Source organism: Triticum aestivum, chromosome 3B (assembly GCF_018294505.1).
Source record: "Triticum aestivum cultivar Chinese Spring chromosome 3B, IWGSC CS RefSeq v2.1, whole genome shotgun sequence".
Lineage (NCBI taxonomy): Eukaryota > Viridiplantae > Streptophyta > Magnoliopsida > Poales > Poaceae > Triticum > Triticum aestivum.
This window is the reverse complement of record NC_057801.1, coordinates 677,651,390-677,723,478: the sequence shown is the minus strand read 5'-3', so window position 1 is coordinate 677,723,478 and position 72,089 is coordinate 677,651,390.

Here is a 72,089-nt window from a genome sequence, read left to right as displayed (position 1 = left end):
CAGTAGGCAAAGTTCTCGTCCATCGCTGGTTACCGGAATGTCATCAACAAAAGTAACAGGGTCTTTCTGACAGAATTATACACCTAGGTGTTTACAAAAGCATGAGAATATTGTTGCTTAGATCATATAGATCACAAGAAAGGTTAAACCAAACAATGAAAGGGAAATATGGTTATCACATCAAATAGAACAATGGAATGGAAAATGTGTTTAAACACATATTTCAGGGGTATATCCTTCCCAAGAACAAGCAGAGCATGATACCCATGACAGGATATAATTGTAGAAAACCCTTTAGGAAAGGGGAGAGAATTTTCATGACATTACCCATACAACGATGTTTGGATAATTTGATTAAGAAATTTTAGCATTGTGCTTCAAGTGTTCTTATTGAAGATAGGAGTACCACATACATGCTTCGAGATAGCATTGACATGGTTTTCAAGCAAAGGTCGGACTTTGGATACACGAAGGATCCATCAAGATAAACTTATTAAATAAGGCATTCAATTTCCTCATGGAAGAATGGATAACCTTGCTAATAAGGAAACTATAACAGTAGGTCCTCCGGCCAGGTGTGCGGGGCATGACATCACCTTACCGGGTCATAAAAGATCAGTGTTATAACTCTTGGAAAAATGTTCAAACCATCATATCTAACCGAGATTCAGATTTGATTGGTGTCAAATGACCTCAGACTCGGGATGCCTGAGAAGAAAAGGTGCAACACAAATTGACGAGATGACATTGTAAGATCCTCGGGAAATGAACTATGGGAGCGAGTTTCAAAACAAGAGTTCATCATTAAATCATGGAAAGGGTGAGGAGGTGACTGATGGACTCAGCGCCAATCCATTGAGAATTCCAAGAAGATGGGTTTCCACAGTCATGTGAACAAGGAGATAACATTTGTCAAATCAAATGGTATAATGATGTATGCTCGAGGAAAACATACACAATTAAACATTGGTTGAAAGGTGCACCCGAAATATGGGCTTAGGTAGCATGGCCAATGTTAGAATGGTGATTCGATAACCAACAGTCTAAGAATGAAATATCGACCAATAACTTCAAAGCAATAGGGTTGCTAGACGTTTTGAATTCGCACATCATAGTTCAATTTTCGGTTTTCTGGTTAGAAACAACACGGGGACCAAGAGATGAATGTAGATGGCGAGAAGTATCACTATGCCAATAATTCTTAAGAGGTGGAGCTATCCTCGCAACATTCTTGATACAGAAGACAATAATACTACAAGGTAGAACATAACCTAAGCCAGATAGCAAGGAAATCAAGGTACAACACAAAACATGAACAAGTTTGTGTTGGGGGAGGAAAGAATGTTGTCGATGATAACACAAATCATCGAGGGGCAAGGATGGTATTTCTCATCACGGATTCGATTGATATCCTGGAAGAGCTCTGAATGTTGATGATGATCATGACACATTTGTCGAGAGGTTTCATGAAGATAAAATCGCTCATCGACGACATCAAGCAAAAGGAAGGATGGAGCGAAAAGTTATTGAAACCACGGAAACGACACAAACTCGGAATCAAGCTTGTTGTTTGATGTGAAACAGTAAGACAAGGAAGATCGACGTAATCTTAGCTCATCATCGAAAGTTGTGCTCTGGGAATAAGGACCAGGTAGCACAGTTAAAATCGGCACGACAAGGATATAGCCAAACAGGCTAGGAATGACGTGATTGAGTTCAAACTCGTAAGTACTGAAGGTTACCAAGAGTTGTTTAATCGCGATGCGGACTCGAGTCAGTTATCGGTGTCTTTGAGTGTTTAATAACTCAGAGCCCGTGAAAAATTGGAATCGATGAGAATGTAGCACTTGATGAAGAACTCATAAGAAGTTATGCAGTTCCGTGATAATCTTGAGATACCAGGGGGTAATACTCGATGACAGATCAAAGTAGAGGTTGGACTAGGGTATTGCTCTGTAGAAGACAAGTGCTTAAACTTGCACAAGAAATGGTATTTAAAGGAGAACATAGTCGGAACCACGATTGCAAAAAGCCGGATCCCAGATATAAGAACTTATACCAAAGGAATAATTAATTTAAGAGGAGCTTTAATGACACGATCTACATCGTGTCCATGGGCATGACCACAAAGTTCAAGGTCGACTCCCACTTCTCCAATGCATAACCTTTCATTCACTTCTCACTTTCAAAGAAGTTGTAGTGTTGAAATTTTATCTGGCAAAACACCAGAAGAGTATGACTCGTGAAAACTTTCGAGTTCACATATATTAAGGAAGGCATAGGTTCAACCCATCAAGGCATCTTAGGAACGTATACCATCAATTTCAGGGGTAAATAACTCAAGCTCGGAAGTAGAGCATGGTTGAGGAAGCAGAGGATACAGCTTACCAAAGGCATTACGTATCCGAGGAAAGGCTCACAAGGTTATTGAGTATGAAGGACGATGTCGGATAAAACTCATCAAAGGATCCGGTGGTCCATGAGGGACCTGATGTGAGTAACGGTACTCAACCAGAAGAAGAAAGAATGCAAGGAGATCAGATTATAGAACATCTGAATAGTTTGATGCTTAGGTAACAAAGGAATTATGATTTCCAAAACAAAGGATCAGAAGCAGACGCTCTGATCAAGGATGGATAAGTTGGATAGGCCAGAGGCACAATTGACGACAAATAGTTTGGTCAAGAACCAGCTCATGTTCAAAATGACGTCTGAGCCGGAAAGATAATTTAGAAGGGTTGATAGATGATTGTGTGCATTCGCACACATGTTGAATCAATAGGGTCAAAATGTCAATCACAAGGATTTTAATGGTTATTGCTAGACAAATGGAATTGTCCAGATTGCAAGCAAACAAGTATTTGCAGAGCAATAGTTGGCAGAGAATTACCGGAAGATCAGGTAACATCTTAATGTATCTTGTGCATCATATGAACAACGGGGGGAGAACGGATACTCAGAAGTGCGAGGAATTATCCGTAGGGAGTATTCATGAGGCAAGAACTGCAAGGCAGTAAACACAAAGGATTCTCGGAATATCCAAAGTATTTCAGGGTATCTTGTAATAGCAACAACAATTGGAAGTGAAGTTATGGACGACAAGTGTATGTAGTTTTCCATAGGGATTTATCGGTGGTATGGAATTACAACGGTGAAGGGCACAAGGGTCTCGGGGAAACATCGGAGAGTATCTTCAAAATATATTGGTGCGGCAGGCGATCATCTGGACTGAGGAGGCTCTCCGGAAGGAAAGTAGTATCAAGAACCTAGAGTCAGAGCTAGTAAAATCGTTTAACCCGAATATAAGAGATGTCAGAGTCCCAGAGTATAGGTCGAGGAATAAAAGATCCTACTACCACCCAATGGCAACATGGGGCCGTAAGCCGCACAACCATGTTAGTAAAAGTTTTGTAAAGTCTAGACTCGACTTCAGCCAAGGAGTGTGGAAGGGGGATTCCTACAGGCAGTCGGCTCTGATACCAACTTATGACGCCCCCGATTCAATCGTACACTAATCATACACGCAAACGTGTACGATCAAGATCAGGGACTCACGGGAAGATATCACAACACAACTCTAAAAATAAAATAAGTCATACAAGCATCATATTACAAGCCAGGGGCCTCGAGGTCTCGAATACAAGTGCTCGATCATAGACGAGTCAGCGGAAGCAACAATATCTGAGTACAGACATAAGTTAAACAAGCTTGCCATAAGATGGCTAGCACAAACTGGGATACAATCGAAAGAGGCGCAGGCCTCCTGCCTGGGATCCTCCTAACTACTCCCGGTCGTCGTCAGCGGGCTGCACGTAGTAGTAGGCACCTCCGGTGTAGTAGGAGTCGTCGTCGACGGTGGCGTCTGGCTCCTGGACTCCAACATCTGGTTGCGACAACCAGAAAGAAAGGAAAGGGGGAAAAGGGGGGAGAAAGCAACCGTGAGTACTCATCCAAAGTACTCGCAAGCAAGGAACTACACTACATATGCATGGGTATATGTGTAAGGAGGCCATATCAGTGGACTGAACTGCAGAATGCCAGAATAAGAGGGGGATAGCTAGTCCTATCGAAGACTACGCTTCTGGCAGCCTCCGTCTTGCAGCATGTAGAAGAGAGTGGATTGAAGTCCTCCAAGTAGCATCGCATAGCATAACCCTACCCGGCGATCCTCCCCTTGTCGCCCTATTAGAGAGCGATCACCGGGTTGTATCTGGCAGTTGAAAGGGTGTGTTTTATTAAGTATCCGGTTCTAGTTGTCATAAGGTCAAGGTACAACTCCAAGTCGTCCTGTTACCGAAGATCACGGCTATTCGAATAGATTAACTTCCCTGCAGGGGTGCACCACATAACCCAACACGCTCGATCCCATTTGGCCGGACACACTTTCCTGGGTCATGCCCGGCCTCGGAAGATCAACACGCCGCAGCCCCACCTAGGCACAACAGAGAGGTCAGCACGCCGGTCTAAATCCTATGCGCGCAGGGGTCTGGGCCCATCGCCCATTGCACACCTGCACGTTGCGTACGCGGCCGGTGAGCAGACCTAGCAACCTCCATTACAAAGGAAGTTGCGTTAACGCTGTCCAACCCGGCGCGCGCCGCTCAGACGCTGACGTCAAGAAGGCTTCAGCTGATACCACGACGTCGAGTGCCCATAACTTTCCCGCGTAGTTGGTTAGTGCGTATAGGCCAGTGGCCAGACTCAGATCAAATACCAAGATCTCGTTAAGCGTGTTAAGTATCCGCGAACGCCGAACAGGGCCAGGCCCACCTGTCTCCTAGGTGGTCTCAACCTGTCCTGTCGCTCTGCCACAAAGTAACAGTCGGGGGCCATCGGGAACCTAGGCCCACCTCTACCGGGATGGAGCCACCTGTCCTTTCAGCCCCCTCATCAGAATCACTTGCGGGTACTCATCGAGCTGACCCGACTTTAGCCACCATTTGCATAGTATGCATGTATGTATAGTATATACCCGTGATCACCTTCCGAGTGATCACGGCCCAATAGTGTAGCAAGGCAGACTGACAAGAATGTAGGGCCAATGATGATAAACTAGCATCCTATACTAAGTATTTAGGATTGCAGGTAAGGTATCAACAGATGTAGCAACAATGTCAGGCTATACATCAGAATAGGATTGGAAAGCAGTAACATGCTACACTACTCCAATGCAAGCAGTATAGAGGAGAATAGGCGATATCTAGTGATCAAGGGGGGCGCTTGCCTGGTTGCTCTGGCAAGGAGGGGTCGTCAACTCCGTAGTCGAACTGGGGGTCGCCGGCAGTCTCAGGGTCTACCGGAAAGAAGTAACGGAGGAGGAACACAATAAATAACTGAGCAATCAAAGTATCACAAAGCGTAGATTGGTAATACGTGGTGCTAGAGGTGACCTAACGCAGTAGGAGGTGATACCGATGAAGGGGGGGAACATCCGGGAAAGTATCCCCAGTGTTTCACGTTTTCAGACAGATGAACCGGAGGGGAAAAGTTGCGTGTTCGATATGCTGGGGGTGTGTTGCGGATGAACGGGTTGCATATCCGGAATCGTCTCGTTGTTCTGAGCAACTTTCATGTAGAAAGTATTTTCATCTGAGCTACGGTTTATTTTATATTAATTTTAAAAGATTTAGTTCATTTTTTAGAATTAACAGAATTAATTAAATAAGAAAATGTAATTATGATGTCAGCATGATGTCAGGGTGATGTCAGCAGTCAGCTTTGACCGTTGACTAGTCAAGCTGACGGGGGGTCCCACATGTAATAGTCTGTCTAGTTAGCAGACTAGTTAATAGAATTAATTAGTTTACCTAATGATTAGGTTAGTCTAAACAGAATTAATTAAGTTAAATTTAATTGGTTAATTAATTAATTAATATTTTATTTATTTATTTATGCTTGAAGATATCTTTTTTTATTCAAACAGGGGCAAGGCCCACTGTTAGTGACTAACAGGAGGGGGTTAGTGCTAATCTAACCCCCAATTAGCAGGGGCCTGCCTAATCTGGCAGAGGCGCAACCGGCAGGGGCTACGCCCGCGCACAGACGGGGCCGCCGGCGCGGCAGGCCGGCCGGCCGGGAACGGCGGCGAGCGACACGGCACGGGAGAATGAGGGACGGGCGTGGGGCTGCGCAACCAGAGGGGCGGGCACGAGCGGAGAGACACGGTGCGGTAAGAGGCATGCCGCGCACAAGAGCAAAGCTCCGACGTTGGCGACGACGCAGGACAGGACGCGATCAGGGCGGCCGGTGCGTGTGCGGGTGCCGGTGAGCGAGGCCATGGCCGAAGTGGCCGGAGCAGGGGAGGAGGAGGAGTTGTCGGGGCCTCACCACGGGGCCGTGGGGTCTAGGCAGCGGTGCTCGGGGAGGAAGACGGGGACGACGTTCCGGTGAAGAGGCGAGGTGGTCGAGGCGAAGAGGCTCTGGCGAGGTGGCGATGGCGACCGGCGACGGTGTCGATGTCTAGGGGTGGCGAGGTCTGAAGGTGACGGTGACGAGGTCCTCGAGCGGCAGCGTGGTGACGGTAGGCGAGGCCGATGGCGTGCGGCGAAGAAGCAGTGGGGCGGGGCAGTCCGGCGACGGTGGGGCGGTGTCGGGTTGTGCGCCGACGTCGGGCTTGGGGGCGACGGGATCGGGGCGCCCCCGATCCAGATCTCGCGGGGGGTGGGGGGAGTGGGAATCGTGGGTAGTGAGTGGGGGAGTGGTGCGACGGGATAGGGTTTCTGGGGGGTTGGTGGCCTTGTAGGCCAAAGATGGGGGCGGCTGGGCCGGCCGGTCGGCCAGCTGGGCCGAGGCCCAACAGGAGGGGAGGTTTTCTCCTTTTTTGTGTTTTATTTTCCTTTTGTTCTTTTTCTTTATTTCTTTTCTATTACTTTTAGTTTCACTTTTATTTTAGATTTATGACTTATAAAAGTAGTCCCTAATTTAGTCTAAATAATTATACTACGACCACATAAGTTTGGGCAACTAGATAGAATAGTTTAATAATTTTTTAATTGTAAAAAGCATTTGATTAATTGTTTTGCTACTATTTTGTTTACTTTAGGACAATCAAACACTTTCAAAGAGGTTGGTTTCTTCACCATTATTACTTATGCATTATTTGGCTCTCTCCGAACATTTTAGTTTTAAGATTGGAAAACTTTTATTATTTGTTTGATTTTGAATTTGGATTTGAATTGGTTTCGAACTAACGCGAGATTAGTAACCGTAATGGAGTTGACGTGACATCATTAGTAGAGGGTTACTATAGCTTGATTATCCGGGCGTCACAAGATCTTACTGTAAAAATGCCCTTACGATCATGGCTCCAGGCCCAGAAGTCATCAACAAGTCTTGTGCATACCGGGATGGATAAGATAGCATCGGCGTCGAACTTGATAAATATGCTTCGGACTAGTCCCCTGTTCCAGTCACCCACGTTGTGCAAGATGAGCTCGTTCACCATCTGTGGTGCCATATATGAGTAGAAACTCCATTACCAACTCTTCGGATTAGACCCTGAGCCAAAACTCCCTTTCCTTCATATATCGCTCTTCACACTTGAGATGGCGAACTCCCCAACTCAGCTTGTAACAAATCTGTTTCCGGAAAATATTTTGCTTTCAGGATTCTTGCACTGAAGGAACCGGGGTCCTGAAGAATGCACCACGCCTGCCTAGCCAGCAGAGCAAGGTTGAAAAGTTCTATATCATGGAATCCCAAACCTCCCATATATTTTGGTCTTGTCATGACTTCCCAAGACACCCAAGCAGCCTTTCTTTCTCCCTCCTTACTACCCCACCAAAATTTCCTGATAAGAGAAATTATATGTTGGCAAAGGCCTCTAGGAAGTAAGAAACAAGACATTGAGTAAACAGGAACAACCTGAGCCACACTTCTAATGAGGACCTCTTTTCCACCAGCAGACAATAATTTTTTCATCCAACCTTTAACTTTGCTCCAAAATCTGTCTCTCCGGTATTTGAAAGCACCATTTTTTTTTGCTTCGCACATCACTAGGCATACCCAAATACTTCTCAGAAAGTGTTTCGTTTGGGACTTCCAGCACCTCTTTTATCTCATTCCTTAGAATTGCAGGGCACCCCTTGCTGAACAAGATAGATGATCTTGGGTCTTTATGATTATGGGTATGGTGTATGGTAAGCTCAGTAAATTTCTCGGTGTTGATGAATGGTAACAAACTAGAGAGATTTAAACCTACCCGAGGTATCCGGCAGGGGGACCCGGTATTTCCTTACCTGTTCTTGTTGGCAGCGGAGGGCCTTTCGTGCCTCCTAAAAAATAGTGAGTCATCGCACCTCAGTGGTATTGAAGTGGCCCAAACGGCTCCGCCGATAAGCCACTTACTTGTTGCAGATGACAGCCTGCTGTTCTTCAAGGCACATGGTGGTGAAGCTAGAGAGTTATCCTCAGTCTTGGACAAATATTGTAAGGCGTCGGGGCGGTTAGAATCTGATTGGCTTAGATTTGATAAAGTGAGGCAAGCCCACCGCTTTAAATCGGGGGTGCCAATTAGTGAAGGCCACGCAGCAGGGTCTGTGAAAGCCTGTGACTTTTGCGCATGTGTGTAGTATTATCGTTAGTGAGGAGTAGTTGTTTTTCTTGAAACCGTGGAGGGTGGACCATGGCCAGCCCTTGTGACAGGTAATTGTAACTGACTCTCTCTTCTTCGTAATATATGAACGCGCAATTCTCTTGCGTGTTTCAAAAAAAGAATGGGCTGCGGACAAACACACCCAGCCTACACTGGATGCGCGGTGCGGCCATAAACACGACAAAACCTATATCTCGCTTATAGCGAGTGCACCGTCCGTCTTGTCTAACCCTTCACCCCCGTTGTGTAGCTAATGAGCCAGCAGATTTTCTTCTCCGCGTCGAGCGAGGCGACTTATTTTCCTTCTGGATCATCAAGACGTGGTGGTCAACTTACTGTTGCTTTTTTAAATTATTATTTTTGGTTTTCTCTGTTTCTTCATTGTTTTCTTTCTTTCTTCTTTTTCACCGGGTTTTTGTTTCTTTCATAGTAATGAATTTTATTTTATTTCTTTATTTCTTTGTTTCCTTTCTTGATTTTCACTGTTTTTGCTTTTCTTTCTTTCTTAATCTTTCTTTGTTTTTTGCTCGTCTTCATCTGGTTTCTTTGATTTTCTCTGTTTCTTTCTCGGCTTTCTCTGTTTCTGTTCTTTGGCATTGGTTTTTGTCGTTTTTTTTCTTTTTATAGGGTTTATTCGTATTTCTTTGTTTCTTTGTTCTTTTTCATCGGTTTCTTTTATGTTCAACATATGTCAACTTTTGTCACCACACATTCAACATTTTCCGTATACATCAGAAATATATTTTATATACATGCTTAATATTTTGAAATACATGATTAACATTTTCTGGAAATTTCTTTTTACGTCTAATTTTTTTCATGTACATTATACATTTTTCATATATATCTAATACATTTTATAATACACGTTTAATTTTTTTAAAATATAAGACTAACATTTCTTGAATACATGTACGGCATTTTCAATGCACGGTGAATTTTTTTCTGATAGAAATAAATATTATTTTTCACACAATGTACATTTTTTGTATACATCACGAGCACTTTATATACACGTTTAAACAAATATAAATACATAATCATATTTTTCAAATATATGTTTTTTGATATATTTTTAATTAATGCATATTGTACATTTTTTGTATACGCCAGGAACATTTTTTATACATGTTTAAAAAAATTAAACACATGATCAACATTTTTTTAAGTGCCTAAAAGAAAATATTGCATCGAATTGCTAAAGCCCCATGCGTCCAATTGGCATCCAAGAGTTGTGCTTACTTTGACACTGCAATGCTATGTGAGAGATCAGAGAAATTCCATTAAAATAAACTGCTTACATTGGTAGTACCGACGGACAACGATTAACTAATCAATGCATGCATGGTTGGGTCCTTTTAGCGGCATACGATTGGCTGCATAGTTGATCTCGAGCGTCACAAGTGAAGTGACGATAGCGTGATTGTTGCTACTAGCATTACTTTACACTAGAGTATGATTAGTTAGTGTTTATGAATTACATATAGTCATGGTAACAAGATTTTTCCATTTTAAATTATATCGTGAAAGCGACCGAGTCGATCTCGTCCCTGCCTCCTAAACGCTGAACATGGTGACCAAAATAGTAGCTTCTTTTAGTAAATATACAAGTTTACAAAGTATATATATTCTTGCCAGTATGAAGACATTATATATAAGAATGCCAGCTCACCTTGCATAGATATTAGTTTATAGCATCCCCTAGACAAATTTTCCGTGTACAATAATACATGTTTGGTTTGGACAAGATAATGTTGTTCTATCGTTTCATAAAAAAGACAAGGAACACAATAATGTTACGTCTATCGATCGCTATCGATATGGGTAAAACAATGTGCGTCATATATAACTAATTACCTTCAACTGATTTCGACTGATGCTGACATATTAAAATCTTTAAGAATTGATGTTATTATACATAATAGATGACTTCTGAAAGATCCCACCACGTTACGACGCTCTAAGGCGATAGCTGGCGATCGCGAGGCGGCCGCGCGGCTGTGCTAGGGTTAGGGTTTCGGTGATGGGGGTGGCTTGATTCCGGCAGTGCTCCAGGGTAGCGACGGTGCTCCTCTGGACCCGGGCTGGTGTATCTGCAAGCCTGCCCTGCAGCGACGCTGATGGCGGGAGGTGTAGATGGGAAGACGTCGATGGCGACTCCGAGGAACGCGACGACGGCCCTTGGTAGTTGGTAAGGGGACGGTGACGCTGCCGATGAGAACGGAGGCCGGATCGGCTGCGTAGAGAGACTCCATCTCTCCTGTGGAGGGCAAAACCCCAGATCCGTCGGCGAGCCTTTCGGCGAGGCCTTGATGGAGAAGGAAGAGGCGAGACTTGTGTTTGAAGATCCAACTCTAGACATCCAGAAACGCCATAAGTGGGCGGCGGTGAGCAAGGTCTGCTCGCCGCGGCCGCTGAAGATGTCTGTGCTGGAGAAAACCATGCCTAGGCCTGGGGACTGCATCGGGAAGCAAAATTCAGAGAGATCGGACCTAAAATCATCTCAGTTCAATTCGGTAGCGAAGGCGACTGGAGACATGTGCTGAACAATGGTCCGTGGCAATACGACTTTGTGGTACTAGTAATGAAAGATTATGAAGGAGACAAAAGGCCTTCGGAGATGATATTTGATAAGGTAGATGTTTGGGTGAAGGTGTCTGACTTCACCACCTGACAAGAGGACAAAAGTCTTTGGGAGGGCACTGGGAAACTAGCTGAGAGAAACTGTCAAGGTTGATGTTGACAAGGATGGTGTGGCGCGTGGGAACCAACTACATGTTCAAACTAAAATATCTGTGTTTGAACCTCTAACCAGGGGCTTCTTTCTAAAGAATAAGAGCGATGACAAGGAGAGAACTTGATTTGAATTTTCTTATGAGAAGGTTCCCCACTTTTGTTTCGACTGTGGCCACCTGGTCCATGTTAATGGCGTGTGTGTTCCTCCAGTAGAACCGGCTGCTCAATGGGGAAGCTGGCTGCGGTCTGATCCGGGTAGGAATGCAACAGGTAAGGAGGGTGGGGCAAGCGAAGCTATTAGCGAAAATAGTATGGGCAGTTCGCGAGCTACAGATGCCTTTGATGGAAGACATGAGAAACCAAGGGTAAGGGATTTACCCACTAAGAGGAACCTAGGTACTGAGTTCTCCCGCTCCACTGATAATCACACTGGCGACAAGCAGGGTAGATATGGGGAGGAAGTTGAGAGCCCTAGCAAGGACAGAAACAACCGCAGTCTGTCGAGGGAGCGGGATCTTCGTGATGATCTACAGTCCAGACGTGAGCATGATCTGCGAACAAAATTGATGGGCCAGCACTCCCAAAGGCAGGTCGATGACATCTGGGGTGCAGAAAGAAAGAGGAAGGGGAAGGATAAGATGCCGGGGTATGCGCAGCACTATGGGCCGGCGGATCAGGTTAGTCCACTGGGACAACCCGATATGCATGCGATGCTGGGATCGCTATGTTAGGAAATCGAGGAGGGAGTCTGAAGATAGACAGAGGGAGGTCTTTAGCGAGACTCATGATTTCAAGGGAAGGAAGAGAAGACAAAGACATGTTTGGGTGCAGAAAGGTGACCCGGGTAGGAGAGGCAACACAGATGTCTTCATTCGCGATACGAGGCAGAAAACGTCCTCAGTGTTCGATCGCATCTCTGATAGGAAGAGTAGATCGGCGGACCCCCGATACTCGGGTCCACCGGGAGCTATGAATGTCCTTGCCTGGAACTGTCGTGGCTTGGAGTTGGACTTGGCAGTTGGCAAACTTCGTAACCTGATTAGGTCCGACAACCCAGCGGTGGTATTTCTGAGCGAAACAACGAAAAGTGTAAGGGCGATGGAGAAACTGAAGTGGAGTTTGGGTTTCAGGAGTGGGGTGGCAGTGAGCTGTGTGGGTAGAAGTGGTGGTCTTGCGTTGTGGTGGAGAGAACATGTGCAAGTAACTATTAGGCCATGGTGCCAATACTTTCTGGATGCGGAATTGGTGGTGGAGGGAAAATCTCTTAGGATCACTGGATTCTATAGGGAACCAGACACCGAAAAAAGGAAGAAGTCATGGGATGCTTTGAGGTACTTGCGGATACAAGACAATCTCCCTTGGCTCTGTGTGGGAGACTTCAACGAGGCCATGTTCCAATCCGATCAACAAGGGGGAAATAAGCGGAGTCTCAGGCAAATGGAGGCATTCAGAGATTGCTTAGCGGAATGTGGCCTAGCTAACTTGGGCTTCTCTGGATATAGATATAATAATAGGAGAGATGGAGATGCAAATGTGTAGGTCTGGCTTGATCGTGCAACATGTACTGATTCCTTTCTGGAGATGTTTCCGGAGACTTATGTTGAGCATCTCATCACGGAGAATCTGATCATCTGGCCCTCCTAGTGCATGTGTTGGAGACGGCTCCGACACAAAGGCAAAGAGGGAGCTGTGTTTTTAGATTTGAAGAAGCCTGGACTAAGCACGATGATTATGAGAGAATGATCTCTGAGGCGTGGACTACAACGACTACGGGGGCCGAGGGCATTGCAACGGTCTGGGACAAGATTCATCAAGTTTCGGGAGACATGCAAAGATGGAGTAGGGTTGTATTTGGGTCTATTCGAAAGCAAATTTCAAAGCTCAAAACGCAGCTCAAGAAGGCAAAGGAGAAGGCGCTAGGGTCAGGTTCTTCACTGGAGGTACGCGATCTTGAGGGTCAGCTAAAAGAAATCTATGCTAGGGAGGAACTCTATTACAAACAACGATCGCGAGTTAACTGGCTAAAGGCCGGTGACCAGAATACTAAATACTTCTAGGGTCGGGCCTCTCACAGGAGAAGGAAAAAATACCATTCAGGCCCTAATAAGAGAGGATGGCTTGTGGTGCATGGTAGACAAGGAGATAAGGGAGATGGCGGCGGGGTTCTATGAGAAACTTTTTACTTCAGAAGGCTCGGTGGGTGTCCAAGAGTTCCTGGAGAACATAAATTCGGCTGTGACAGATGAAACGAATGATAAGCTTATAGATCGGGTGATCGACGAGGAGATTGAGTGTGCACTTTTTCAAATGGGGCCAATGAAGGCTCCGAGGCCATACGGCCTGCCTGCGTTATTCTACCAGTGGCACTGGCCATTGGTACGAGGAGATGTTTGCCGAGCGGTCCGGGATTTTCTTCAGGGTGTCGCAGCACCAGACTCTTTCAATGCTACCACGATAGTGATGATACCGAAAGTTAACTCAGCGGAGTTGCTTTCACAATTCTGACCTATTAGTTTGTGTAACATGCTGTACAAGATTTCCGCAAAGGTGCTTGCGATAGGCTGAAGGTAATCCTCCCAGTACTTATCTCTGAGGAACAAAGTGCGTTTGTGCCAGGGAGGATCATCACGGATAATGTGCTTGTAGCGTATGAATGTGTGCATGCGATAAGAACACGAAAATGAAAGAAACCTTTGTGTGCAGTAAAGTTGGACATGACCAAGGGTATGACAGAGTTGAATGGATGTTTCTTGAACAAATGCTGGCCAAGTTCGGTTTCGCAGAAGGCTGGATCACAATGGTGATGAGATGCGTCACCTCTGCGAGGTTTAATGTGAAATTAAATGGGGGACTTTCTAGGGTTTTTGTTCCCTCACGGGGTCTCAGGCAAGGAGATCCCCTGTCCCCGTATTTGTTTTTATTTTGTGTTGAAGGCTTTTCAGCGATGTTGAGGAAGGCACAAGCAGAAGGAGTCATCAAAGGTGTTGGTTTTGGGAGCACTGGCCCCCCAAGTCACGCATCTTTTGTTTGCAGATGATAGTATTGTATTCCTGCAGGGTACGCCAGAAAATGTCCAGGTTCTAAAGGGCATCTTGTGTCGATATGAAGCATCATCTGTGCAAAAAGTGAAACTCCAAAAGTCGTCCATCTTCTTCGCGGAAGGATGTGGACAACAACAAAAAGATGTGCTCAAACAGGCCATAGGGATTGAACAAGAAGCCATTAGCGAGAGATATCTGGGATTACCAATGGTGGTTGGGAGATCTAAGGATGGCACGTTCATATATGTCATGGAATGCTCAAAAGGAAAGGTAATGGGTTGGAAAGGGCAGGGTTTATCGAAGAAGGCTCGGGAAGTACTTGTGAAATCGGTCCTTCAGGCTACACCTACTCTTACTATGAGTTGTTTTCACCTCTTGAAGAAGATGTGCCGGAACTTGACATCAATCTCTTCAAAATTCTGGTGGGGTGCAATGAATGGTGAGAGAAAAGTGCATTGGATTGATTGGGATAAGATGTGTCAATCTAAACGCACAGGTGGCATGGGCTTTCGCGACCCAGAGGCTTTCAACCAAGCTTTATTGGTAAAACATGCATGGAGGATTTTGCAGGCGCCGATGTCTCTTTGTGCTAGGGTTCTTCAGGCCCGTTACTTCAGCATAGCTCCATCATGAGTGCCACTTGCCCATCGGGCGGATCCTATACTCTCAGGAGCATACTGCATGGGAGAGACCTGTTACGGGAGGGTATCATTTGGCATATTGGGGATGGCTCGGTGGTGAATATTCATCACGATCCATGGATCCCACCTCGAGGGAGCCTGCTGATTCGTCTCCAATGTATCTATAATTTTTTATTGTTCCATGCTATTATATTATCTGTTTGGATGTTTAATGGGCTTTACTATACACTTTTATATTATTTTTGGGACTAACCTATTAATCGGAGGCCCAGCCCAAATTGTTGTTTTTTTGCCTATTTTAGTGTTTCGTAGAAAAGGAATATCAAACATAGTCCAAACGGAATGAAACCTTCGGGAGAGTTATATTTGGAACAAACGCAATCCAGGAGACTTGGAGTAGACATCAGGGAAGCTTCAAGGAAGCCATGAGAGTCCAGGGCGCGCCCTACCCCCTGGACATGCCCCCCACCCTCGTGGGCCCCTCGTGGCTCCCCTGACCGACTTCTTTCGCCTATATATATCCATATACCCCCAAAACATCGAGGAGCACCATAGATCAGGAGTTCCGCCGCTGCAAGCCTCTGTAGCCACCAAAAACCTCTCGGGAGCCCGTTCCAGCACCCTGCCGGAGGGGGGGTCCATCACCGGTGGACATCTTCATTATCTCGACGCTCTCCATGACGAGGAGGGAGTAGTTCACCCTCGGGGCTGAGGGTATGTACCAGTAGCTATGTGTTTGATCTCTTTCTCTCTCTCTCGTGTTCTTGATTTGGCACGATCTTGATGTATCGCGAGCTTTGCTATTATAGTTGGATCTTATGATGTTTCTCCCCCTCTACTCTCTTGTAATGGATTGAGTCTTCCCTTTGAAGTTATCTTATCGGATTGAGTCTTTAAGGATTTGAGAATACTTGATGTATGTCTTGCGTGGGATACCCGCGGTGACAATGGGGTATTCTATTCATTCACTAGATGTATGTTTTGGTGATCAACTTGCGGGTTCTGTGACCTTGGAAATCTATGCATAGGGGTTGGCACACGTTTTCGTCTTGACTCTCCGGTAGAAACTTCGGGGCACTCTTTGAAGTACTTTGTGTTGGTTGAATAGATGAATATGAGATTATGTGATGCATATCGTATAATCATACCCACGGATACTATGAGAAGTTTGATACTTGGTAATTGTTTTGAGATATAAAGGTGGTAATGTTAGAGTAATGCTAGTTGGGTAATTATGAAATTGAGAAATACTTGTGTTAAAGTTGGCAAGTCCCGTAGCATGCATGTATGGTGAACGCTGTGTGACAAATTTGAAGCATGGGGTATTCTTTGATTGCCTTCCTTGTGAGTGGAGGTCGGGATCGCGCGATGGTTAACTCCTACCAACCCTTCCCCTAGGAGCATGCGTAGTAATACTTTGCTTCGAGGGCTAATAAACTTTTGCAACAAGTATATGAGTTCTTTATGACTAATGTGAGTCCATGGATTATACGCACTCTTACCCTTCCATAATTTGCTAGCCTCTATGGTACCGTGCATTTCCCTTTCTCACCTTGAGAGTTGGTGCAAACTTCGCCGGTGCATCCAAACCCCGTGATACGATACGCTCTATCACACATAAACTTCCTTATATCTTCCTCAAAACAGCCACCATACCTACCTATTATGGCATTTCCATAGCCATTCCGAGATATATTGCCATGCAACTTTCCACCGTTCCGTTTATCATGACACGCTCCATCATTGTCATATTGCTTCTTTCATGATCATGTAGTTGACATCGTATTTTTGGCAAAGCCACCTTTATAATTGTTTCATACATGTCACTCTTGATTCATTGCATATCCCGGTACACCGCCGGAGGCATTCACATAGAGTCATATTTTGTTCTTAGTATCGAGTTGTAATTCTTGAGTTGTAAATAAATAAAAGTGTGATGATCTTCATTATTAAAGCATTGTCCCAAGTGAGGAAAGGAGGATGGAGACTATGATTCCCCCACAAGTCGGGATGAGACTCTGGACTTTAAAAAAATAAAAGAGGCCAAAGAAGCTCAAAGAAAAAAGAGGCCAAAGAAGCCCACCAAAATAAAAAAAATGAGAGAAAAAGAGAGAAGGGACAATGTTACTATCCTTTTACCACACTTTGTGCTTCAAAGTAGCACCATGATCTTCATTATAAAGAGTCTCCTATGTTGTCACTTTCATATACTAGTGGGAATTTTTCATTATAGAACTTGGCTTGTATATTCCAATGACGGGCTTCCTCAAAATGCCCTAGGTCTTCGTGAGCAAGCGAGTTGGATGCACACCCACTTAGTTTCTTTTGTTGAGCTTTCATACATTTATAACTCTAGTGCATCCGTTGCATGGCAATCCCTACTCCTCGCATTGACATCAATTGATGGGCATCTCCATAGCCCGTTGATTAGCCATGTCAATGTGAGACTGTCTCCTTTTTGTCTTCTCCACACAACCTCCATCATCATATTCTATTCCACCCATAGTGCTATACCCATGGCTTACGCTCATGTATTGCGTGAGGGTTGAAAAGGCTGAAGCGCTTTAAAAAGTATGAACCAATTGCTTGGCTGAAACCGGGGTTGTCCATGATGGGAGTCTTTTGTGTGACGAAAATGAAGCATGGCCTAACTATATGATTTTGTAGGGATAAGCTTTCTTTGGCTATGTTATTTTGATAAGACATGATAACTTTGTTAGTATGCTTGAAGTATTACTATTTTTATGTTAATACTAAACTTTTATCTTGAATGATTTGGATCTGAACATTCATGCCACAATAAAGAAAATTACATTGAGAAATATGCTAGGTAGCATTCCACATCAAAAATTCTGTTTTTATCATTTACCTACTCGAGGACGAGCAGGAATTAAGCTTGAGGATGCTTGATACGTCTCCAATGTATCTATAATTTTTGATTGTTCCATGCTATTATATTATCTGTTTTGGATATTTAATGGGCTTTACTATACACTTTTATATTATTTTTGGGACTAACCTATTAATCGGAGGCCCATCCCAAATTGCTGTTTTTTTTGCGTATTTCAGTGTTTCGCAGAAAAGGAATATCAAACGGAGTCCAAACGGAGTGAAACCTTCGGGAGAGTTATGTTTTGAACAAACACAACCCAGGAGACTTGGAGTAGACGTCAGGGAAGCTTCGAGGAAGCCACGAGGGTCCAGGGTGCGCCCTACCCCCTGGGCGCGCCCCCACCCTCGTGGGCCCCTCGTGGCTCCCCTGACCGACTTCTTTCTCCTAAATATATCCATATACTCCAAAAACATTGAGGAGCACCATAGATCGGGAGTTCCGCCGCCGCAAGCATCTGTAGCCACAAAAAACCTCTCGAGAGCCCGATTCGGCACCCTGCCGGAGGGGGGATCCATCACCGGTGGCCATCTTCATCATCCCGGCGCCCTCCATGACGAGGAGGGAGTAGTTCACCCTCGGGGCTGAGGGTATGTACCAGTAGCTATGTGTTTGATCTCTCTCTCTCTCTCTCTCTCTCTCTCTCTCTCTCTTGTTCTTGTTTTGGCACGATCTTGATGTATCGCGAGCTTTGCTATTATAGTTGGATCTTATGATGTTTCTCCCCCTCTACTCTCTTGTAATGGATTGAGCTTTCCCTTTGAAGTTATCTTATCGAATTGAGTCTTTAAGGATTTGAGAACACTTGATGTATGTCTTGCGTGGGATACCCGTGGTGACAATGGGGTATTTTATTGATTCACTTGATGTATGTTTTGGTGATCAACTTGCGGGTTCCGTGACCTTGGGAATCTATGCATAGGGGTTGGCACACGTTTTCATCTTGACTCTCCGGTAGAAACTTTGGGGCACTCTTTTGAAGTACTTTGTGTTGGTTGAATAGATGAATCTGAGATTGTGTGATGCATATCGTATAATCATACCCACGGATACTTGAGGTGACATTGGAGTATCTAGGTGACGTTAGGGTTTTGGTTGATTTGCATCTTAAGGTGTTATTCTAGTACAAACTCTAGATAAATCGAACGGAAAGAATAGCTTCATGTTATTTTACTACGGACTCTTGAATAGATCGATCAGAAAGGATAACTTTGAGGTGGTTTCGTACCCTACAATAATCTCTTTGTTTCTTCTCCGTTATTACTGACTTTGGAGTGACTCTTTGTTGCATGTTGAGGGATAGTTATATGATCTAATTATGTTATTATTGTTGAGAGAACTTGCACTAGTGAAAGTATGAACCCTAGGCCTTGTTTCCTAGCATTGCAATACCGTATACGCTCACTTTTACCACTTGTTACCTTGCTGTTTTTATATTTTTAGATTACAAAACCTATATCTACCATCCATATTGCACTTGTATCACTATCTCTTCGCCGAACTAGTGCACCTATACAATTTACCATTGTATTGGGTGTGTTGGGGACACAAGAGACTCTTTGTTATTTGGTTGCAGGTTTGCTCGAGAGAGACCATCTTCATCCTACGCCTCCCACAGATTGACAAACCTTAGGTCATCCACTTGAGGGAAATTTTCTACTGTCCTACAAACCTCTGCACTTGGAGGCCCAACAACGTCTACAAGGAGAAGGTTGCGTAGTAGACATCACCTGCTGCCACTGGGCGTAGTCTTCGTCCCGGGTGTGTAGAAGGTCGCTAACCTGCTGGATACCACCGGTGCCACATGGGATGATACGAAGATCCAAGCAATGTTTTCTGTGGATGATGCCAACAATATAAAACAGATTTCTGTTGGAGGCCCGGGCTGCCAAGATTATATGGCATGGAACTTTACAAATAATGGTGTCTTCACCATGAAATCAGCCTACCATCTACGGATGGCTTTGAATGCAGCAAAACAAGGAAGGCTGGGGCCATCCTCGGCTGTTCTGACACATCGGGGCTGGCTTTCTATGTGGGATACATCGGCCCCGGGGAAAGCAAAAATCCACATGTGGCGGTTGATGAAAAACGGGTTTCCTACAGGAGCAGAATTACTTCGACGACGAATCAAGGCAGGTGTGTTCTGTGCGGCTTGTGGGCGCGAAGAAACCAGCTACCATCGTTTTTGGGGTTTCCCACATTCGATGTGTTTTTGGACGCGGTTTAGCTCGGAGTTGGGAGTCTGGGTAGCCTACCCACCATGCAACATTGACTCCCAGAGCAAGCTGGCTAGCTAGTTGCGGAGTGGTTTGCGCAGGCACAAGATATCGAGAAATCAACAATGATACAAGCAGTGTGTGGTCTATGGCTAGCATGTAATGAGGCGAGAGATGGACGGAAGATTGCCGAGGCACATGAAATATCACACACTATGACTGCTCTTCTTAAATAATGGGATGAGATCCATCCGAGGGAGGCGACACCGAAGGTACCAAAGGAAAAAAGTTGCATGGGAAACACCAGACGATGGCAGGATCAATGCCAATACGGATGGCTCGGTGTCCAAAACGCGCGACAGGGGGGGGGTGCCGTCGTCGTCCTCCGTGATCATGAGGGTGCGTTCGAGCAGCCTCCGCCATTTCTTTGCATCAGCGAGCGACCCAGAGGTGATGGAACTTATGGTGTGCAAGAAGGCAATCGAGTTGCTGAGGAGCACTGATGTCCTGAAGCTCCATCTCGAGAGCAACTCCGCAGGTGTGGTCGCCATGCTCGATAATCACGAAAAGAACCTCTCAGTGTCTGGACCAACTATAGAGGAAATCAAGGCAAAGCTGAAGAATTTTCATGCTTTCAGAGTTTCATGGGTTAGCCGTAGCACAAACGCCACTGCTGATAGGTTAGCAAAGGTGGGAATGGGAGATGAAATGAGCTCTGTATGGCTCTCTTCACCACCAGACTACATTTTAAGCATTGTATCAGATGAGATTCTGGCACTCTTTTAATTAATAAAAGCGGCGAAAGCGTTACCCTAAAAAAAGATGACTTCTCAAAGGATGCCATCATTCCATTTGATTTCACCCATCATATTCAATAGAAAAGCAATCCCAACAAAACTTAATGTGCTTAGGGTATCTTCAACGCGGGCCCTCAAAGAGCTCGCATCCGTCCGGACCGTGGAAGCCATCCAATGCAGGCCTATATCGATCCATGGTGCGGTTTGTACGTAATTTCTCATGTAAATCGGAGACAAACGTGGGGGCTTTGCAGACGTCCGGACAACAACCACACCCGCTTCTGACCACCATGGCCCACCCAACCCCCATCCTCCCTCACCCACGCACATTCCCGCCCGGCGCCATCTGCGCCACATTCATGCCGCTATAGAGTGTGCCGCTCCACATTGAAGCGGCGCGTGGGCCGAGGGTGTCGCTCGCAACACGTCTCCAGCGTCCGTGCCTGTTCAATGTCGGAGACCTGTTACTCGATGGGATGGATATCTACCACGTCCGTTGAATGTCCCGTTCGTCCGTATGCCGTCATTAAGCAGGCTCGCTGACCGAGAAACCAGCCTACTCCGGCGCCACACATTGACACACCCGGACGTCTGGCCTCACCAGAATCCGTTGTTTTAAAGGAAGGCATACCCGGCTAACTGCACGTCACAACACAAGTCACTCCTCATCCTCCTCCCTTGCACTACATCCGCCATAACTGCAGGCGGCAAAACTCTGTGGGAGAGCCTTTCCATGGAGATGAAGCATTTTTCATTTTTTTTATTTTATACTATAGATGTCTACCTTATCGTATTGGATGAATGGTTCTAAAAAAAGTTTGTAAAAAAAGAGATGATTGTTTCTCATTATTCATGCTTGTGTCCCCGACGCTACGAATCCTAACACCCCCTCCACACTCTCCAGCATTTCTTTACATATTATATGTCTTTACTCAGTTACATGTTTTGCTTAAATGTATGCAGTGGGACAATCATGATGGTTCATTAATTCCTTTGTACGCACATTTTTCTTCCACAATGGCATCACCTACAACATCTCTCGTCCTTGTACCTCTCCTCAAAACTTTAAGACCGAGAGTCTCATCCGATCTACTGTTCGACCCTCATCCAGACTAATGTTTTTTTTTTGAAAAGAAAGGGGTTGCCCCCCGCCCCAACTTTTTATTAAAAGCCAAGGCAACTAACATGGAACCAGACTGGTAAACAACTCTTGGCGGCAACCAAAAGTAGCTGTCACAGAACACACGCATACCAGGGTTTTAAACTACTGCCCTATTACATCTCTCCACGAGAGTTTTAACTCACTGAAGGTAGATAGAGAGCAGCCAGAGAGAGCGGCATAAGAACAAAGATGAAGATTACACTCTCCCTACTCAAAGCTCCATCAACCTGACTACATCAGCTAGTCCAGGCAATTCTAAGCAGTTCCCCTCTTTGCTGATCCAAAAGCCTTAAGCACTAGAGAAGAAGAACACCCTGGACCTCTGAACATAAGATTTTCCACTGACTTATGGTTGCCCCCACCTGATCGAACACACAATGCATACCTCGCCATCTTCTCCCCAGAAAGACAAAATCATTGCGCTAAGGCCATAAGAACCATAAGGTAGCAGATGTGGCAACATTAATAGCTTCACATTGTTTTTTCTTCTTCCAAAAGGAAGACAAAGATTCAAAAGACGTTGGAGGTGTTTGATGACCCACAAGTATAGGGGATCTATCATAGTCCTTTCGATAAGTAAGAGTGTCAAACCCAACGAGGAGCAGAAGGAAATGACAAGCGGTTTTCGGTAAGGTATTCTCTGCAAGCACTGAAATTGTAGGTAACAAATAGTTTTGTGATAAGATAATTTGTAACGGGTAACAAGCAATGAAAGTAAATAAGGTGCAGCAAGGTGGCCTAATCCTTTTTGTAGCAAAGGACAAGCCGGGACAAGTTCTTATATAGAGAAAAGCGCTCCCGAGGACACATGGGAATTATCGTCAAGCTAGTTTTCATCACGCTCATATGATTCACGCTCGTTACTTTGATAATTTGATATGTGGGTGGACCGGTGCTTGGGTATTGCCCTTTCTTGGACAAGCATCCCACTTATGATTAACCCCTATTGCAAGCATCCGCAACTACAAAAGAAGTATTAAGGTAAACCTAACCATAGCATGAAACAAGTGGATCCAAATCAGCCCCTTACGAACCAACACATAAACTAAGGTTTAAGCTTCTGTCACTCTAGCAACCCATCATCTACTTATTACTTCCCAATGCCTTCCTCTAGGCCCAAATAATGGTGAAGTTTCATGTAGTCGACGTTCACATAACACCACTATAGGAGAGACAACATACATCTCATCAAAATATCGAACGAATACCAAATTCACATGACTACTAATAGCAAGACTTCACCCATGTCCTCAGGAACAAACGTAACTACTCACAAAGCATATTCACGTTCATAATCAGAGGGGTATTAATATGCATTAAGGATCTGAACATATTGTCGGAGTAATGGGCCACGGGTATGCAAACCCGAGCCCTTGAACCTTTCAAGACTTTGGGCTGGCTTCGCCCCACGAAACCTCATAATGAAGCGCCGCCTTTCGGTGGCCGGCTGGCTCAACGGCCGGCTGCCCGAAGACGGACAAGCACCAGCAGACGACACCAAGACCGGCCGGCTCCTAGCAGACGGCCTCTGGAGAGGCCGGCGTCTAGCAAGCAGCCACCCAACGCCCTCAGAGTCTACGCCCCTCATCAAGAGGACGAGACAGGGTGAGGCTACAATGTAGACCCTTACCCCCGAATCCTAGGCTTGGCATGGCTACAGTGCCCCGTACAGGCAGAGATCCCTGCACGGTGCAGCACTGTTGCCCCTCCTCCCCCAACATCACTCCTGATAGGCGGAACCCTGTTCCCCACGACGACCTGTCGGTACGGCCTGCAGGCGGCGGGTCCTACCAGGCAGCGAGAGCCCGGAAGATGGCAGAAGCCAGACCAGACGGACCTGAGGGAGGCCGGCCTACAGCAGGTGGCCCGTTCCTCCCTTGGGGCCCATGCACCATCAACCAGATAAGAGATGGTGTGGCTACAGTGATCTCCCGCCAGACGGCAGGACCGTAGACACACTCCGCTGACCAAGCCTGCATCATTAGCAACACGGCTACAGTGATCAGCCACCAACCAGACCCGCCAGCGGCAGGGGCGGCCTGTCGGCTCCGTACCATACTAGCCGGCGGGGCCCACCAGGCGGCGGGCCCCAGCAGCCGGCGGAGAAGCCGGCGACCGGAGACACTGACAGCCGGGTCCAGCACCCGGCCAGATTACCATTGTACCCCTGGGGGGTAGGTCTATATAAACCCCCCAGGGCGCTCATGCAAACGGTTCCCACCCCATTAGAACTAGCCACTACCCTAGAGGAAGAAGAGAGCTAGCCTTGCCTCCTTCTACCTCTAGCACACAGCTCAAGGAGCACCATTGTATCACTTGTGCCTTAGTGATCATGCGGAGACCCCGCCGAGCAGGACTAGGGGTGTTATCTCCTAGGAGAGCCCCGAACCTGGGTAAAGTGCACCGGCGTTCATGTCTACGCCTTATCCCGCTTCCAGGCACCGGCAATGTTCTACTCGCTCCCACCATGATAAGCCATCCGTTGGCATATGTCTCACCCAACCCCCGACATTTGGCGCCCACCATGGGGCGAGGTGCACCGTCTTCCGGAGACCTACTCTGGACGGGAACCTTGTTCCTTCCTGACGAGCGAAGCCAACCCAGCACGCCCGATAGCGTCAGCCTCGATGCGCTGCACGGCGCAGAGATTGCCTGCGCAGCGAGCTGCCTCGTCGACCTTGTTGGCGAGATCCACCTCTCCGACAAGCCAGCCTCCGACGCGGGCTCCGGCTGCCCTGAGAGCCGCCTCGTCAGCCTCCTCGATCAGCTTCACGTCACCAGCGAGCCTGCTGTGGACCTGGAATCTGTTGGCTCCACCAACCCGATGATCATCGACTCCGACACGGCGTCGCTTAACGCGTTCCCCACCAACGTGGTGGTCTACGACGAGCCGCCTCCACGCAAGCACACCGGCGGAAGCACCGTCATGGAGGTGCTTGTCATCCACAGTGGTGAGCACTCAGACAGAGGCGTCCGAGACCCACTCGATGCGGCACTGCAAGACTTGGCAGCGCCCATCCCGGAAGGCGCAGACGCTGAGATGCTAGAGGCACGCCGCGTCCAGCTTATCAAGAATGCCAACCGACTGGCCAGCATGCGACGCCTCTCGGAGGCCTACCGACGCAAGATGGACCGAGCTGTCGGTGGCACGCCGGCTCCTGAGGGGCCTAGCCGCATTGGCTCGATCCGGCAGCGTGGCGCGACCATCACTAGCATGTTCGGGACGGATCGTCCCGTCTACGCCACGTCTGCAGAGAACATCTAGGCCGCCCAGGCGGTGACGGATGAGCTAGACAAGTATGAGGGCGACGAGCGTCGCCACATGACGGAGCGAGTCTAGCAGCTCCTAGACGCGGCCGCCGCGCAGCACGAAGCCGGCTGCCGTGCCGAAGAGCCCATCCGGCGGAATGACGAACCGCCCCTTCGCCAGGACCATGGCATGACATCCCGGATGCCGACTGGCGGCGCCCGCGGAAGAAGAGGCAATGAGCCGTCTGCCAGGCGCAGTCGGACTCACCTCTCCATCGAGCATGACACCGACGGCCGCCCTCGAGCAGTAGAGCAGCGAGGCGACCCGCCTCCCCCTCCGCCTCGTGTAGAAAGGCATCCCACTCCGCCGCCTGTCACACACCCGACACTCGGCGACCGCCTTGGCCGCCGAGAGGGAGTCAGAGAGAACGACGCCCGCCATCGGATCGACCACCTCAACCGATCCCTGGCGCTAGAAGAAGAAGACGCGTTGGGCCCGCCTTGTTTTGGCCCACGAATCCGAGATGAGCCCTTCCCCAAAGGGTTCACACTCCCAAGAGATATGCCCAAGTACACCGACTCCATGAAGCCGGAGGACTGGCTGGCCGACTACTCCACGGCCTTCAGCATAGCGGACGGCAACAAGCGCGTTGCTGTGAAGTACGTCCCGCTCATGCTCCAAGGCACAACCCAGACATGGCTTAACAACCTGAAGCCCCGCAGCATCAACAACTGGGTTGATTTCACTGAAGCCTTCATCCGCAACTTCACCAGCACGTACAAGTGGCCTCCCAAGCCCCGGCAACTCTCCTTGTGCGTCCAAGGGCCCAGCGAATCGACTCGCGACTATCTCACGCGCTGGGCCGAGCTGCACAACTCCTGCGAAGGCGTGCACGAGGTGCAGGCAATCGAGTACTTCACCGCCGGGTGCCGAGAAGGCACCCTCCTCAAGCACCGACTTCTCTACGACGAGCCGGCGACTCTCGACGAACTGCTGATCATCGCTGACAAGCACGCCACGGCCGACTTCTCCATGAAGGCGGAGATCCTAGTTGATGCGTCCAGCAAGGTGGCTTCCCAGGCTCCTCAGACTCCGGCTGGTGACACCAGTCGGCGACAGCATCCAAGCGACAAAAAGCACAAGGCCACCCAGCCGGCTTCCACCAGCCGGCAGGTGGCGACAGTCGAGGACCAGCAGCCTGAAGGGCAGCCAGCGCCCAAGCGTCAGAAGGGCAGCAAGCCCAATTGGTTGCCCGCCTTCTCTTACGAGCAGACCCTTGATGCGCCCTGCAAGTTCCATAGTGGCGCGAAGCCGTCCAACCACACCACTCGGAAGTGCCATTGGCTCACCAGAATCGCCAAGGGAGATGGACTCCTACCTCCTCCGCCTGCCGGCCCGCCGCCTCCTCCGCCCCAGCAGCCGGCGGTGCGGCTAGTCGGCGCCATACAAGATGAGTATCGTGAGGAGCACGACCTACATTGTGTTCACCAGCGTGGCCGATGACAGGCGCAACAGACGGCTGCAACATCAAGAAGTACAAGCGGTGGCATCAAATACTCCAAAATTCATGCGTTGGTCTGGAAAGTCCATCAGTTGGAGCAGGGCGGACCACCTGGAGGTGATGCCCTCCCCTGGTTCCTACGCCCTGGTCCTAGATGCTACCTTGCAACAGAGAGGCGGGCAGCTTGTTTCTCCAGAGTCCTGATAGATGGCGGCAATAACATCAATATCTTGTATCATGACACAATGGAGAAGTTGGGAATCAAGCAGAAGCAGCTCCACCCCAGTCAGACTGTATTCCATGGCATAGTCCCTGGCCTTTCCTGCTCAACAATCGGCAAGACCCAAATTGATGTTCTCTTCGGAGACAAGAATCATTTCCGCCGTGAGCCAGTTTGGTTTGAAGTGGTGGACCTAGAGAGCCCCTACCATGCGCTGCTTGGCCGGCCTACTCTGGCCAAATTCATGACGGTCCCCCACTATGCTTACCTCAAGATGAAGATGCCGAGTACCAAGGGGATCCTGACCGTAGTCGGAGACTACAAGAAGTCGTCCGCCTGCACCGCAGACAGCAGCCGCCTGGCCAAGTCCCTTGTGATTGCAGCTAAGAATCGGCTCCTTGACCGGGTTGTGGCAATGGCAGGCAAGAATCCGGAACTGTCACCCATCCCCAAGGAGTCGGAAGTTGAGGGCTCGTTCAAGCCGGCGAAGGAAACAAAGAAGATTGTTGGGGATCATAGCAGAAATTAAAATTTTCTACGCATCACCAAGATCAATCTATGGAGTCATCTAGCAACGAGAGAGAGAGAGGAGTACATCTACATACCCTTGTAGATCGCGAGCGGAAGCGTTCAAGAGAACGGGGTTGATGGAGTCGTACTCGTCGTGATCCAATTCACCGAAGATCCTAGCGCCGAACGGACGGCACCTCCGCGTTCAACACACATACAAAGCGGAGACGTCTCCCACGCCTTGATCCAGCAAGAAGGAGGGAGAGGTTGAGGAAGAGAGCTCCAGCAGCAGCACGACGGCGTGGTGGTGGTGGAGAGGCAGTACTCCGGCAGGGCTTCGCCAAGCTCTTAACGGAGGAGGAGAGGTGTTGGGGAGGGGAGGGGCTGCACCTTGGATGCGGTGTGCAGCCCTCCCGTCGCCCCTCTATTTATAGGGGAAGGGGGAAGGGGGCCAGCCCCCTCTAGATGAGATCTAGAGGGGGGGGCAAGGGGAGGGTGCTTGCCCCCCAAGCAAGGGGGTGCCCCCTCTAGGGCCCCCCCAACCCTAGGCGCATGGGCCCAAGGGGGGGGGTGCGCCCAGCCCTCCAGGGGTTGGTTCCCTGCCCACTACAGCCCATGAGGCCCTCCAAGAGAGGTGGCCCCTGCCAGTGGAGCCCCGGAACCCCTCCGGTGGCCCCGGTACAATACCGAAAAGCCCCGAACTTTTCCAGTGACCGTATGACAACTTCCCATATATAAATCTTCACCTCCAGACCATTGCGGAACTCCTCGTGATGTACGGGATCTCATCCGTGACTCTGAACAACATTCGATAATCACTTACGAGTCTTCCTAATAACCCTAGCGTCACCGAACCTTAAGTGTGTAGACCCTACGGGTTCAGGAATCATGCAGACATGACCGAGACAGCTCTCCGACCAATAACCAACAACGGGATCTGGATACCCATGTTGGCTCCCACATGTTCCACGATGATCTCATCGGATGAACCACGATTTTAAGGATTCAAGCAATTCCGTATACAATTCCCTTTGTCAATCGGTACGTTACTTGCCCGAGATTCGATCGTCGGTATCCCAATACCTCGTTCAATCTCGTTACCGGCAAGTCACTTTACTCGTACCGTAATGCATGATCCCGTGACCAACCACTTGGTCACATTGAGCTCATTATGATGATGCATTACCGAGTGGGCCCAGAGATACCTCTCCGTCATACGGAGTGACAAATCCCAGTCTCAATCCGTGTTAACCCAACAGACACTTTTGGAGATACCTGTAGTACACCTTTATAGTCACCCAGTTACGTTGTGATGTTTGGTACACCCAAAGCACTCCTACGGTATCCGGGAGTTACAGGATCTCATGGTCTAAGGAAATGACACCTGACATTAGAAAAGCTCCAGCAAACGAACTACACGATCTTGTGCTATGCTTAGGATTGGGTCTTGTCCATCACATCAGTCTCCCAATGAAGTGATCCCGTTATCAATGACATCCAATGTCCATCGTCAGGAAACCATGACTATCTGTTGATCAACGAGCTAGTCAACTAGAGGCTCACGAGGGACATGTTGTGGTCTATGTATTCACACATGTATTATGATTTCCGGATAACACAATTATAGCATGAACAATAGACAATTATCATGAACAAGGAAATATAATAATAACCATTTTATTATTGCCTCTAGGGCATATTTCCAACAGTCTCCCACTTGCACTAGAGTCAATAATCTAGTTACATTTTGATGAATCGAACACCCATAGAGTTCTGGTGTTGATCATGTTTTGCTCGCGGAAGAGGTATAGTCAACGGATCTACGCCATTCAGATCCGTATGCACTTTGCAAATATCTATGTCTCCATCTTGAACATTTTCACGAATGGAGTTGAAGCGACGCTTGATGTGCCTGGTCTTCTTGTGAAACCTGGGCTCCTTGGCAAGGGCAATGGCTCCAGTGTTGTCACAGAAGAGAGTCATTGGCCTCGACGCATTGGGAATAACTCCTTGGTCGGTAATGAACTCCTTCATCCAGATTGCTTCATGTGCTGCCTCCGAGGCTGCCATGTACTCTGCTTCACATGTAGATCCCGCCACGACGCTTTGCTTGCAACTTTACCAACTTACTGCACTACAAAAAAATACACATCAGTGACATTTTGGGCCGAACGAATTTTTTTCCTGTCATACATATGACACTTCTATGACTATAATAGTGACAAAACCCGATATCATCATAGATGTGGTGGGCTCCTACTTCTATGACAAAAAATCATGACCGAAAATGGGCTTTTCGTCCTGGGCGGGCCGGACATGCAGCTGCATGACATTCTTTGGGCCGTCCATGACGGAAAAAACCGTGGTAGAAGCGAGGGCGAGGAAAATTTTGGGGAGTTCCCGGTTACGGTGGGTGGTCGGGGGCCGAGCGATGCGCGTTTCTCTCCTACACGTACGCGTGTGTGTGCGAGGCGTTGGCTCTAACTGAACCGGAGCGAGGCGTTGGTCTCTAACTGAACCCGAGCGATTGCACTGCAGGCTACACGTTACTGAACCCGAGCGATCGATTCCTTCGCTACTGCTGCTAACTGAAGCCGATCGATGCTGCTTCTCTGGATGAACAGTGAGCGTTGCGGGGGGGGGGGGGGGTTAGATGAACAGTGAGTGGTGGGAGTGGATGAACAGGACCCATGGCGTTGCCTCTGGATGAACAGGACCCCGATCGATCGAGCCGGTTGGGGCTGGATGAATAGGACCCCGTGGAGGACTGGATGAACAGGACGACCTCGTGGAGGGTTGGATGAACAGTAGATGGTGGAGGGGTGGATGAACAGTAGCCCGTGGAGGGGTGGTTGAACAGGAGCCGGTGGAGAGGGGTGGTTGAACAATAGCCGGTGGAGTAGCGCGTGGTGGAGGCTGGATGAACAGGAGCTCGTGGATGAACAGTCGTAGGTGGAGGCTGGAGGAGGCCGACAGTGGATGAACAGTAGCCCATGGAGGCTGGAGGAGGTCGACGATGGAGATGAACAGTATCCCATGGAGTCCCGTTTTGCGGTATGCCACACCCCTCCCGATGAACAGGGCCCCTATTTCGACCGTAGCACTCCAACACAAGTCCGTTTCGTCCGTTTTGCGGTACTCCACACCCCTCCCGATCAACAGGACCCCCGTTTCGACCCTAGGAGGTCCATTTCCTCCGTTTTGCGGTACGCCACACCCCTCCCGATCAACAAGACCCCCATTTCGACCGTAGGAGGTCCGTTTCCTCCGTTTTGCGGTACGCCACACCCCTCCCGATGAACATGATCCCATTTCGAACATGGCCGGTCGAACACAAGGCCGTTTCCCCCGTTCTGCGGTACGCCAGGCCTTGTTTCCATCGCCTGTTCCGTCCAAGCCCTCCCGATGAACACGGCGACGCATTCCGTTCTGACCCAGCCGGTTGGCTCCCCATGAACACAACGTCAACGCTGTTTCTCTGTTCCGACCCAGCCAATGTACACGAGCCCTGGCCGTACGTATATATGCGCGAGTAGGCGTTCGAGACCTCGCCCGTATGTACACATACGTGGCGGTATTTTCTTTCTTGCACCCTGGCTGCTGTACATACGTATACATGCTACGTGCGCGCCTCTACTACGACACGTGCACACCTCTACATCCACCAGTATATATGTACATACACGTTCGCGACCAGAATGACAACACTACGTACACTTCGACCAGGTGGGTCCCGACTATCAGGCACTTCCTTACGTGCGAAGATGTAGCTGGTGGGTCCCAGCTATCAGGGGGGTGAATCTTATTTTTCTGCCGGGACGCAATTCCTTGCGTGCGAAGGTGTAGCTGGTGGGTCCCAGCAGTCATGGGGAAACATTTTTTCGCGAAATACGGTATCCCGTCCGGTGGGTCCTCGCTGTCAGGTGGAGGAATAATTATTTTGCGCGTAATAAGGAGGCACTTCCTTGCATCCGCCGTGGACCCAGCTGTCAGCCTCTCCACGTACAGTCCAAATCCGATGGAAGCCGTTCCTTGACCATGTTGACCACGCCGCGCCGAGAGCATTAGGGCGGTGGACGACGGCGAGGCCTAGGAAGGGGACGATGCGGAGCCGGGGAAGATGCGGCAGTGGATGCCCACACGTAGAGGAGTACGAGGGTTCACTGGTTCGCTACGGTGTGAGGCTGCCGTCGCCGCAGAATAACAGTTAACAGGGGGTGTGGGTGAGTAGAGGGATGGCCTGGCCAGCGGTGGGAGTAGTAGGGGGCGGTGAGGCCTCCGTCGCATCGCAGCCGGCCACAGGAGGCAGGAGCACGAGGCATGACCGGCGCTGGTTTGGGCGGCTGGAGCAAGAAGACTAGAGGTTGAAGAAGCACTATGGCCGTTAGATGGACATCGTACGGTCACTGGAGCTAGAATCGTGCATATTGACTAAGTTGACAAAGCCCTCCGTCCCCGTCAACTTAGTAGGCCCACAAGTCAGCGGCGGTAATGTTTTTTTTCGTGAAATATAGAGGCCCTTTCGGTGGGTCCCGGATTTCAGGTGGAGGAATCATTATTTTGCGCGTAATAAGGAGGCATTTCCTTGCGTGTGGCCGTGGACCCAGCTGTCGGCCTCTCCACGTACAGTCCACTTTAGATGCATGTCGGTCGTTGACCACATTGACCAGGCCGCACAGAGAGCACCAGGGTGGTGGACGATGGCGAGGCCTAGGAAGGGAACGAGACGGAGGCAGGGAAGACTCGGCAGTTGTTTCCCACGCAGAGGGGGGTACGACTGTACGAGGGTTTACTGGTTCGTCTACCGTCGCCGGAGAATAACAGCAAGTGTGGGTGAGTAGAGGGATGGCTAGGCCAGCGATGGGAGTACGGTGGGGTGGTGAGGCCTGCGCGGCAGCACAGCCGACCGCTGGTAGCAGGGAGCAGGCAGTCTCGTCGGCACTTGTTTGAGCGGCCGGAGCAGGAAGACCAGAGATTGAAGAAGCACGACGGCCGTTGGATGGAAATCCAATAGTCACTGCTTGTGCATCAACCTTTTTTAGGAAAGCCTCAAATCTGTGGAAAACAGCATACAACCCATCTGCCATTATTTCTAATAATTTACAGCCCATTTGCTAATTCTTAAGGGGTTTTTGGAGCCCATAATCTTTTTGTTAGCAGTACATCGTATATTGTGGCCACGGTTAAAAAATTATACAAATTTTTGCATATTTCGGTGCGGTCCGAACTGTTTTTAATCCCAAAATTTCGAGTCACATTCAAACTGATTTTAAGAATAAATGTATATCAATATAAAGTCCAACAAATTGTCCACGCATAAAAATCAATGCAATTTAAAATCTCGAAATGATAAAAAGAAATTTGAAACTAATTGCCGGTTTGATGTGTTTTAAAAATGTACAACCCATTTCTCATTACTGATAGGCCATTTTCTCGGCCAGCCGAATGAAGCTCTCCTCGTCTTGAAAGATTTGTAGCCCAACAGGCCTGACAAAGCGACTTACTTGGCAAATCACAAAAAAACTGGGTTGTGGCCGTGGACCCAGCTGTCAGCCTCTCCACGTACAGTACTCTTCCGATGGAAGTCGGTCATTAACCACATTGACCACGCCGCGCCGAGAGCACCATAGCGGTGGACGGCGGCGAGGCCTAGGAAGGGGACAACACGGAGCCGGGGAAGACGTGGCAGTGGATGCCCACGCGTAGAGGAGTATGAGGGTTCACTCGTTTGGCTGCGGTGTGAGGCTGCCATTGCCATAGAATAACAGGGGGTGTGGGTGAGTGGAGGGATGGCATGGCCAGCGGCGGGAGTAGTAGGGGGCGGTGAGGCCTCCGCGGCATCACAGCCGGCCACGGGAGGCAGGAGCAGGCGGCACGACCGGCGCTGCTTTGGGCGGCTGCAACATGATGGCCGTTGGATGGACATCGTACGGTCACTGCAGCTAGAATCGTTCATATTGACTAAGTTGACAAAGCCCTCCATCCCCGTCAACTTAGTGGGCCCAGCTGTCAGCCTCTCCACGTACAGTATACTTCTGATGGAAGTCGTTCCTTGACCACGTTGACCACGCCGAGTTCCGTTGCATGCATGCGTCCATGGGCGTGGCGCGTCCTCACTGTCAGCCTCTCACGTACAGTCATCTTCGCAGCGATAGCCTGTCCGGCGGTGGGGTAGCGCTTCACAGTGATGCGTGCTAAGCAGAGCCGCTAGCTGCCGGAGGCCGGACCAGGCGGTCCCGGCGATGCTGGAGGAAGAAGACGAGAGATTGAAGGTGCATGCCGGCTGTTGGATATAAATCCAATGGCTGTAGATGTCACAATCATTTGTTGACCAAGTTGACAACGCCCTGCGTAGGCTTCGACCTATTGGCCCACATGTCAACATGCAAAAATGTGGCATATATTTAACCCATGTTTTCTAGAATGTACAGCCCATTTGTTGGGCTGGGTGAACAAATAATTTCGCGTCAATCAGGCCCATTTATATTTTCTAAGAAATCCCAACCCATTTGCACTTCCTTGAAATACACGAATTAGCTGGGCTCGTTATATTTTCTAAGAAATCCCAGCCCATTTATACACGAATCCCAGCCCATGTCGAGAAGCACTAGCATTGAATGAGGACCTGGACCTGGAAAGAGTACATATTGCTACTGACTGTCTGAGAGTCGTCCAGGAAATCGAAGCACCAAAGAACCTTGGTGGACATTGTATGGTGTTTCATGAGATCAAAGAACGAAGCAATTTATTTAGGGTTTGTCTTTTTAGTCATGAACAACGCGAATGTAATGAGGAGCCTCATAGACTAGCACGTATGGCTACATCTCTTGATATAGGTAGGCATGTGTGGCTTGATGCACCACCTGCTCATTTATGTATCCCTGTAAGCATTGAACTTAGGCAATAAAGTGCGCTGTGATTCTCAAAAAACAAAATGCTGGGCTCGTTATATATATAATGTTATGTTAGAAGGAGCAATTAATATCAAAGAATAAACCGGAGAGGCACATTTTTTATATATAATTAATAAATTAACGAGTTATTGCTCAAAATAAAAATGAGCGCGTTATTATTAAATTGGTCCTTAAAATCTTCGCAAGCTTTTGTACGCAATCACCAGGATTTTCCTTGCCTGTGAGTCAAAAACAACCAGGATTTTCCTTGCCAACTTCCGTTAAACATTTACTTTTATAAGTTAATAACACGTGGGATGTTTTTATAATGTATATAAAAGTCTCTATAAAATATACGATAATAGTAATAATATAAATATATATAATGTGGTTAGAAGGGAAAACATAAATTGGACACAACATTATTATTCTTATATATAGATAAATATAACAGAGACCTGCGTTTTGTTAAAAAATACATTGGGCTGCCGATCTTTAAGAAAAAGCCCATAGGCCGGTATGGACCTCAAAAAATAAGTTGAAACCACTGTCTCCGTATGTCGTGGGCTACGCATGTTAAAATACAAAACCTAGGCCTAGCTGATACTTGTTCGCCCTCTGGAAAAAAATGATACCAGATCCCCGAGCGAACTGGATTAAAGAGGGGGCCGGCGGCACGACTGAAGAAGCACATCAGGAGCGATTTTTTTTCTTCAGTGGATGGCTCTCGATAGCGTTTTTTACTTGCCTCTGCACCATACAACTTGTATTTTTAGCCTCCCAGTCTGTCGTGGTGGACCAGCAGCCCATTTGCTGGGCGGGCCAACCTACAGAAACCAGCACTCGATTTTTCAACAAGCCCCAAAAACAACGCAGTACTATGTTTGTTTTGAGGCCGAAAACATTACGCAGGGGTTGAGCAGGGGAGAGGGGAAGACAGAGTAATAAAAAGATTAAAAAGAGCTGATGCGCCGTTGCTACCCTAACAAAGCAGGTGCAATTCTTCTCAGGAAGAAGGTGTGCCGTTGACACCCACACGTCACATACCCCACAGTAGGCATACTAACAAGTTCACACACAAATACAACAGAAAAGGTAAACATTCGTATCAAACTCAGGTTCACAGGACACGTTCATATTCATAGCCAACATTCACTATCAACAACTCAAAAGATTCATATATACACAAGCTCAGCATATCTATGCATCCAAATGATTGATAGATCACACGACAATATTCATGCATAATTCACAAAAAGATTCAGATATACACATGTTCAGTATGTTTATGCATCCAAATGATTGAGATCACAGCCAATATGATCCATGGACGAACTTTAATTACCTAGGGTACAGACTGGTAAATGGTGTTCAGTCGGAGGTACTTCTTGCTAAAATTAGTTCTTGTACGAGTAAACTTTCGAGTACATAAGAGGCAGCACAGACAATCTGAACTTTGCTTGTAGGTTTATCCTCAAATAGTGGCCTCGTGCCGAGCGAGGTTTGAGCAACTTGGCCACTACTTTCATCCAACTAGTTTACTGGCTCATCTTGGTCCTGTAGCTCGCCAAAATTCTACATTGCAGACGAGAAAGGAGGCAGTTGAGAAAATGAACCACCCAAATTTTTTGTGCAGTTCAACTGAAATGGAGCATCCCTGGCGTGCAGACTGATTAAGTGCCAGATGAATATACGCGTCAACCAACTTGTCTGGAATCTTTAGACTCCATGCCATACAGTTCGCTACCATATCTGCCGATAACCAAAAGGCACAAGTTGGGACCAAAGACTGGACTGTGTTCTTCTGGGCTATGCGCCAAGCAATATTTTTGGCGTTCACTCTCCTAATACTTGGGAGTTTGACAACTGGTTGACGCCGGTTGATACTCGAATGAATATAGGCACTTCTTGTCAACATCGATGCTTGTCTGAGTGAACTTTGGAGTACATGGCAGCAGCATAAGTATCTGTCCATCTGATCATTTTGTGCAGTTCTACTGAAATCACCCAATGCAATGATTTGCCTGCGAGTTCAGGCTCCAAGTTACTCCTTTATAAAATCGGCAAACAGTAGCACAATACCAAATTACCAATACATGACAAGCACAATAATCAGGATAAAGCCCAGTACCAACCTGTGTGAGGTAGCATATCAATTACTATTTCCTTTCACTGGAAGTCGAGATAAGCGACTGACAGGAAACGAAGGAAGCAAGCAAGCCGAGACAAAGCGACTGACATGAAGGGAAGGAAGCGGTCGAGGCAATGAAGCACCCAAAGTTTTTGTGCAGTTCCACCAAAATCGAGCATCCCTGTTGGCACATATATTGAGAGAGTGAGATTACTGTAATAGTGGGACTAGTTGATGAAACATACACTAACAAACAGAAGCACCCTCATTATCTTAATGGGTAAAGTTAGCAACATAGTAGTCTTGCTTAAAGAGAGGTATTAGTTTATTTAATCAGTGCCAATTAGCTCAACACTCAAAACATTGCCATGTATCATAGGTTGCAAAACTTTAACGTGCAAAGATAAAGGAGTTTCTCATGACAGTAGCAACACAGTAGCACAATACATATATAGGTACAACAAACTAATATGGCTGAAGGCCTTAGGCTGGTACCAACCTGAGCAAAATATGCTTATTCAAGTAATTCCAGAAGAGATGATAAAGCACTCACTGGAATCACTCAATAGTATATATTTTTGTGCACTTCAAATGTATGGTTGAAATAACTCTTGTTTACCAGTGGTGAGATTATATCGAAAGATTATCAAGAACTTCTAGCAGAGTTAAAGCACTGGCTGGGATACAGTTCATTGTATTCTCTAGTGCAGTTCCACTAAAATGTACGATTGGCACAACATGATCCCTGTTTGCACAAGTAGGAAAAAGGTGAAACCTTCATTAGCTTAGTGAGAAAGGATAGAAAGACAATAGCATTATTATGTCATGACACTACCAAGATTCCCTCCCTGCTCCACCACATGATTCACCTCCAGATACATATATACACATACATGATTCAGCATAGGGTGCTACTAAAGATTTGTTTAACTCTGACGGGAAAATTAGGCAGCAATAAATTAGTGCTACTTAAGTACTCCTGATTAATTAAGTGACCTTGCAGGAGAGACGACAGAAGTGGAAGGGCTCCCTGGAGGATCGTCTCACATGTAAGGGAGACATTGCCGGAGCCCTTGAATGGCCTCGACTGAGGCCTCGGCTTCAGCAAGATCAACTTGGCACTGTTGATCGTGTAGAGCTGGGTCACACATGCATCGAGAATCCGGTTAATTAGTATGATGTGTCGTTAAGCCAAGTACTACTATGCTGCATTTCTCTATCTATCTCTACTCTATTATCTATTACTCTTATACTCTTACAAAAAACAGATTTGGTGATCTTGTTGTTAAGTGCATCTCGATGTTACGTGCAACGAACGAGCATCTTGCTAGTCTTCCAAGTAAATTAAGACTAGTAGCAACACAACAATACAACACCACTAGCAAGATGTCAGGATAACATAGGACGGTACCATCGTGTGATCTTCTTCATTTCCTCCTCCTCCTCCTTCTTCTTCTTCCTCTTCATGCTCTGTTTCTCTTTCTCCTCACCAGTTGGTGAAACCAAGTACATGATTGGCCTTCTAGTTCAGAATTGGTTTTGTCAGTGAGGGAGTACAAGTGTACTAGTAAAAAATAGCATTATTTTCTCATGGCAGTCGGAAAATAGAGATGAACACATGCATTAAATATCATTCTTACCTAAAGGAAGGTTATGGCGCCAATATGGATGATGAGGATTGGAACACAGATCTCCCTTTGTGCAGTTCCACCGAAATGAACCAACTGTTCCATTCTGACATTCCAGTTAAACAGCACAAAAGTCACTTCTTTTAAGAAGAGTTTTGTGCAGTGCACCAAAAGGTCACAACAGCAACCAGGTGAATTGGATATCCCTGTTTGCACAAAAAGGTACAGAGGAAACAGTCAGAGTCTCAAACAATTACAGGCAAAAACATTTGGCTAAACTTGTCGTGGCTTATAACAGTGGCATGGCTTCATTTTTACCAGGGACATTAGATTAAGAACAACTAAATATTTGGTATAAGGGCATGGGACAGTGGATGCACCAGCAGTCCAGCACCATGTACGTAAACAGGGGCATAAAGTGGTGATTCATAGTTTGTTCCCCCGAGAAACAAACATCCAAGAAACATATCTGGGTCGGTCCCATTTTTGTTCATTCTAGCCACCTACTCCTATGTGTGGATAGCAAATCTAGTCCTGGTCATACCACTGTGTACAACGTTACCCCTATATTTCCCTTTTCGACCAAGATACCGGTTGGATGACCAGTCTGTACTACTTTCACCCCCTTTCCTTCCTGTTTGTACCAAGTCCGATGTACATACTAAATTCCCCCACCCCCACTTTATTTCTTGTTTGAACCAAGTACTCCCTCCGTCCGGAATTACTTGTCATCAAAATGGATGTGTCTAGAACTAAAATACATCTAGATACATCCATTTCAATGACAAGTATTTTCGGACGGAGGGAGTACAAGATTCGACTCCATGAAGTAGCTTTACCTCTAACAATAGAAGAAAAAAAATACTAGGTGACGTTGGACCATCCGATCGAGAGGGGCTGAGAGGTAGAAAATGATGCACATGCAGCGACGTAGCGAGCTGGGGAGGTAGAGCTAAGGCGGTTTCGAACGAAGATATACCTGAAGGTCGTCGGGATGTGGATAGGTGGGCGGCGGGAGGCCGGATCCGCCCACAGGCAACGACGAAGGGATCAGAGGACCTCCCGCGCCGGCGCTCGGCCAGAGATAACGGTGTGGCCGGCAGTGGGTCTCCTCCCTCGCTATCGACGACGGCCTAAACGCTGCCCCTCCTCCCCTTCACCGGTGGAGGGGGATATGTCCGGATCTGTAACCAGCGGTGAGGATAGAAAGCCAGTGTTTTTTGAAGGGAGAAAGACAGTGCTACTACCCCTATCTTGTTTAGATCTGGAGAGGATGAGAGTGTGTGAATAGAGCAACCCTAGCAAGCAAGCGCGGAGGCTCCGGCCTATATATACGTAGTGGGGTAGTTTTCCTTTTTCACTCCATCAAAACAATCGTTTAAAATTGTGTACTACTACATGCCAGGTCGCGGTTTTTTTAGTTGTTGATTGTTTTTTGAGATAGCTACCCGCTTGTTCCAAGTGGTGTTACGGTGTGACATGTCGCACTTTGTATCGTTCAAGTCTGGTACTACAAGTCCCTCCATTAAATGAACAACCACCCCCTCGTAAAAATTGTGAACAAGCCCACGGCTAAAATTAGCGGAAACGTGGGTTGCCCCAACATGCATTATTATTTATATTTTCTACTCCACATGTCATAGACACAAAAATAATGTGTCATAGACACAAAAATTGTGGCAAGATTCCCTTAGGCAAGCCAAAGTGTGTCTAACAATTTGAGCAACTCAGGTTAGGCAAGTGTGGCAAGTGTGGGAAAAATAATGTGGCAACATAAGACAAACATAGTCACAATCCAAACAGCCCCGTAATTTTTTGTGACATGCATGAAAATTTGGTTAGTTAAATTTATAGTCAAAATTTGGCAAGGTGCATCAAATCAACACATGCAAGTATCAAAAGGAAAGTCACGGCATGCATGCATGCGTTGTACTCCCTCCGTTTCCAAATATAAGTCTTTTTAGAGATTGCAACAAGTGACTACATACGAAGCAGAATATGTCTACATACGAAGTAGTCCATTTGAAATGTGTAAAAAGACTTAGGCTGGCCGTAGTGGGGGTAACATAAGTAGTATCATGCACTTGGGACTCGCAAACATGCTTATGTGGCAGGCAATTAAAGAAGAGAGAGATGGTTATGGTAACATAGGTCGATACCGTAACAAAATAAATGTGATGCTACTATGTGTCATGCATGTCAATAAATGAGACCACCTATGATACTAATCTATGATACTATGCACTATAGAGATAAGTAACATAGACTAGTAACATATGCATGTTACTAGTCTAAGTTACTCCCCACTATGACCAGCCTTATATCGAGTGCAGTGCTTTGATGTGTCGCGTCAACTCGTACAAGACCGAGAAATTTGATTACTACAACGCCCTCTCCCTCACGGACTGAGCTCCGGTGCCTTAACTGCACCTGCCTTTGGCTACATGACAGGAGGGCCAACCACCTGTTGGACCCACCAGTCATAGACGCAAAGGCAGGAGCAGTAAGTAGAAGTTTTCGCTACACGCTATCCCTCCCGCATGAGGTGGACGGACATGCAGCAGTGGATTCGATACTGTAGAAGTAGGAGTAACATCATTGTTCATCTTCTCGAAGAGGCGAAGAGCCAAGCGCAACCCGAACGTGGCAGTTGCAAACGCTCGCGTGGTGTGGTGCCTTGGAGCACGCATATAGTAGCTAGGCTCTTGCATGAGACAAAATTGCTATTGTTTAACAATTAAACTCCATCATCCATTGGTTGATACTCATTCTGCATAGGTCCACGCGCTTAGCACCGTTTCCTCCTAGGGTCACCAATGTTTATTTGCTAATTAATAGCATTGCTTGCAATGAACTAGCCATTGCAAGTCATTAAAAGAATGCACACCTCTCATATCTTATTGGTTGATACGTCAAGAAACAAGAAACAAGGTAGAAGTTAATGCACCGCGCCTAAGTGTTTTGGGACTATTTGGTTTTCGTAAGATGACTTACACACCTAGACGGAGGGAGTAGTATATCCCTGTAAACCAGAAAGGAGTATTTGCCTTTCTAGAGATTTCAACAAGTGACTAGACTACACTGCGTGCAGCCGTGCAGTACTCCCTCCCTTCCGGTTTATAGGGCTCAAATCTCAAATCTCATGAACCAAGGCATTTTGCGATTGGAGGAATGTAATACCTTCGTCTAGGTGAATAAGTCATTCACATAGTTCTAGGTTGACGATTTAACTATCTAATTATGTATTATATGTGAAAAATATATATATTTAGAAACTACATCCCTGTAGAAATCTAGTGATATACTTTTCATGACATATAACACATATTTAATTCCTCAAATCGATGACCTAGAACAACGTGAATGACTTATTCATCTAGACGGAGGTAGTATCTCGTACTACTTTACAAAACTACCCTAATTAAGCTCATGCATTAATTACGTAGTTCTCTCGTTTTCCTCTCCGCCTTGGTCGCGGTGCACAATATTGAGCACTCCTATATGACTAGCCGCTCTATCTACATGCAGGACATTTGAAAGCATCTGGGCCTGCCTGCCATCCACCAAATCACAACGAGGTGCTACAGTCGAGACTCACCTGTCACCCCGGTGTGGCCATCATGACCCGTCATATCACAAAACCCACACCTTTACCAACAGTGGTAAGGTGGCCTCCAAGTTGGACTGGACGAAGCAACCATCATTCACTGGAACGCTTGTTCAAGCCCTTTCTTCCCTTTCTTGAAGAAAACCCTACTCCAGGCAACTCACTTCTGCCATTTTTCTTCTGTACCGACGAAGGAAAGGTGGGCGAATGTCACATCCCTAGCTCCTAGTGCTGCCTAGTGTTTGCATCTTGCTTGCACCATGTTTAACTTTCATGGAAATTTTAAATGGGGATGTTCAAACCCTAGCATCAAAAGGAATTCAAATAGGTTCAACCAAAATATTTTTCAGTGATTTCAAAATGCCCTTTAAAAATGTTCATCATTTCTGGATCAAGGTGGAAGCATCTACCAAAAATGGTTCACATTTTTGCAGGACATATTTGGACTTTGAATTAATCCAAACATATTTGAATTGGGGCTATTTAAATGCTATATAGATTTTAGATGCTCCAAAAATGTTGGAAATTGTTATGGGTCACTGGAATAATTCAGGAAGCACCCATAATTATTTCCAGGATTTTATGAAATGGTTTAGCATTATTACTAAACCAAAACAGAGAAACAAAATAGAAAACAGAAACAAAAAAAGAAAGAGAGAGAAAGAAAACCTCACCTGACTTACCGCAGCCCACCTGGCCGGCCCAGTCGGCAGCCCAACCACCTGGCCCAGCCCACCTCTTCCTGTCGTCTTCCTCCCCTCGCCCCGAAGCAGCTCGGTGGCGAGCGCTGGCGACACCGTGGCCTCCTCCCTATCTGCCTCACGCCCTCGAGGCCCTTCCAGCGCCACGGAGACGGCCACGCACCCCCAGGCCCTCTCACTCTCTTCCCGAGCTCCTCTCCTCCTCTGGCTCTCTAGCACGCAACCACCGAGCGCTGTCGCCGCCGCGGACAAACACCACCGCGGCCATCGCCTCTCCCTCGCCTCTCCGTGATGTCCAGAGGCTCCGCCTCGACGCCACGGAGCCCCAAGACGAAGCACGCGCTCGCGGGACGCCCGAAGCGACGCCATTATCCTCATCCATGCCGTCGGCCGCCGGAGATCCCCCTCGCCACCCCGCTTGCTCCAACCCCTCCCTGAGCCCGCCGAGTCCTCCGTTGAGATTGCTGTGAGCTCCGCCACCATTCCCCCTCCTCCCCGCGCTCGTTCCCGCACCCTAGCCGCCCTTTTCACCAGGACCGTGAGCTCCTCGCCGCCGGTGATGACGCAGACGAGGCCAGAGCCACCATAGCTCACTCTCGAGCACGACAACGTGCTCCACACCTCACCAGGAGCCTAACACAAACACCAGCTCCCCCTCCCGTGCACTACAACGCCAAACCCGCAGGTGCCGAACTCCGGCCGCCACGGAGATGCTCGCCGCCGTCAACTCCGACCACCCCAACTGCTGCCGCCACCACTACTAGATGCGCGAGAGCTCTAGCAAGCCGTAGCAGCAAACCGCGCTCAAAACGGAGCCCCATAGCGAAATTCCGACTCCCTCCGCCGTTGGTTTGGTCGTCGCCGGCCGAACTCCGGCGAAGTCGACGTGGCACCGTCATTAGTCGCTAATGACTCCGCTAATTAGCCCCCTCTCTCACTGACATACGGGCCCCACTGCCTAATCAACCTAGTTTAGATCCCGTTTAGTTTAAACTAACCCCCAAGGGCCCCACAGTTCAGTTTGACCTGGCCACATCACACGTTGACTGACCCCACACGACAGAGTTGACTTGCTGACGTGTCTGTTGACCCGGTCCCGCCTGTCATCCACCCAAACCAGCCTGAGACACTGACGTATGGGTCCCATAGGTCAGGTTTGACCTGGACCGGCCTCGTTGACTGCTGACGTCAGAGTGACGCAATGCTGACGCAATAAGTATTTTCTTGATTTATTTTTATACAGGAAATTCCAGAAAATGCTCTAAACTTCTAAACTTCATAGAAATTTAACCATAACTCAGAATGAAATAATTTATATATGAAAAATGATCAGAAAAATCCAATCTATCCATCTGTACTGGTTTCATGCATGTTAGAACAACTTATGACTACTGTTTAGGACAGATCATATAAATGGCATTTGAATATCCACATATGGGGTTTGAATTTGAATCTTGGATTCAAACCAACTCCATTTAATCTGTTGTAGTTGCATTAGGCCAACACACTCATTCTGCCATGTCATGATCATGCATCATATTGTGAATTTCATTGATTGTGTTTCTTCTTTGTTTGTCGGTGCTTGTCCCCTCTCAGTAGACGTGTACCAACGATGTGATCGATGACACCGATGAAGAACTATACTATCTTCAGAAGTGCCAGGCAAGCAAAACCCCCTTGTTCATTCCGATACAATCCTACTCTCTCGCTCCTGCTCTCTTTGACTGCATTAGGACAACAATGATTCATCTATTACTTGCTACGGTAGCTGAACCCCTTTATCCTCTGCATGACCTGTCATTGCCACAGTAAATAGATGAAACCCACTAGCATGAGTAGGAGTTGTTTGAGCCCTGTTGTGCCTACTCATTCATGCTTGTTTGTCATGCCTGCTACTGCTTAGAGTTGAGTCAGGTCTGATTCATTGGGGGTGAATCAGAGGTGTGTGAACATGTCCTACTGTGTGTGAGCTAAGTGTGTGAACACGATTTGGTAAAGGTAGCGAGTGAGAGGCCATGTAGGAGTACATGGTGGGTTGTCTCATTGAAGCCGTCCTCAGGAACTGAGTTCTGTGTTTGTGATCCATGAAACAGTTACTACCACGCATTGGGCCCGAAACCAATGGACCCTCTCGGCTTCTTAACCACCCTTGTTCTCTGTCCAGGAGTTGCAACTAGTTTCTGGTGTTTGTAGGATATGTGTTGGAGGCCGTGCGTAGCACTGACCCTAGGGGTGGACTATGATGCGGTAGATACACCGTGGCCCGGTGTACTGAGCGCCCGTTTGGTGTCTCGGGAACCCTGCACACATCGTTTGGGGCTGTGAGCGAAACCCCGGCCGGATCTCCTCGCGGATGGAACCCGAATAGGCGATAAACCTGGACTAGAGACTTGAGTGTTTAGGTAGGCCGTGGCCGACACCCACGTTGGGCTTCCGCTTGAAGGTTGCCGAGTACATGTCGTGTAAACGGCGGTAAGTGGTGAGAGCGTGTGTGAAGAAGTACACCCCTGCAGGGTTAACATCATCTATTCGAATAGCCGTGTCCGCGGAAAAGGACTTCTGGGTTGCCTGTACAGTTCATAGACAAGTGAAAGTGGATACTCTAAAATACGCAAGATAAGTGTGAGTGCTATGGATGGCGTTCTCGTAGGGAGATGGGAGCGGATCCATAGTGGTGTATTGATATGGTGAATATGTGGACTCGTGTGCGCCACCTCAAAAGAGTTACTTGCAGTCTTAGTTTAGGATAGCCGCCGAGTCAAAGCTGGCTTGCTGCAGTTAAACCCCACCATCCCTTTGTTGATAATGATGCATATGTAGTTAGTTCTGATGTAAGTCTTGCTGGGTACATTTGTACTCACGTTTGCCTATTTTTTGTTTTTGCGGAGAGACTTCAGTCTCACTAGTAGTTCCACGTGGACTTCGACGTTTAGCTTGTTACCTCAGCTACGATCTTGTGCCCTCGGCAGGATCTAGTAGATAGTCAGGCTTCTTAGCCTTTTTCATTTGTAGATGTTTGTACTCAGACATGTTAAGCTTCCTCTTGTGCTTGACTTGTATGCTCTGAATGTTGGGTCATGAGACCCATATTTGTAATATCTCGCTCCTCGGAGCCTATTAAATAAATACTTGACTCGTAGAGTCATGTTCTGATGCCATGTTGAATTTGCACATATCGAGCATATTGTGTGTATGTTATTGAAATGCTTGGTATGTGTGGGATCTGACTATCTAGTTGTTTATTCTTAGTAGCCTTTCTTACCGGGAAATGTCTCCTAGTGCTTCCACTGAGCCATGGTAGCTTGCTACTTCTCCGGAACACTTAGGCTGACCGGCATGTGTCCTTCTTCGTTCCTGTGTCTGTTCCTTCAGGGAAATGTCACGCGATGAATACCGGAGTCCTGTTAGCCCGCTACAGCCCGGTTCACCGGAGTCCTGCTAGCCCAGTGCTACAGCCCGGATTCACTCGCTGATGACCGACACGTTCGCTGCTGGGTCATGGATGCCTGTCCCTGTAAGTCTGTGCCACTTTGGGTTTACGACTAGACATGTTAGCCCGGGCTCCTTACCATATGGATGCTAGCGACACTATCACATACGTGTGCCAAAAGGCGCAAACAGTCCTGGGCAAAGGTAAGGCGACACCCGTGGGAATACCGTGCGTGAGGTCGCAAAGTGATATGAGGTGTTACATGCTATATCGATGTGGCATTGAGTCGGGGTCCTAACAGCGTTGGTATCAGAGCTTGACTGCCCGTAGGATTACCAAGCTAAACTGGTCGAAGTTGAGTCTAGAAATTCTTTAGTTATGTAAGGGAATTGATTGTGGGATGGAACGTAAGGCTCTTTTTACTCCTTATACCTTATGCCCTTCTGTTCCAAGTCATCTTATCTTTCCTGCGGGGTTAAGGAACTAGGCTTTATCTTCTTTCTATCAGGATCACTTGTTACTAATCCGTAGACTTATAGAATTGTTAGACTTAAGCCTCGGTTCAGTTCCTACTACTTCCGTATGTTAACTGTTGATCTCGAAACCTTGATATTGTGCTTCTAAGTGGCTATGCCACCATTTTTGTAGCATGTCTCCAATCTTTTTGAGCATTTACAGCCGTTATGCTATCCGAGTCATCCTAGGTTTCTAAATAGTCTAAAGCATTTGCAAAATCCCTTCCTCCCGTTCTGATGTCCCTTTGGGCCAGATTAATCACATTAATTGGTGAGTTGAGGTACTCTGTTGCCTTGACATATATGCTGGATTTATTATTATGACCTAGGTGTCTTAGAGTGCCACCTAGTAATCGAACCATGTTTTGCGTTCCGAGTGTGATGATTCTGGCCTTTATTCTCGAAAGCATCCCGTGATGCTACTTAGGAGTAGGTATTCTATTCCTGGGTTCTTGAACCCGAGATTCACTCTACTTACTTCATGTTGATAGTGTCTGCTAGTTCCTTTAGGATATTAGTAACCTTGCGATAGTCCTCGAGGTCCGTGGTATTTCCTTCTTCCAAATACCATGAACCATTCAGGCAGAAGTTATTTGAACCAAAAGATCACAATCAGAGTACTCTTGAGGAGTTCTCCATTCATAAATCGTGACTCTGCCAGTCCTACCTCTCTGCATGGGTTATCCGGAAGAAACATGTTGAACTTGGTTCGACATACTAATCTATGCATCCACAACTCAGAAAATTATATGTTCTTTGAGTTGTCCCTCTTAATTGTCTTCTGACCCTCGTCTATCATTTGATAGTCAAGAGTATGCGTGCATTCGTTCATCGATACCTATTACTCTTGTGGTCCGTCAAGCCATTCTATTCCGAAATGACTAGGAGAAACAAACTCCAGTACCTTGTCCATTTCTAGGATTGGGTCAAAGCAGTTGTACTCCGCAGATCAAAATACAATCAAACTTTTGATCCGTTCTACTCTGAAGTGTTACCCTCTTTACGTCAGGATCGTCATGAGAATTGCACTATCTCTAATGAATCCTTGATGCAGTGATACTTCTTGCCATCATTGTTCATTTCTCGATTCCCGTGTTGTTGCAACCGGAATGCCGACAGGTGAACTATGATGTGTGAAATCAATACTGCTAGCAACTCCGTTGCTTGGTAGTTAAATGGACGATAACCTCATTCTTAGCGTGTTGATTATTGAATCGTCACCCTAAGATTGATTGTGCTACCTAGTCCCTATTTCCGGTGCACTCTTTGATCATTGAGTTAGGATTATTTGTCAATCCCTCGCTCTTTTGATCATATCATCTTGCCCTGAAAAGCAAGACTGCTCTCGAGCTTAATAGCATATCGGTGGTTCGTGATTTTCCGATATCTTCTCGGAAGTATCACCAGGTCGTCACCTGACCGCTATGTTGAGTTCGTGATCAAGTTGGTTTATTCTGTAAACCACCCTTTCTCCAAAAATCTGTGTTGGATACCCTGAGCTAGTTGGTAAACTGAACAACAACTTGGAGAGTTGGAAGATGAAAGTTTGTCCGACTTAGTTCATTTTCAAAGGGATATCCTTGTGTTTATGTGGTTGTTGAAGAAAGATGATATCTCCACCAATTGGTCCCTGTGATTAGTTGTTGGATCTATTGCCTTATCAAAATTTTGACTTGAGTATGGGCTATCGTCAAGTCAATTCAGAACCAATGATATTCGTAATGTTGTCTTACCTGTGGTTGTTTCCTCGGCATACACCGTTATATCTTTTGGTCTGACCGATGCTATCGCCTTGTTCACATAATTGTGGAACTCCACTTATATGGAAACCTAGATGAGTTGTTGTTGAGCCCATCAGCAACATTTTTATCTCCTTCATGATTCGTGTTGAACATTCAGCTAGTATTGGAAACTTATATAAGCATTATCTTCGTGTTTCGTTCATGAAGAATATGCTTGGATGAAAGAAGTGACTTCCTCTGATTCACGTGCATTTGGTGCAAGTTGTCGCCGTGAGTTCGAGAAAGATTGTTTTTGTTTTCTTTGGAATCATCCCAAGTCAGTCATGCATGTGCGAAGTATTCTATGGTCGGATAGACTAATCATCTTCATGCTATACGTATCCCTAGCACACCAAGCCACTGGTTGATTTGTTCAAGGAGAAGAAGTTCCTTCTTAAGAGCAAGACTTATGCAAGGACTTCGATATCCTCGATGATAGTTCCCCTCCTGAACTCGGTTGTGTTTTATTGTAAGACTACCATGGGATCATGTTTGTCTGGGACAACGTGTTCACATGTTTGTAGCAGAACCAGCTCATATTTTGGAGCTTGCTATCGTAGTTCATTCCCCGAGAATCACGCAACGTCATCTCGTCGATTTGTGTTGCAAACTTTCATTTTTCTTCCTAGACTCGATGAGTCTGGAATGTCCTGACACCAACAGATCTGATCTCAGGCAGATATGATGGTTGGATCATTCCTAGCATTTGCATTTTTCCCAGCTTGCACCACCATTGTGCCAATCCCCCATGGCTGGCCTTCTCGGTAGTTGCTGTCCAATATCATCTTCAAAAGTGGTCCTGTCATGGGTCCCATCCATTTCCGGTGATAAGCAAAATTCATCTATTGCTTGTCTTCTACAAGGTAGTCCACATCATCCATTCTAGTCGGAATATGCCATTCTTCCGAGCTCCTTCAAGTAATCGATTGCAAATTGCCTTGGGCTGGTATGAAGAGTTTCAATGATCTCCAAATCAAAAGTAATTCTTTTTGCCACTTAAGGGAATATTTCTGCGAGTCACGTGCCTCAAGATTTCTTGTTATAGTATCATGGCAACTCAACTCTTCGCTACGTTGACAACCAATCACCACCTTCTTAAGTGAAATTGTTATCTACCTAGTGGAACCTTCGTCATCTGCTTCACTCCATTCCTATGGATGTGCTTCGTGTCTTAGCTCGAAGATGTTGCTATGACTCACCCCGTGAGCTGATCCTGAGTTGTTTCGATCTCCCAAGGAGATCGATCTTTCTAGAGTTTTCCCTTCCCTCCCTTTGTCATGTTGGTTGAAGTTCCTGGAGCAAGACATCGAGACAATGATGGTGATCGAGTCAACGTTTATTTGAAGTGCAACCTGGATCGTGAAGATTGTGTTAGTTTGCCGCTCCCCTTCATCTTACCCTACGCTTGAATCTCGGGACGAGATTCTTGTTTAGTGGGGGTGAGTTGTCACATCCCTAGTTATATTAATGCCTAGTGCTAGCATCTGGTGTTGCATCATGTTTAAATTTTAGTTAAACCTGAAATGGGGATTGCCTAAACCCTAGCATCAAAAGAATTCACTAGGTTCAACTAAAATTTTCTCAGTGTTTCAAATGGCTTTTAAAAATGTTCATCATTTCTGGATAATGTTGGAAGCATCTACCAAAAATGGTTCACATTTTTGCAGGACATATTTGGACTTTGAATTAATCCAAACATATTTGAATTGGGGCTATTTAAATGCTATATAGATTTTAGATGCTCCAAAAATGTTGGAAATTGTTATGGGTCACTGGAATAATTCAGGAAGCACCCATAATTATTTCCAGGATTTTATGAAATGGTTTAGCATTATTACTAAACCAAAACAGAGAAACAAAATAGAAAACAGAAACAAAAAAAAGAAAGAGACAGAAAGAAAACCTCACCTGACTTACCGCAGCCCACCTGGCCGGCCCAGTCGGCAGCCCAGCCACCTGGCCCAGCCCACCTCTTCCTGTCGTCTTCCTCCCCTCGCCCCGAAGCAGCTCGGTGGCGAGCGCTGGCGACACCGTGGCCTCCTCCCTGCCTGCCTCACGCCCTCGAGGCCCTTCCAGCGCCACGGAGACGGCCACGCACCCCCAGTCCCTCTCACTCTCTCCCGAGCTCCTCTCCTCCTCTGGCTCTCTCGCACGCAACCACCGAGCACTGTCGCCGCCGCCGATAAACACCACCGTGGCCATCGCCTCTCCCTCTCCGTGCTGTCCAGAGGCTCCGCCTCGACGCCACGGAGCCCCAAGACGAAGCACGCACTTGCGGGACGCTCGAAGCAACGCCATCATCCTCATCCATGTCGTCGGCCGCCGGAGATCCCCCTCACCGCCCCGCTTGCTCCGACCCCTCCCCGAGCCTGCTGAGTCCTCCGTTGAGATTGCTATGAGTTCCGCCACCATTCCCCCTCCTCCCCGCGCTTGTTCCCGCACCCTAGCCGCCCCTTTCACCAGGGCCATGAGCTCCTCGCCGCCGGCGATGACGCAGATGAGGCCAGAGCCACCATAGCTCACTCCCGAGCATGGCAACATGCTCCACACCTCACCAGGAGCCTAACACACACACCAGCTCCCCCTCCCATGCACTACAACGCCAAACCCGCAGGTGCCGAACTCCGGCCGCCACGGAAATGCTCGCCGCCGTCAACTCCGGCCATCCCAACTGCTGCCGCCACCACCACTAGATGCGCGAGAGCTCTAGCAAGCCGTAGCAGCAAACCACGCTCAAAACGGAGCCCCATAGCGAAATTCTGACTCCCTCCGCCATTGGTTTGGTCGTTGCCGGCTGAACTCCGGCGAAGTCGACGTGGCACCATCATTAGTCGCTAATGACTCCGCTAATTAGCCCCCTCTCTCAGTAACATACGGGCCCCACTGCCTAATCCACCTAGTTTAGCTCCCGTTTAGTTTAAACTAACCCCCAAGGGCCCCATAGTTCAGTTTGACCTGGCCACATCACACGTTGACTGACCCCACACGACAGAGTTGACTTGCTGACGTGTCTGTTGACCCGGTCCCACCTGTCATCCACCCAAACCAGCTTGAGACACTGACGTATGGGTCCCACAGGTCAGATTTGACCTGGACCGGCCTTGTTGACTGCTGACGTCAGAGTGACGCAATGCTGATGCAATAAGTATTTTCTGGATTTATTTTTATACAGGAAATTCCAGAAAATGCTCTAAACTTCTAAAATTCATAGAAATTTAACCGTGACTCAGAATGAAATAATTTATATATGAAAAATGATCAGAAAAATCCAATCTATCCATCTGTACTGGTTTCATGCATGTTAGAACAACTTATGACTACTGTTTAGGACAAATCATATAAATGGCATTTGAATATCCACATATGGGGTTTGAATTTGAATCTTGGATTCAAACCAACTCCATTTAATCTGTTGTAGTTGCATTAGGCCAACACACTCATTCTGCCATGTCATGATCATGCATCATATTGTGCATTTCATTGATTGTGTTTCTTATTTGTTTCTCGGTGCTTGTCCCCTCTCAGTAGACGTGTACCAACGATGTGATCGATGACACCGATGAAGAACTATACTATCTTCAGAAGTGCCAGGCAAGCAAAACCCCCTTGTTCATTCCAATACAATCCTACTCTCTCGCTCCTGCTCTCTTTTACTGCATTAGGACAACAATGATTCATCTGTTACTTGCTACGGTAGCTGAACCCCTTTATCCTCTGCATGACCTGTCATTGCCACAGTAAATAGATGAAACCCACTAGCATGAGTAGGAGTTGTTTGAGCCCTGTTGTGCCTACTCATTCATGCTTGTTTGTCATGCCTGCTACTGCTTAGAGTTGAGTCAGGTCTGATTCATCGGGGGTGAATCAGAGGTGTGTGAACATGTCCTACTGTGTGTGAGCTAAGTGTGTGAACACGATTTGGTAAAGGTAGCGGTGAGAGGCCATGTAGGAGTACATGGTGGGTTGTCTCATTGAAGCCGTCCTCAGGAACTGAGTTCTGTGTTTGTGATACATGAAATAGTTACTACCATGCAATGGGCCCGAAACCAATGGACCCTCTCGGCTTCTTAACCACCCTTGTTCTCTGTCCAGGAGTTGCAACTAGTTTCTGGTGTTTGTAGGATATGTGTTGGAGGCCGTGCGTAGCGCTGACCCTAGGGGTGGGCTATGATGCGGTAGATACACCGTGGCCCGATGCACCGAGCGCCCTTTTGGTGTCTCGGGAACCCTGCACACATCGTTTGGAGCTGTGAGCGAAACCCCGGCCGGATCTCCTCGCGGATGGAACCCGAATAGGCGATAAACCTGGACTAGAGACTTGAGTGTTTAGGTAGGCCGTGGCCGACACCCACGTTGGGCTTCCGCTTGAAGGTTGCCGAGTACATGTCGTGTAAACGGCGGTAAGTGGTGAGAGCGTGTGTGAAAAGTACACCCCTGCAGGGTTAACATCATCTATTCGAATAGCCGTGTCCGCGGAAAAGGACTTCTGGGTTGCCTGTACAGTTCATAGACAAGTGAAAGTGGATACTCTAAAATACGCAAGATAAGCGTGAGTGCTATGGATGGCGTTCTCGTAGGGAGACGGGAGCGGATCCATAGTGGTGTATTGATATGGTGAATATGTGGACTCGTGTGCGCCACCTCAAAAGAGTTACTTGCAGTCGTAAGGATAGCCGCCGAGTCAAAGCTGGCTTGCTGCAGTTAAACCCCACCATCCCTTTGTTGATAATGATGCATATGTAGTTAGTTCTGATGTAAGTCTTGCTGGGTACATTTGTACTCATGTTTGCCTATTTTATGTTTTTGTAGAGAGACTTCAGTCTCACTAGTAGTTCCACGTGGACTTTGACGTTTAGCTTGTTACCTCAGCTACGATCTTGTGCCCTCGGCAGGATCTAGTGGATAGTTAGGCTTCTTAGCCTTTTTCATTTGTAGATGTCTGTACTCAGACATGTTAAGCTTCCGCTTGTGCTTGACTTGTATGATCTGAATGTTGGGTCATGAGACCCATGTTTGTAATATTTCGCTCCTCGGAGCCTATTAAATAAATACTTGACTCGTAGAGTCATGTTGTGATGCCATGTTGTATTTGCACATATCGAGCATATTGTGTGTATGTTATTGAAATGCTTGGTATGTGTGGGATCTGACTATCTAGTTGTTTATCCTTAGTAGACTTTCTTACCGGGAAATGTCTCCTAGTGCTTCCACTAAGCCATGGTAGCTTGCTACTGCTCCGGAACACTTACGCTGGCCGGCATGTGTCCTTCTTTGTTCATGTGTCTGTTTCTTCAGGGAAATGTCACACGATGAATACCGGAGTCCTGTTAGCCCGCTACAGCCCGGTTCACCGGAGTCCTGCTAGCCCAGTGCTACAGCCCGGATTCACTCGCTGATGACCGACACGTTCGATGCTGGGTCATGGATGCCTGTCCCTGTAAGTCTATGCCACTTTGGGTTTACGACTAGCCATGTCAGCCTGGGCTCCTTACCATATGGATGCTAGCGACACTATCATATACGTGTGCCAAAAGGCGCAAACGGTCCCGGGCAAAGGTAAGGCGACACCCGTGGGAATACCGTGCGTGAGGCCGCAAAGTGATATGAGGTGTTACATGCTAGATCGATGTGGCATTGAGTCGGGGTCCTGACAGCGAATCAGTTATGCTGCTATAGTTTCATTCCAAGAATCTTCTTTTTGCGAAGCACCAACCGATTCTCACATCTTATTCTTTTCCCGTTTTCATTGTGATTGTGGTTTCCTTTCGATTGCTTTTTGTTTGTCAGTTCATTAATGGATCCTGGAGCACTAGGCAAAGAGTTGCCGGCGGACAACCGACTGGGGACAGCGATCTCCAGGAAGCGAGCACCGACCAACGAGTTGACCATGTTGGTGGGACAACCCATGGAGACGAAGAACTCCAAGAAACAAGCACTGGCCAAAGAATTGAGGACGTTGGCGGACGAACTCCTCAAAGAAATTTGGAAGAACAGCAAGGGCCCCACCGTGCTTACCCGAAGAACTCTGATTGCCACCTATGTGAGGCTCAAGACCGAGTTTGAGGAGATAGTCGCCGTTGAGAAGCAGTATTCCCATGGCAAGGCGATGGCCCCCATCGAGGACGAGGAGATGGCCCCCGGAGGGATGAGATGCCTCGGTGAGCTGCACAAGGTAAAAAATAATGGCTTATTACCATAGTTGTGGTTTTTGATTATTTGCAATGTGCTTGCTAATATGTTAGGGTTGTGCAGGTGCCGGTGGACGTCCTTGATGATTCCGATGTCGTGGCCCGTCCTGTTGGCATCGCCCCGGAAATTGATTCCGATGCCGCTGTCCATCCTGTGGACATCGCCCCAGAGATCGATTCCGATGTCGCAGTCAGTCCTGTGGACATCGCCCCAGAAATCGATTCCCATGCCGCTGTCCGTGCTGTGGTCATTGCCCAAGAGATCGATGACATGAAATAGTTGGTTGCGCTAATTCTTCAGGGTAGTTTGTATTGCTCTGTGTTTAGTTACCAGAACGATGAGTGTTATCAAACCATCTTAGGGCTAGTGCACTGTCTTGTGTGGGCGGATCTTGCTACTTTTGTTTGATAGTGAATCATGCGATGAATCATGCGAACCCTCTCCGAGTTATGGAAACAGATGTATCCTCACCAGCTTTTGATGTAATATATGGCATGCTTAGATGTAATTTTGAACTATTTATCATATCAACATGGCTTGTTTGATGATTCTTGGTGTTAGTAGGCTAACTATTGTGCGAGCTATAGTACTTGCAAAACACCCACCAAGAGAAACATTGGGGCTGATGAGCTCGTGGTACGCTTATACTTATCCCTCGTCGATCGTCCAATAGCCCTAGCTCCTACTTCCTCTGTTCCACAATACATGTCTTCTATTTGTCAAAATATAGATGTATCTAGACATGTTTTAGTATACAGGTACATCCATTTTTGGACTAATGAAAGTCAAGTATTTTGGAACGGAGGGAGTAAAATTGTAGGCTTAGCGATCGATCAGACAATAGTCGACACGGATACATTCATGCCTCATTTGGTTCATAGGGTAGGAAAATCGTAGCAGAAGTACAGAGAACGTGCAACGCAAAATCATAGCAGTGCAGAGACGTACTCCCTCCATTCCAAAATAGATGACCTAGGTGGGCTAGTTTGGCCTAGTGGGTTTCAGTGATATGACGTGGTACAGTGCCGTCCAGTCTTCGCGTGTGGTAGCAGTATTGCGGGTACAGTAAGTTTTCTTGAAGAAGCGGAATTCAACGAAGTCATGATGGTTCCTTCGTCCGAACAACTTACAGTGGGAAAGGTTGGGCCTGCGATACGACCGGGATAGACCAGGATAATTTTGTGCATGGCAGGTGGACCAGGATGGTCGACGTCCCACATGTCGGCGAATGAACGTATTCTTTCCTTTATAGAGGACGAGCAACGAGTATTCATTGTTTATTTTTTATGAAAGCTATTGTCTCCACTGTTACTCCTTGACTTTGTCAATGCCTCTCTCTCCCCCACATAAGCGGGGACTACTTGCTATGCATGCGATGGGCAGCTGGCGTCCTGAGGGGCCAGGGCGGTCAAAGCGGGCTCTGGAAGCATGACCCACCTCACATTATCACCATATATTTCTTGGAGTCCATGCGCAGCGGGCGGGCGATCTCTTCTCCCTCCCCCATTTCTCTATTCTCAGCCGACACCCGCCGAGCGATTGGATTTCGGCTATCGCCGGTTTATTCAATTACAGTCCCACGTGTCAGTGAAATTGCAAGACAATGCGTGTCCCCTGTGGTGAGCGGCGTGCGAGCCGGACTGTCGGGGGTGCGATGCGTATGAGTCGTAAGTGTGCCTCCTTTTCCTTTAGAACTTGCGAAGCTTAACATTTTCGCGCGATCGATCGATAAAATGACGAGGGCGGTGCTTTCCTGCTCGTTAGGCAGGCTAGTTCGAGTGATATGACGTGCTACAATGCCGTCCACTTGCTCCATTTTTATGTAAGCAAGATAAAAATGGAGGACTGTTAGCGATTATAGCATGATAGTTAGGGCATCTCCAGCGCAGGCCCACAAATTTACACCGGCATCTATATGCACTAACCGGACAAAATTCGTGCAAACAAAGCAAATTTCGAATTAACCGGATGAAATTCATTACATTTTGAAAACTTTTCCTACAAACTGGACGAAATTCATTACATATTTCGCACAAACCGTACTAAAACCTATTGTAAACCTAATCTAAATGATCGACGGCGCCCGACCACCATGTCCGGCCATGAACCGAGAAATCCGACCATTGCCTTTGCCTCCTCCTCATCCACCTCGATAACCTCCTCCTCCGGAGCACAAGGTTCTGAAGATTTCAGCCTCCACGTCACCGTCAAGCGGCTAATCGGCCGCCGATGTTTACCCGACCAAGCTTGGCGTCAACTGAGTGGAGTAGCGGTGGCCTTCCCGGGACCAGACCGGCGGCGACCTACCGTGTACTACTCTTCCTCGCTGCCGGCTGCGCCCACGCACACGTGCCGGCTTCGTGGTCGTGGTGGCGGAGGGAGGCCGGGGGGGTGCCGGCGATCTCCTTCGTTTGCTCCTGCGACAGTACATCGAAGAGAGCTTTGGAGCGTGCCCGGAGCGGAGCCGCCGATGTCCCTCATCTGCTCCTGCAGCAGTACGTCCAAGAGAGCTTCGGAGCGCCAGGAGGTCATGGTTGGAGTGGTGCCAACAGAAGGAAGGGACCGGAGGAGAATAAGTGTGGGTCTTTGGCTATGGCTGGGAGCTGGGGCTCAAGTTAATATAGCGGGCGAATGGAAATGAGCCGCGGCAGACAGATGGACAACTGGCGCCGGAGTAGGTTCGTCGGGCGTGAATGCGGACACTGCTTCAGTGACTTAACTACAGATGCGTTGGGTTGCTGACATGTGGGCCCAACGGGCATCTGACCCGCATGTCAGTAACACACCAATTGCACCTGCAGTTAAGTCGGGTGAATGCGGCATTGACATTCTGGAGAGACGGTGACCGTTTCAGGCAGGACGCGCGCGCTAGCGATGGAAGGGGTTTCGGAGTGCAGTGGCACTAAGATCGGTCGCTCACGATAGTACATACTCCATACCATACTACCATAGTACCCTCTCTAGCTAGGCTGTTTTATAGATTGTCGTTGTGATGGACGATATACATGAGCAAGGCGACCCGAGTATGACCGTTGGTGTTGAGCCAGGTGAATAAATGCTTGGCGTTCACGTAGCCTCCATCGAACGTCTAAACAGTAATGTCAGGCACCACCGGGGCACGCAGGTGATGGGCTCGCCGTTTGCGTTGCCCCATGAGCAGGACTTTGATTTAGAGGGCGACGTGCATGCATTAGCATGCTTTGACAGCGTGAGCGTGAGTGTCTGACGCGAAGTATTTCATTTTCATTTGGCTGACCAGGGTGCGTTGCAGCGACGAGTCCGTGGTTTGATTCCCCACATACGCATAATTTTGGTTTTTACAGTATTTCTTTCTCCATTGACAGGTAGGCCTGCATAGATAGATAAAGAACAAGAGCTGATGAGGCGCATGCGGGCTGTCTGACTGGTCAACCAGACAAATACGGAGCTATACGCTGAGCCAGTGACCATATAATCACCATATCTCGTATACAATGATCAAAGTGAGCTAGTATAAGACAAGTTCGATGACCACCAATGCATTTTACTCGGTAATAAATGACCATGATTGAAGGGGAATCCAAATTTTCTTTGTCTTCTGTCCTTGAGCTCTTGACAAACCAATGCACTATACGGTTGTCCGGCCACTCCACCCCAGAGCTCTCACCAAGCGTCGTTCATGCCACCGTGCCGCACACTAACCAGTAAGGCAGCGATGGCATCCCACCGCACCGAGTTCCTCGCCGCCCACGACCACACACAAAATGGTAGGGAAGTGATGGCATCCCGCCGTGCCGAGTTCATCGCTGCTCGCGACCTCACAACTATGTGGGAGGAATTTGAAGATGCCACGGCCGAATGGGCGGTAGAGCAAGAGGCGACCAAAGCCGCACAGAGGGAGCGGAAAAGTCAGAAAGCACTCAAGAAAAGAGAGGCCCACCGCCGCAAGAAAGAAAAGGACACACGCGCTGCTGCGGAGAGGTCGACAGAGATCTAAGCACGGTGGGGTGTCGCTGACAAAGCCGGGAAGGAGAACGACAGCATCTAGCCAGCATGTGAGAAGTAGTAGTACTAGTAGTTAGTGTGTGTGTCTGTGTCTTAGTACGAGCACGTACGAGTACTACTAGTTACTACCGTAGTTTTTAGAGCAATTACCAGTACATTAGCCTAGACTAAATGGAAAAATTCCTATCCTATGCATCAAATGGCATCTCTTTCTCTATAGGAATTGAGATGCATGTCATCTCACTTCCTATGATTTTCATATTCCTATAAAATTCCTATCCTATGAACGAAAGGAGGCCTTTGTTGGAGTAACTACTGTATCTAGCAGTACTGCTGGTACAGTAGTTTTCTTCAAGAAGTGGAATTCAACAAAGTCATGATGGTTCCTTCGTCCGAGCAACTTCAAAGTGGGAAGTGGGCCTGTGATTTGACGGCTCATTAGTCATTGTTAGTGCGGCGCGATGACCTGGGTGACTCTCCATTGGAGTTCTACATGCATGTCAAGTGGAGCAGGATGGTCGACGTCCCACATGTTGGCGAACAGAAGTATTCTTTCTGATATCGAGGAGCAATGAAACCGCATGGTATAGTATCACTGCTGATTGGTTCGCAAAAAAATAGTACTACATCTCTCTCAGTTTACAAGGCGTGTGCGTACCCCTAGGTCATCAATTTTACCAACCTAATATAAGTAATATATTACAAAAAATATACCAATATAAACTTCAGATTTTCTATTTTCAAAAGATATAATTTTTGTGTTATATAGTGTACATTAGGGTGATCAAATTGGCAACCTAGGTATATGCGTAGGACTTGTAAACTGAGACGGAGGGAGTATCACTGCTGATTTATAATTATTTTTTATTTCTGATGAATGCTAGCGTTTCAACTCTTACGATGAAGGGTGCCAAACACAACACATGCTGGATGTCCCACACGTCAGCGAAAGGAGTGGGACATGAACAGCATGGTAGAGCCCAGCGTAAAAAAACAAACAGCGTGGTAGAGCGTCTCCACTTCTTCCACTTCTGCGTCGGAGACCACACGTAGTAGTACTTAGTGGTATGAAAGATACAAAGTGCGACCTGGAGAGAAAGACACATCTAGTTGGAAGGTCTCGGGGCATACAAGTAAACAAATATAAAAGTTAATATGTGCCTCCAACTAATATAGTAGTAGTAGAGTACTTAGGCACGTACTCCATAACATCACCGTGCATTGCACGTACAACATTTAGTGGTAGTACGTAGTAAGAGACAAATGCCGCCCAAGAGTTCCCTTCTCGACCCACTTTTGGGTGTTTGGTAGAGTGTATGGAGGGTGCATGAGTCCACACTAGTTTAGCACAAATACACTAGAAGCATGCATGAAGAGAGCATGCATGAAGAGGGGTGTTGAGTTGAGCATGCATGAAGAGGGGTGTTGAGTTGAGAATGCATGAAGAGGGAACAACTATGCTGAGACGAGAACGCAACCAAACACACCCTATATGCCACGCATGTTCATACCATTTGTGCCTTTCTACTTCACTTACTGCGCTACATTACTCAGGTTCGTACGTCCACTCCTAGGTACATGTCCGTCTTGTAGTTCCAATCCCACGTGTTCTTCATATAGATGGAACGATCCTTGCATAACACGTGCACCTTGATGCTAGATGTCTTGCGTGTTGGCAAAAGGATGAACAAAGCTCACGTAAAAAAAGGGTGGAAGAACATAGATTCCGGAGGACCGAGAAGGAGCAAGGAACCTCGTGGTGGAGCGTCTGCACTCATAATATTTAATACTATTCAACGATATAAAATTAACCAATCATCTCCACAGTGGACTGGAAGAGTACGAAACACGGCAGCCCAGTGTAGTTACATCATACTAGTACACGGCTAACCCATGCTATCACCATATTTCTTGGCTTCCGTGCGACACCTATCTCTAGTAATCCAGCATCCTGTATCGCTTCTCCCTCCTCGTCTCTATCAAAGTGCGGCGGGCTGGCATTTTTGCCGTCTATTGAGGTCGGTTAACTCATCACATGTTAGCAACATGCCAAGAGCATTCTAAAAAAATTCCTTTCACGTTCTGTTTTCAAAAACAAAAAATCCTTTCACATACGAATTTGCCTGTATGCTTTGAGCAACTTGCATGTCCTATACTTCTCCTGTTTGATACTCTAACTTAGCTAGAGGTTAGACTAAGTCATGACTAAGCCTGAACTAACTGTAGCCAAACAGGTGTTTGGGTGACAGGGTTAGATTGACAATAAATGCACTTGATGGAGGGAGAAAAGTGATTTTTCAGTGGTCCCAATGAGAACTATCTCTAGTTAGCACCTCTTGGGTGGGATAGTTTTTTTTGGTGGGTTCGGTGCAACTTGCTCCAATTTAAACCCTCATGCTGGGATACTTTAGGGTTATTTGAGCCCCAACTAGCTCAAACTAACTCTAACCCATGGATCCAAACAGGGCCCATGGCCAGTCTCGACGCGGAGCAGTAGCGTGCACCAGGAAGCGACGCTCTCTCGGCCGTCGCGCCACTTCAAAGCCGGCGCCAGTGAGAGGTCGCCTCCGCTCTGGCCGGGCATTAATGCGGCACTGACGCTCCAGGGCGACGCTGACCGTTTCACGTGGGAAGCGCGCGCTAGCAAGGGAGTATAGGTTTTGAACCGTTTTAGGTGTAGTACTGGTAATTTGCAAAACTACTCAATTATTGCACTCACTTTCCTAAGAAATTGTGGTAAAAAATGTTACTCCACAGCCCACTTCCCTTCTCCTTCCTCTTCCACCGCCCGCGCACATCCGCGAGATGCGACCGATCAACCCTTATATAGGAGTGCTAGCACAAAAAGATGCATGCATGACCACTAAAATTTCCATATTAAAGCGCCGCTTCGGCGGGAGTATGGCGTATGTTGTTACCTTCGGCCGGGCCATGGCTACCGGGCGACGGCGACCAGAGAAGAGGCGGCGGGAGGGGAATGAATGCAGCTACTGTTTGAGTTCGCCTTCCGGCTTAAATAAATGTGCAGCATCACATGTACCCACGGGTGCACAAATTGTAACATACGTGTCTGCTTAAGTGGGCGTCACATAACTGGTGTGTGTGTGAGAGAGATTCTGAGAGACAGAGTGCGTGTGTGCGACTCTACTCTTCAGACAGGTACTCAACCTTTTGCATCAGGATATAGTATAATGGTATTTACTTTACCTAGTGATTTACGTGGCCATGTTAACATGGTTGTGTCAAAAAAATGTCACTTCCTGCTCGTGATTTGCGTTATATAATTACAAGCAAGATTCTCGTGCATTGCACGGAACATCAATATGCATTTTTTTTAACAAAACACCTGTTGTGATTGATCCATGCAGGAGTAATCCCATGTGTAAAAACTAATGATATCTCGAGAATTTTATTGGAAAACTGGTATCTTGAGAATGTCATCGAAAAAATGAAAGATGAGAGATAAGGCAAGGAGGAGTGGAGCATGGTGGTGACTGGTGGTCGGAATTGGCGGAGGCATGGGGATGAACGGCGCCGGCAGGCGGCAGCGGCCACCATGCATGCTAGATTGTTCCAGAGACTTATTCCTTTTTTAATTGCTGAGCAATGAGGTTGAGGGAGATAATGATGTGGAGAGAGGTGCGGGTATCTTTGGTAAAATTATCATAGTTTTCTTTCTATCCGTCAGATATAGATCATACGGTGTGTATTACAAGATGGAAGGCACACCATCATCGCCAACTCGTTTTTTTATAAGGGTACAAATGATAAGTTTGCTGACTACTAAAGTAAAGTGGAATTTGTCCAAGTTATGCAAGTAAATAAAGGTGATTGTTTATCATACGGGTAAGGTTGGATGAAGGGTGGTAGGAACAAATGCTCCGCCTAGAGCATGTGTGTGTGAGATGGAGTCTTACTGTGTGTGTGTGTGTGTGAGAGAGAGAGAGAGATGGAGTCTTAGTGTGTGTGTGTGTGTGGGGGTGTGTGCGTGCGTGTGTGTAAGTGTGCATGGCTTCATCATAGAGAGGCGATGTGTATGGCAGAGGCCACCAACGATGGGGTGCGGGAGAGAAAATTCCCATAGAGAGGGAAGAGAAGGTGTGTGCGCGTGAGAGGAGTCGATATCTAGAGAACGTGTTTGTTCGAGAGACACCGAGGAAGACTACTATATATTGATGGTGCATATAGGCGGGAATTAAACAAAAGGATGGTATTATTGGTTTCGGGGATATAGGGGAAGAGTGAGAGGCGGGGGGGGGGGTAGCTAGAAGGAGATTGTTAAGTGTGAGTGTGTGTTTTACCCATCCAGGCGGAAGTTATGTGCACAAAAGAGGAGAACGATTCGATGTGGCATTAGGATTGAGGGTAATTAACTATGTATGGAGACATAGAGACCTTGAACGTGCATGTGTGAGAGGTATACATGTATACGTGGGATGTGTGTGTGTGTGCGCGCGCATGATCGAGATAAAAGAAAGAAGACATAAGTCATAAGATCAACAACATGGGAGAGACGGATCAGTATGACAATATGCATGCATGTGAGAATGCAGGGAAGAAGGCCCGACAATTGAGCATGTGTTTTTGTCTTTAAGAGATAGTGGTGTAGGCTGGAGCATGCATCTATGGCGAGCAGAGGGAGTGAGGCACAACGATTGTGCAAAAGAGATCAACCTATAAATGCATATGTATGGAGAGACATATATAGTGTGGGTGATAGGAAGAAAGACTCCGTGCTAGAAAGAAATGTTGATGGAGAAACTACAGATAGATACAGAGATGGAGATGCTAGCTAGAGGGACATCCGCTAGTTTGGGTGTTGGAGATGACCGCCGGGTGGTTCAGAGGGTGAAGTTATATATGTGTGTGAGAGGGTACTTGACTGCATGTAGAGAGAAACATATGTAGTGTGCGTGATAGGAATCAAGAGTGAGGGCGAGAAAAAATGTTGATGGAGAAACATATAAATAGAAAGATAAAGATGCTAGCTAGTGTGCGTTAGAGATAGGAGTCGAGTGGATCAGAAGGCTGAGTTATGTGTGTGGGTGTGAGAGAGATAGACAGAGGGTGCATGTGAGTCACATACAAATAGATATTAGAGAGAAATGAGATCCCGAGAGACGGAGTTTTGTGTCTGTGAGAGAGAAAGATATTTCACAACGAGAGTGATAGCTAGAGAGACATATGAGGGAACGCAAGATATATCTAGGGAGAGAGAGTGTGTGTGAGCGGCATACAAGAGAACAATGGAGAAATATGAGACCCTGGGAGACAGAGTTTCTGTTTGTGTGTGAGAAAGAGATATTTAAGAGGAAGAGTCGTAGGTTCTCATATCTAAGGAGCGAAAGACATCTCTGTATGAGGGGTGTGCGAGTGGCACACATGGGAATAGTAGAGAGAAATGAGACCCCGGGAGACAAAGTTTTGTGTTTGTGTGAGAGAAAGAGATTCCACATGGAGAATCATAGTTTGAGACACATAGCAGGGAGCGAGATATACTTAGAGAGAGATAGAGTGATGAAGGTCCAGGGAGAGAGTACTGTCAGTGTGTTACGAAGATAAAAGATCATTGTCGACATACAGGTAGCACGAGAGATACCTGAGAGGCGTATAGGTCCAGAGAGATAGTCCTGTATAAGCATGAGTGATAGCTATATGAGACGAATATCTGGATTAAAGGGGATTCAAATATTTAAACTGGAGATCACGACATCGGTAATATCAGAACACAAATTGGTGTACCAGACATTCATATTCATTTGAATTTGGGCACACGTGTAATGTTATATAGTTTATCAATATTGGTGATCCATAGATTCTTTAATTACAAACAGTGCATGGTTTATATGCAATTAATGTCTAAACGGGATTACACTATATGTTGCGTGTGTGAAACACATTATACATGTTTAAGAAGTAAAAAAAAACCCGCATGAAACACACATTAATTGGAGACAGTTAGCGAGGAATGCATACTTTGGATTTCAACATAAAGTGGTTTCAAATATTTGAAAATCCAAATTGATGGATACAACCTTATGAATCCGAGATCATGCCATTTGTAAACCATATTTATGTATAAATGGTGTTGTGCTTTTGAATGTATATATAAAAATAATGATGTATATAGAATGTAATTCCAATTGAAAATGGATCCCGCCCGAAAAAAATAGAGTACAAACGGGATTCGAATTGAGTTGGCACGAGCGTAAACATGCACTGTGAAAAATTTGAACGAAGCGGGAAAGTCGCAGTAACCGTTCGAAACCAAAATCTGCGAGATGGAAATTACTACTGCCTATCCCTGCCACGCAAAGCCTATCTGCTGGATTTCTATAGGTTTCGATAGGGGTAGGTTTGTAATTTCACCCAAATGTGACGTAACCGCCTCTCACCCGAATTCATAAACGGTGGGCGCCAAAACATAGTGTGTCCTCGGCCGAAATCGACTCCCTCCCTGATTCGTATTCATATACATGGTGGGCGCCAAAAACAAACTCTTGTCGGCAAATATTCGGTGTATGCGAGATTACCGTCCTATCCCCAACCGACTAATGTTGCTGTGATGTAGTAGAAATTTGAAACAAGGGCTAAGTTTGTAAATTTCCTCGCATTTGAGACAAGTGCGCCCTGGATACATGTTTCCCCCCTTCCTCTCTACCTCCCTTTTCCCCATTCGTACTCTGTGGGCGCTAAAACACCCTCTCCACCCCACCCTCCTCCGTTCGCCGCCGCACGCCACCCCATCCACCGCCGTCCTCCTCCACCATGCCAGATCTGATACGCTGATGCCGCCGTCCATTACAAGAGATCGACCTCTCTCATCCACGGCTTCGGACTGGGATATCCTTGCATCCCGTCCTCTCGCTTCATGCCCGCCGTCGTCCACCTTGCCGGTGCCGCTCCTACGACCGTCTCTTCCACCGCGCCCCGCCGCCACCGTCTACCCTCCTAGATCTGGTTCTAGGCCGCCGATAGCCATCGCTACCGCAGCACCGTCAAATTCTCAGCAGATGCGTACACGGTGCTGCACCAGAGGCGGTACTCTTTCGTATCTGCTCAACTTATTTATCGCAACAAGAAAATAGATCGCCACTGCTTTACTCTGATTTCTTGTCTTGGTTGCGACATTGCCTTTGTCCGGTTTGCACCTTCAGATCTGCCATGGCACGCTTAACACTATATTCCCAATGCTTATGGGTTTCCCCTTTTATATTCCACACTAGTTAAATCTAAGTAGACTAAATTTTTCAGAGCTCGCCGGAGTTCGCCGGTGCGAACGAAGGGGCTCGGGTGGTTGTGGGGCCTCGCCGAATGAAGAAAACTCAACGCGGGTGGGGGTTGGGGTGGGGGTGGGGGTGGGGTGGCAGAGGAACACGGGCGGTGCGTGCCGGTGGTCCGGCCGGTGGCCCGTGCGGTGTTCTGTATGGGAAGAATCAGAGACGAGCAAGAAGATGGGTTAGGAGACGTAGGATCTTCATCCAACCGCCTGAAATGGTCGAGAGACAGCTGGGAGTTGCATTCTTAATGCGCTCTGGTTCATCATGTGTGGGCACCGCGCAACCAACATTTTATTATCCAAAATCTGCTTGCTCTTCTTTACCATGTTCCTCTTCCGTTCTTCTTTAATATGTACTCTCTCCGTTCCTAAATACAAGTCTTTGTATGGATTCCACCATGGACTACATATGGAGCAAAATGAGTGAATCTACACTCTAAAATGTATCTGGATACATCTGTATGTGATCCATAGTGGAAATCTCTACCAAGACTTATATTTTGGAACGGAGGGAGTTTGATAGTAGTACAGTATGTTCCTTGTACTGAAGATGAGCAGGGACATTTGCAGTGTAGAGGTCTATACGGTTAGTTTTGATGGACACTTTGAGCCTCTTTGATTATTAGGATCTTGTAAACATAGGAATAGGATTTGTAGTGGCCTGCCCACTTGAATCCTATAAGAACAGCAAGAAAATGCGGGGAGCTGTGTCGCCTTTGAGAGTTACACTGATATTAACAGTACCGCACCTTCACTTGAAGAGAGCTGGTATCCGAAGCCTTTCTAGCCGTACCGGCAAACTAGCACATATATTCCAGCAAGTTCCACTTTGCTGATTTTACTCTAATGCTTAAGGTTTTCCCATTATATCTACACTATGATCTGTGTAGCTGCTTTGTGTCGCACTAGCAGCAGTCCACTCTTGAAGCTAAACACTGCAATGACTCACAAAATTGACACCAAGGCATTGGGTGCCATTCTGGATGCAATGAAACTCATATGCTTCCCACCTGTTGACTCTTGTTCAAAATATGATCGTAATGACTCTTTTTCAAAATTGCCACATATAGAGAGACAACATGTAATTGCATTTCTTTGGGCGCTGTGATTCATCATGAATGGGCAACCAACATTGTATGCAATGAAGCGGGACCTCAAGAATATGCTTCCTCTTCTGTTCTTTAACATGTTCCTCTTTGTTTATTCTGTATACAGTACGTATAGTATGTTCCTTGTCAGGAAGGGGCGCAGGGACATCTGCAGTCAACAGCTGATAGAGCTGGCCTGTACGTGATCGATAGGCTTTCAATTACTAGCGGCAATACAACACCGTATTTTCAAGCCAGTTCCACTTTCCCGATTTATATATCGTGGTTATGGTGTACCCCTGTTATGTACACTATGATCTGGCTAGTTGCTGTGTGCTCTTGTTATCATGGTTTGGCAATAAACTCTCTATACCGTATATTATGAACCCGTCATCTGCCAGCTATCCTTACTTCTGGAGCCTATTTTTATGTGTACTTGTGCCAGATTATATAAATGCACGCACCATATTACAACACACATGAGCTCTCTCATCAAAATCCAGTGATAGCACACAAGTGTTTACAGGGGCGCCCCTATATTAGAATATCATCTGCATTACAAAGATAATCTCACAACTATTTATGTTTTCATGGTTCTCAGATATTATACGCAATTACAATGAATATCACAATCCACGCATCAAAAGAATAATGTGGAACACTGCAATGACTTACAAAATTGGCACCAAGGCATTGAGTGCCATTCTAGAAGCAATGAAACTCATACACTCCCCACCTGTTGATTCTTGTTCAGAATATCATCCTAATGACTATTCTAACCTCGAGGAGTCAAAGGCAGATGGCCTGTCCTGTTCACCCATCAAGGTTCCTGTTCTAATTTGGCAAGGTTTTATTGATTGCGCGTATCTTGCATATGTTGTCTTGCATTTCTTCTACTTTGTTGCACCGCCATCTTCTTAGTTTACTCATCATATAACTCGAGATGCCATGCCCATCCATTATCAATACATATTCCATCTGTCATCATACCATGTTTTTCCACTCAAATGTTGTTCTTGTGCATCAGACATCAAAAAGGAAGAGGGTGATTGCCGAACCCGAAGGAGCACTAGCAAAGTCCTTGGAAAACGTGGTGGTGCCGGAGAAATCAGACAGCGCCCCACTTATATTGGTTGTACAACCAGTGACACAAAATGTAGGACCGACTCCAGCAGAATGTACACATACTTCACTGGACACACCACTAGCCCCACCACACAGGACCTGCACTCCAGCAAAAGGTATACCGATTTCATTTGCCATAGCACCAGCAGTACCACAGAAAAATCCCACTCCAGCAAAAACTACAACAAGTCCACCGGCCGAAGACCTATCCCAACTGCAGAGACGGCCAATTCCTATAGATTGGAACCCCATTCCATTTATTCCCAATTTAAAAGACAATGCTTTCAATGTTGTTAGGGACTACGTGCATATATTCCCATCATGGGAGATTATAGTGAAGACAAACACCATTTTCACATCTTCCTGTCCAACTTACGTGTAAGTGCTATTATTCATGGTTATTAATTTCCTGTTTTCTGCTGATCGAACACATCAATGATTTACATTACATTGTTGTAACTAGGCGAGGGTCAATCTGGATAGTCATGACGAGCAAAGCTTGCTTGTGCTTTTCATGGAAGCATTGCAGCAGTATCGGTGTTACCTGAGGAAATCACACTTTGATGGAAAGTCTATAAACGAATTTCCGGTGAAGTCTTCTGTGCTAAATTTAGAAGACATTGAATGGAAAAACCTTGTTATGCATTGGTCTCGTTCCCAGGATGAGGTACTGTATATGAAATCACATGACAATTTGAACTACTACTTTTCCGCATGTGCTTTACAGATCTTTTTTGCAGGAAATCTGCTCGAAGAAGAATTCCGATTTGAAAAGAACGACAGGATAATGCAAATATGCTGCCCGCTTCTTTGCTCTTGTTAGTACTTGTTGTCCTGTATCACTGTACTTGCACACATATCTGGTTCATTATGTGACAGTAGTATGCATGATAGCTTGGTAATCAATTGTTCGCTCCAAATTATCTGATCTGTATGAATGGTTACATTAGTGTAGAATATATCCAATGCCAATGAATTTTTTTAGCTCTACATTGTTCTTGTAAGTACATGCTGTCCTTTATCAGTGTACTTATATTGACAGGTAGTTGTTCATGTACCATCACTCTGCAGCTTATTTTCCTTTGCCCTCCATTTTCTACACATCAGATCTATATTTACTCTTACCATAAGGTTCGTATTGAAGAAGTTTAGCTGTGCATTGCTCTTGGCTTGTGCCTTTTGCCTATATCGCTGCACATACATTTATAGCTACTTGGTTATGTAGCATCACTCTTCATCTTATCTTAAATATTCTCTATTTTTTTGTATATTATCACATCTATATATACTCTTAACAAAATGTAGAATAAAGGCAATGCTTATGAAGAAGATTTTGTGGTAAACTTCTTGAATTGCCCCCTCATCAGCATGGACAAGGGCTTTATAGAGCCTGTCTTCACCAGTAATGTAAGTTTGTCCTTCTCAAGCCTTCAAACTTTGTTGTGTATATTTGGTTAGGCATGAATGCAACAGCTGTTTATTTTGGTGTTTGCATCAAATTGCATGTTTAGAGTTTATTATGTACTCCCTCCGTTCCTAAATATAAGTCTTTCTAGAGATTTCAACATGCACTACATACGGAACAAAACGAGTGAATCTACGCTCTAAACTATGTCTATATACATCCGTATGTAGTTCATATTGAAATCTCTAAAAGACTTATATTTAGGTTCGGAGGGAGTAGTTCATAAAAAAAAGTTTGTCCTTCTCAATTTAAGTTTTCAGTTGTACAACCAAGTTCCTTCTTCACACCATGTAAATTAAACTATATAGAGCAAGTGATCTTCTTTTGCACCACATGTATGCTTCTGTTCTTCATCCGTAATCCAGTGGTGTGGTGAACCTACCCACTACAGCACAATGTCATATTCTGCAATGTCTTAACTATGAACAATGTCTTATCATTCTACTATTATTTAAGCCGTCTCTTTATTTGCCAATCTGAAATGGGATAAATTGACAACACACTAACCATTGATACTTATGAGTTCTTGATCTGTAATCCAGTGGTGTCGTGAAGCTGCCAACTCCTTCACAATGTCACTTCCTGTCATGTCTTGACCTGAACAATAACATATTGTGTTAATACATTTTAAACTGTGTTACATTATTCGTCAGTAAGAAATGTGATGAATTGTCAGCACTGATACTTTTATGTGCAAAACATGTCATCTGTCTGCTTGTTTATCTTTCAGAGTGAGGAAGATATAAGTGTTGAACAAGCGCAGTATCATCATCTTGCTCAGGTGCTTGTGCTGCAGCTCGCCAGCAGGGCTAACCTTTCTTGAACTCTATTGAAGTGTTGTCGGTTTTGTATATTATTTGTCGGCGTGTTTATTTGCACTGGTGGCGATCTTTGATGCCCAGTGTATGTAATCTATTGTCTGCTTGTTCTTTATTATCATAGTGGCAAACTTTGATGCCCAGTGGATGTAATATGCCGTAATTTCTTTATTGTATAGTCTAGGTTTTTTCTTATTCATGATGCTGCAGTTATTTTACTGTATATATATCCTGTCTTCGCAGTAAAGCGGCCAAACCGTAAAATTACGGTACATCGATGTATGATCCGCATCATGGGCCCCGTCAAACTGGACCACTAGTAGATTCGGGCCTTTAATAGGCCGAGTAACCCCCGGCCCTCTTTTCGCAAGAAAACTCAATGGGCTTTTAGGAGGCTGAGAAGTAGGTTGGGCCTGAAACGTGCCGAACAACTCACAGGCCGGCAGCAGCCCGAATTGGACCTCGGCCCATGATTGTGCGAATCAAATCACGGGCTTTTAAGAGGCCAAAATTGGCTCGGTTCTTGTTTGGCCCAATCAGATATCGGCTGCGAGCAGGCCGGATGCAAACCGGGCCGTAGTTAGGCCCAACTATATGACGGGCTTTTAACAGGCCAAAATTAATATAGGGCCGAAATGTTAAATGGGCCCTTAACAGGCCGAAACTAATATCAGGCCGATTTACTAAATGGGCCTTTAGCAAGTGGGCCCATAAGCATAGCGTCCAGTTAACGGGCCGAATCTGATATGGGCCATAATTGAGGCTGAAGCCTCTTAAAGGGCCGGACCTGATCTGGGCCGTGATTTGGCCCAGAACGTGGGAGGCTTTTAACGGGCAGGATCTCATATGGGCCATTATTAGGCCCAGAACGTGGCAGGCCATTAATGGACCGGATCAAATATGGGCCGGTATTTGGCCCAAAACATGGCAGCCAGTTAATGGGCCGGCCTACTAGGGTCCTCAAAATCTTGTGGGCCTATAGCTGGGCCGGCCCATTAGTGTCGGCGAAATCTCATGGGCCTTTAGCTGGGCCGGCCCATTATGATCCGCAAGAATTTTGTGGGCCTTTACTTGGGCCGGCCCTTTATGGCACACAGAAATCTTGTGGGCCTTTACCTGGGCCGGCCCATTATGGGCCGCGAAATCTTGTGGGCCTTTAGCTGGGCCAACCCATTATGGTCCGCAAAATCTCGTGGGCGTTTAGCTGGGCCGGCCCATTATGGTCCACAAAATCTTGTGGGCCCTTACTTGGGCCGGCCCATTTAAACTCGATGGGCCGTGCCATGTGTCGACTATCATAGGCGCCTTCTATCCAATGAGTGGATGACATCTGTCCCAACGATGAGCTGACACGTGTTTCCTCCAGCCAAGGATGATTTTACACGTGGAAAATCCCCATTGGTCGGGGCTGTTAACGGGTTATCAGATCCAAAACCCAACCCGATAGCTTAACGGTGTTCCGTTACGGTGGATGCCACGTGTCGGTCACCCTTGACGAAAGCACTTCTATGACGCGCGATTTATCGTCATGGAAGTGGACACTTCCATGATGATAATTTTGGTAATGTCATGGAACACTTCTATGACAACACAGGTATGACTATCTTGATTCTTTCATAAATTTGTCATGGATGTACATGCATGACAGAAAACGCGACCTACTGTGACAAACAGGTATCATCACGTAAGTGTATTTTTTTTGTAGTGCTACCCCACCATTCAAAATATACATGTATCCGGTTGTGACTTAGAGTTATCCAGATCTGTGTCGAAGCTAGCGTCGACGTAACCCTTTACGACGAGCTCTTCGTCACCTCCATAAACGAGAAACATATTTTAGTCCTTTTCAGGTACTTTAGGATATTCTTGACCGCGGTCCAGTGTTCCATGCCAGG